This window comes from Diabrotica undecimpunctata, chromosome 8 (genome assembly GCF_040954645.1).
Source record: "Diabrotica undecimpunctata isolate CICGRU chromosome 8, icDiaUnde3, whole genome shotgun sequence".
Taxonomy (NCBI): Eukaryota; Metazoa; Arthropoda; class Insecta; order Coleoptera; family Chrysomelidae; genus Diabrotica; species Diabrotica undecimpunctata.
This window is the reverse complement of record NC_092810.1, coordinates 113,300,791-113,372,879: the sequence shown is the minus strand read 5'-3', so window position 1 is coordinate 113,372,879 and position 72,089 is coordinate 113,300,791. Positions and strand designations below refer to the sequence as shown.

At 32.2% G+C, this 72,089-nt stretch overlaps 4 protein-coding genes across 4 annotated transcripts; 1 reads left to right on the top strand and 3 right to left on the bottom strand.

The window, feature by feature from the left end:
- Positions 1–756: 756 nt before the first annotated feature.
- LOC140447871 (larval cuticle protein A3A-like) lies at positions 757–1,876 on the top strand. Its single transcript, XM_072540782.1, has 3 exons — positions 757–812; positions 1,157–1,387; positions 1,481–1,876. Exons 1-3 carry the CDS (start codon positions 801–803, stop codon positions 1,763–1,765), a joined length of 528 nt encoding a protein of 175 aa, XP_072396883.1. The 5' UTR covers positions 757–800; the 3' UTR covers positions 1,766–1,876.
- Positions 1,877–17,386: 15,510 nt separating this feature from the next.
- Positions 17,387–18,493, bottom strand: LOC140447870 (larval cuticle protein A3A-like). The gene is made up of 3 exons (XM_072540780.1): positions 18,434–18,493; positions 17,866–18,096; positions 17,387–17,773 (listed from the first exon to the last, which is right to left on the bottom strand). Exons 1-3 carry the CDS (start codon positions 18,443–18,445, stop codon positions 17,489–17,491), a joined length of 528 nt encoding a protein of 175 aa, XP_072396881.1. The 5' UTR covers positions 18,446–18,493; the 3' UTR covers positions 17,387–17,488.
- An 8,747-nt stretch (positions 18,494–27,240) lies between these two features.
- Positions 27,241–36,647, bottom strand: LOC140449056 (uncharacterized). The gene is made up of 5 exons (XM_072542197.1): positions 36,527–36,647; positions 35,661–35,891; positions 35,303–35,584; positions 27,706–27,906; positions 27,241–27,642 (listed from the first exon to the last, which is right to left on the bottom strand). Exons 1-5 carry the CDS (start codon positions 36,536–36,538, stop codon positions 27,358–27,360), a joined length of 1,011 nt encoding a protein of 336 aa, XP_072398298.1. The 5' UTR covers positions 36,539–36,647; the 3' UTR covers positions 27,241–27,357.
- Positions 36,648–46,456: 9,809 nt separating this feature from the next.
- Positions 46,457–48,005, bottom strand: LOC140447868 (uncharacterized). Its single transcript, XM_072540778.1, has 3 exons — positions 47,950–48,005; positions 46,917–47,174; positions 46,457–46,809 (listed from the first exon to the last, which is right to left on the bottom strand). Exons 1-3 carry the CDS (start codon positions 47,959–47,961, stop codon positions 46,528–46,530), a joined length of 552 nt encoding a protein of 183 aa, XP_072396879.1. The 5' UTR covers positions 47,962–48,005; the 3' UTR covers positions 46,457–46,527.
- Between the last annotated feature and the right edge of the window lie 24,084 nt (positions 48,006–72,089).

Here is a 72,089-nt window from a genome sequence, read left to right as displayed (position 1 = left end):
ATTTTGATAGCAATTTATAAATATACAGGGAAACTATTAGCAAAAAACGAATTGTATCTTTTTTTCTCAGCAACATTTTCTTAAGGCATATCAATAAGGCACTCAATAGCCATATTTTGGTCCAAATAACCTGTCCTTAGTCTATGTCCCAATAGTTGTGACTCACCCATAAGTAACCTCCCAAATCTTGGGTCATTAGAAGTTGATGCAAAAAATGAAATTCCATAACATACGAGATTAAATATCTAGGTATAAAAATTGATAAACATTTACGATGGACTATTTAAACAAATAATATAGTAGTTAAATTAAAAGGGCTCCTATCACGATTCTAATTTTTAAAACAATTTTTAATAATAACTCATTTACGAATTCTTTATTATGTACTTATAGAATCTTAACTTACCTATTGCCTTTTATAATGAGGTGGAATACTGCATAATTACTTGCATTCTATAAACATTATTTACAAGTGGTTAATTACAATTATTTATGGTAAACATTTAATATACTCTAGCGAACTCTTATATTAAAAATATAAATTAGTTATTTTTAACTGTACCTAAATTATTCTGTTACAAAGCCCTTATACATATGTATACATGAAAAAAAAATCATTCCCATTAAACTAGGTATTTAAAGAATAATCCAATTTTACCTAGTGAGAACGCTTGATATTCTTTCATAATTTGACCGTGATTGTTGCAATTTAAGAAGGTTTTGCTTACATATTATTTCATATAAAAGGCGTAGTCAATTTAATTTTATACAGTTGCCTCTTGAGTCATTGAATAAACAATATGTACTCTAAAGTAAGTCTTAAATATTTCTATTTAAATATTATTAGTAATATGACCGAAATATATGCAAATTGTTTATATTATTTCTTTTGCACTTATTTTACATTTCCTCCATAATACATTATATTATTAATTAACTAATTAATTTCCTCTACAATATTATTACTTTTTATACTTTAAACACTTATATTCAAGTTTTTTTATGACATGTGGCACATAGTAAAATAATCTTTACATATTAAAGGTTAATTAAGATTACAAAATGTAAAACTTGATTGTATAATAAACAATCCATTTTTAAATTGAAAATAAAAATAACAATTTTAAGGACCATATCTCATTTTATATTTTTTTAGATTTTGTCAGTGCTAGCCCTAACAGCTTTAGCCCAAGCTGGAGTTTTGGACTACAGTCATGGTCATGCTACCTCATATGCTTCATCGAACCTTGGTGGACCAGAACATGGACATGGATATACTGCTCCTGTTTTAAGTCATGCTTATACTGCCCCGGTAGCTGGTGCTCACGGATATGCTGCTCCTGTATTAGCCCATGGTCATTCTGCACAGCATGATGTAGATTATTATGTAAGCATAATGCATTTTGTATATTTCTTTTTTTTTTATAAAAGTAAAAAGATTTTATTTATTTTTATATCAATGTATTATCTACTACTTCAGGCTCACCCCAAATACGAGTTCAACTACGGAGTTCAAGATGGCCACACTGGAGACCACAAAACTCAACACGAAGTCCGTGATGGTGACGTAGTTAAAGGTTCTTACACCGTGGCTGAACCTGATGGTACCCTTCGTACTGTGCACTACACCGCTGACGACCACAACGGTTTTAATGCTGTTGTTGAAAAATCTGGACACCCTGTACATCCGGCACCATCTTACGGACACGGAAAAGTCCTCTTAGCCGCTCCTGCTGTCCACCATGCTCCATTATATCATCATTAAGACTGAAAAATGCTTGTTGAATATTGTTATATATTTATTCATTATTTAGTTGAATTACTTTGTAATAAATTTTTTATCTAAAATAAATTAAACTGAATCTAAAAAATAGGATTTTCTCAATACTAGCTTGTAGGACTTTTCTGTGGAAATCAGCATGTTTTGTATAATATTGAAGAAGATAATATTGAAATAGTCCAATGGAAAGTTACATTAAGATTACATTTTTGAGAGGACGCAATTTTTTTTGTGTGTGGGGTGGTAGGTATAAGCTTAAGTTAATCTCGTAAATTAGCAACCCTACAGAAAATTTTATACAACATTATTTGTAGCAAATTATGTTGCCTACAAATCGTTTTAACTTTTAGTCGTAAAATGGAAAATATAAAAGTTACTTACAAAAATAACTAAAACTTTTAAATAAATTTTCTTTGGGGCTTTATAATTTTTTTTTGTTATATTATAATAAAAATTTAGAAGGTTTTCAACGAATAATTTTTACTATAAATGTGTTTAATGTCATTAATTTCTCTGGGACTTACAGCATCCCGAAGTTGATCGTGTTCTTGAATACTCTTAGAAATAATACGATAAAAACAAACCATTTTTCTTCTTGTTGTGCAACTCCTATCGGAGATTGGAAATCATCTAGGCTATCCTGATCTTGTTTACAGATGACGTAAAAAGTTTATTAGTGGTAAAGACAAACCACTCTCTCAAATTACGTAACCATGACAGTCTTCTACGGCCTGGATTCCGTTTTCCTTCAATTTTTTCTTGCATTATATTTTGAAGTAATGCGTATTTAAGTATTCCCATCAGGTGACCCAAATATTCGAGTTTTCTTAGTTTGATGGTTGACAAAATTTCTGGGACTTTTCCTATCCTTCGCATTACTTCAAAGTTTGTGACTCTTACAATCTAACTTATCTTCAGCATTCGAGGGTAGCACCACATCTCGAGATTTTCAATATTTTTTATGTTGTTATGTTTGAGAGTCCAGGCCTCTACATCGTATAATAGCGTGTTAAATACGTAGACCCTTAGCATTCTTAATCGTAGAGGGATGCTTCTATCTCTGTTGCAGAAGAATTTCCTCATCTTTATGAAGGTAGCCCTGGCAATTTCGATACGTCTCTTCAGAAACCATTACGATTAGTTTGTTATTATTATAATATTTTGTTCATATAATTTATTATTTTGTTAACATTCCTATGATAACTATTATTGGTTTATTGTCGACTTTTTCCCGACTACCTATGAGGTAGAATCTGGAGACCCATTTTTTAAGTGGTATCACCATTAGGCCTAATTCACTGACAATTTCCAGATGAAATATTATTGAGCATCATCAGTGGCGTTACAGCTCTTTATGAGCCAAAGCCTTCTTCAGAACAATCCTCCATTCGCCCCTGTCTCGGGCAACTCTTCTCCATGCTCTAATTCCGATAGACTTTAAATCATTTTCTAGGTTGTCTTGATACCTAAGTCTCGGTCTTCCTCTTCTTCGTTGTCCGATCGACCCTCTTCGGTCAAAAACTTTTCTGACTATGGCATCTTCCTTCTCGTCTGATTACATGACCTATCCATCTGAGCCTCATATTATTGAGCATAACTATATATTTAAAAAGTTTTTATTCAACTATTGTTGTTTTATTTTCGTTGATGGTCGAGGCTGCGGTTAAGAATCTAATTCATTGCCGAAGGTGAATGTTTTTTGAAAGAACAGAAGTCAGAATTGGCGTCATTGTGGGTAATATAATCAAGTTAATTATGCTTGTTGAAAATGTTAACGGTCTCAGGAAGTTTTTCTTTAGGAAGTGCCAAAACTAAATCATTCATATACCTTTTAATAAAAGGAATTAAAAAAGTGCAATTGCTGTTACAATTATTAATCACATCATCCATAACATAGCTACTTAGAAATGCTGAAAGACTAAAGTATATTCATTTAGCAAATTCCCATTTGTAACCAAACGCACGTGTTGATATTCGCCCTCTCAGTAGGGATGGGAAAAACCTACCGGTTTTAACCGAAAACCGGTTTTTTTACTTCGCAATAACCGGTTTTATCGGTTGTTTTTTTGTCCCGGTTATAACCGGTTTTTTATTTTTAAAGTAAAAACCGGTTATTAGGTTTTTACGGTGATTAGGATTAGGTTAGGTATTATTTTGGATCAAAATCAAAGTTATTATTCTCAAGTGATTATTCCAAACAAAACCATAATTCAAATTTTAGTTTATTTTATAAATACAGAAGCAAATTGAAAGTGCAAACTTGTAACCTATTAGATTAAAAAAACCGAAAACCGGTTTTTGGAAAAACCGGTTTTTTTTGCCCGGTTATAACCGCCAGGTTAAACCGTAAGCAAAAAAAACCGGTATAACCGAAAACCGGTGTTTTGTCAAAAACCGCCATCCCTACCTCTCAGTCGTCAAGAGGCTATTAAATATGGATTCTCATGTTACAGATCCAAACTTGCCAGTCTATTTAAATTCAAATTGTAGCGTGTTGCCTTTTAAATTAATATATTGTGTGTTATATATTATAGTTATTATTAAGTTATTTACTGGCCATTTACTGGTGTTATTTAAATGGTATTTTTTTATGCTTTAATAAACTAATGACAATGGTACTTTATTCAAAATGTTCAATTATGTATCTCTCAGTTAATGAACATTTTATTTTAGCACATTTTTCTTCAATGGAATATTAAATTTTGCTCACAATGATTAAATTTCAAGAAATTCTTTTTTAATAGTTTCAAAAGTAAATATTTTTAAAAATTATATAATATACCTTAGTACGACCCTGTTTGGCTTTCAAGTTCGTATTTTGACAGATGGGAATTTGTAAAATGAATGTAGTTTCAAAAATTTGTTTATAAAAGACACCATTAAATATGAAAATATTAGAATTAAAAACAAATTTGATAAGTGTTTGAAATGTAACAAGTCAATAGTAATACGTTGTAAAATCTCATTCCAATGCTTTTCAATATTACATATTACTATGTTTAAAGGTAAATTGGTGAATAGAAATGTTACATTAAACTAACTAAAACATAGTTTTGTGGTAATCGAAAATTATAAATTAAACATATACAATTCACAGTTGAGGAAGTAGTGGAAGATTTTCTACCATTCTTTGACATGAGAATTGTAAGAAGTATAGATAATGTGTTGAAAACCAGATAGTTCAGGTAACCCATGTGTAGCAATAGATTTATAAGCTATTACTCACATGATTCGAACAAGATAAAAATGAACCTTATAACTGGATTCAAATAACGTGTTTTAAGGCTTTCTCATCCAGATTGCTTACAGGAAAATCTTCTAAAACTAATTACTAAATAAATAACAATTTTTTCGAAATCTCAGAACATTGTATCTAACAATCAGAAAATCTATTATCATTCACTGCCTTATATACCATCATTAACAACTAAATTAATACAAATACTAAAGGTTGTTAACAATATAAATAAAGCAACAAAAATATTTCATCTTTGTATTCAAAAACTAAATATTCTATAGGTAAATTAGATGTAAATGTAATATAAAACATTAATAATTGTACTAAGTGTGAAGCTGTGTATGTTCGTAAAACCGGGAGAAATCTATCAAATCGTATTATTTCCCACAAAAGTGATTGTAGAATAAAAAAAAACATCTTGTGCTTTGGAAGAGCATGTTATTGACAAAGGTAATATACAGGGTGTTTGGTAGGTCGATAGAAATTTTTAAGGGATAATAGGGGGCGCTATTTGCAAAATTTTTTGCTAATAATCGCTCAAATTGTTAAGGTTTCCAAAATAAAGTTAAATTTGTCAATATTCGAAAATAAGGCTGCTCGTCCATTTTATTTTTAAAAATAATTATATAAGCGAGATACTTCCCTGACATACAAAATGCCTTACGTATTACTTGCTCAGATTGCAAAAACCCTTCGTTGAATCTTAATGCATTGTTAAAATAACCTTCATTAATGAAACGGGTAAGAAAGGTAAAACACAACAACGATACATTATGCTTTTTGCAACATTTAGTATTCCTTATTAAGTATGTACATAAACTTTAAAAAACAGTCATTGTTGCTCAAAATGAAAACCACCATTCCTAATGTACGGTCTTGCCCTGCGTCGTATTTCTGATGTGGTTACTTTTAACCTATGTTCTGGCCTTATAATGTCAGCTGCTTCGATAATCCTTTCCATTAGATGAGCTCTAGTTCGGATTGGAACTTGATAAACCAGTTCTTTGAATCTGACCCAGATGTAGTAGTCACACGGTGTTAAATCGAGCGATCTACCAGACCACAAAATCGGTCCAGTTCGTCAGTGATTGTTAAACCAAGCCGTAACAGCACATGCACAATGTGCAGGGCATCTATCATGTTGGTACACTATTCTTCGTCTGAGGGTGAGGGGTAAATCTTCTAAGAGTGTTATTAATTCATTCTCTATAAAGTCTAAGTACACTTGACTATTTAACCTGCCTGGCAAGAAGTAAGTCCAAGAATTAACTCTGGTCCGATAACTCCTACCCAAACGTTGACATTAAATTTTTGCTGAAAAAATGTTTCTTTCGGTAGATGGGGATTGTCATGTGCCCAGTAATGCAGGTTGTGAAAATTTGTTATTCCTTCTCTATTAAAACTGGATTCAACAGTCCATAAAATAATTTTAAGAAAATTACCATCGTTGATGTATGCATCTAACAAAAAGCGGCAAAAATTTACCATTCTAATTGGATCACCATCTTGAAGACCTTGTACTGGCGTGTAATGATAAGGGTAGCATCCATCGTTGTGCACTACCGACCAGACCTTCCATTGCGAGACATTTAACTGTCGAGCAACCTTTCTGGCGCTTGTGATAGGATCATTCGTAACAGCTTGCAAAATTTGGGCGTCTATACCAGGACCGTAACGTCCAGGATTAATACCGCAAACAGGATTGTTAACACTACCAGTTTCACTAATTCGTCGATATATGTTAATAAAGACACTTACATGGTTAAGTCGCCGGTTAGGGTAACGGCGCTGATATTCTCGACGTACTGCAGATGCATTTCCATTACTCCAGCCATAGAGAAACATAATGCCTGCGTACTCTGCATTCGAAAACGAAGCCATCACAACTAATCCATAAATCACGTTATGCAGATACACAGTCTGGTTGTTCACTCAAACAAAGTTCAAAATCGTAATGCACAAAAAACTCACAAGAAACTCTAAACACAATTCGGATGTCAAAACAGTAAAACGCACTTTTCATACTCATACAATAACCATGTGTATAAACCAAAATAAACCACTTCATAGCAGGTAGATTGTTTTTTGTTTGTTATGCGTTCGGGAAATAGCTGATGGAAATTTTATGCGAAGAGTCAGTGTTGTAGGTTTACATTTTTATTCCATTCGTAAAACAGGGAGGTAGTACGCCTAGATAATTTTTAAACGTGAAATAGACGGTTGTCGAATATTGACAAATTTAACTTTATTTCAGAAACCTAAACAGTTTGAGCAATACATTATTAGTAAAAAATTTTGCAAATGGCGTCCCCTATTATCCCTTAAAAAATTTCCATCGACCTACCAAACACCCTGTATATTGGATTTTGATAACATTAAAATTTAATGTAGTAATGTAATGGAGGTAATAATTCAGAAGAAATTTTTTAAAAATGGTGTGTATTAGCAAAAGTGGTAATAATTTAAACATAAGATCAGCATTTAAAATCTAACTAAAATTTATAATTACATTATTTCTTTATAATTCATAAATCCGCCAAAACATAATATTTGTATCTTTATTTTCCTTATACTTGTTACTCGTTTTCGTGTATCTGTGAATAATCAATAAATCTACTGTTTTCTAAATTTTTTTAATAAAATATTCATGTTAGCAATATACTTAATTGTCAAAAAAAAATTGAACTTCAAAAAAACTTTCTCTTAAAGTTGGCATTCATGAAATTAAGAGTAATTTGTACTTTTCTATTGGTTGCTATTCTAGTTTACTAAAATTCGCTTTTTTGTAATGGTTTGTTTTTATCGTATTGTTTCTTTGTATTAAAGAAAACGGTCAACTTCGGAGTGCTGTAAATCCCAGACAAATTCATGAAATTAAAAACTTTTATAGTAAAAATTATTCGTTGAAAACTCTTTATAATATTGCTCTAATTTTTTATTGTAATATAACAAAAAATAATAAGACCCAAAAGAAAATGTATTCAAAACTTTTAGTTATTTTTGTAAGTAACTTTAATATTTTTCATTTTACGACTAAAAGTTAAAACGATAAAGTTCCATCCATCCATCAAATTGCACTATAGCCCAAATCGGGCCTTGGCCTTTTTCAACAGGCTTCTCCATTTCGATCATTTCGATTTACCGCTGTTCTTTTCCATGAACGCGTTCCCAGGCAGTTCCTGGCATCCTCATCGACTTCGTATTCCCATCTCTTTTTAGGTCTTCCAACAGGTCTTTTTCCTTGCATTCTTGCATTTAATAATTTTCTGGGGATTCTATTCTCATGCATGCGTACCACGTGCCCTGCCCACCGTAATCTCTGTAGTTTAGTGTATTATGCTAGAGTTATAGTTCGCTATATTGCTCGTATATTTCTCTTTTTTTTTTATTTAATTAATGGCTTTGGATAACTTGATCCATTCAACCACGATAATGTATAATAATAATAATAATAATAATAATAATAATGTTTATTAATTTTTCATATACATTGTATAAAAAGAACAATAATTTAAGTATGTTATTTACACATCAAAAAATAAACATCTGGTACTACCCGTTAAAACCAAAAATGGTCGAGCACGGGCGTCGTGTGTGCATTGTGTATTTGATACATTAACAATCTAATAATTACATATAAATAATTAAATAAATCTAATTATACAATAATTCTGTATTTCAGTTATTTCAGTTTGTATAACGCATTTTTATGTTTTGATGATGAAAATTATATTTATTTTGATTTTATAACTTTCAGTAATCAAAAACTATTACTAAACAGTTTAGTTACTATTACTATGACTGAATTATTATTTGCTTAATCCATTAAATTTTGTATATAGCTGCGATCCAAATTAAGAATATATTTTTTAAATATTGATTTTATCATTATTAGTGAGTTGAGTGTAATTAGGTATATTTTATATTTATCAGGTAAGGCATTAAATATTCTTGGAGCTTGATAAAGGAGGTATCTTTGACCTAATCTTTTTTTGCTAATTCCAGTTTTTACATGTTTATTTGTTTTATTGCGGGTTTCATACGGGTGGCATAGTTTATGAAGTATATGTTTTCTATTATATATGTAAACTAACATGGAATACATATATAGTTGTCTTGTGTCCATTACTTTGGCTTCAATAAATAGAAGATGACTTGAGTAAGTACGTTGTTTATATAATATTATTTTTAGTATTCTCTTTTGTAAAATATCAACTTTTTTTAAGTATGTTTTTAAAACACCACCCCAGCCAAGTATTCCGTATCTAATTCTAGACTCAACAAGAGAGTGATATAATATTTTTAAATATTTTACGTCAATTATTGATTTTATATATTTGAATTTTGGAACTAAAGCTCTCAAGCATTTTGCTAGTTCATTCATATGCTTATCCCATCTTAGATGTGAGTCTATAGTTATGCCCAGATATTTTATATTAGAGGTTGTTTTTATCGTTATGTTACGTTCCATGCAGTTAATGTTTATATGATTAAATGAAGGTAGTGATACTTTGTTACTACAAAATGGAATAACAAATGTTTTTTCAAAGTTAATTGTCAATCCTTTATAATTGAACCATTGAACTATCTTAAACATATCAACTTCAATTTTATTTTTTAAATCTTTCCAAGTGTCTGCACTATACATAATAGCAGTGTCATCGGCGAAACTGATTATTTTTCCTTCGGTGTTTACGTTATATAAGTCATTTACATGTACGTTAAATAATAGTGGACCTAAAACTGTTCCTTGGGGTACACCACATTGTAGAATAAGCTGATCACTGTAAGTGTTATTTAATAATAGTCTCCCGTTTTATACCGCTGTCGCGGCTTTGGGAGTATAGCAGGGTAGTCTGCTATATCTAGGGCCTACGGTATACAAGGAAGGTAACATGGCCAGTGCTACGCTTCAACCGTCTATTATTACCCCTGGTTTTACCCAAGGTACTCATTTTTATTCAGGCTGAGTCGACCTGGGGCCTATAGACATTTTTAAAATGTCTAGATGTTCTTGCCGGCGGTGGGATTCGAACCCCGGACCACCGGCTTGCGAGGCAAGCATCCTACCGCTTGCGCTACGCAGGCCCCCCTTCACAATTTGTTGTCTTTTGTATAAATAACTTTGAATTAACTTATGTGAAATTCCGCGTACTCCGCACGCTTCCAATGCTTCTAGCAATTGCGGATGGCTGACCGTATCAAATGCTTTCGCTAAGTCTAAAAATACACAGGCAGTAGGTTTATTTTTGTCAACTCTATCATATATGTTATTAACAAGTTCTGTAATTGCATCACTTGTAGAAATACCTTCACGAAACCCAAATTGTGAAGATGATATAATGTTATGTTTGTTGAAAAAAGTAGTTAGTCGGGTTTTAAGTGACTTTTCAAATATTTTTGCTAATGTTGTGATTAGTGAAATAGGTCTATAGTTAGATAAACTACGCTTATCACCCTTTTTAAAGATAGGAGTTATAATAGTTTGTTTAAACTTATCCGGACACTCCCCTGTTTCAAATATTAGATTTATTAATTCAACTAATGGTTTTTTGATTTGTCCATTTATATTTATTATTGTTTGAGAGGTGATTTTGTCAATTCCCGGAGACTTCTTATTCTTTAAGTTGTTTATAATGCTTTCTATTTCACTTTCAGAGACCGGTGTCAAATATATTGAATGGCTTGAATATTTATATGTAGGAGTATATGATTGAGGTGGTATTATTTTTTTAGCATATGTTTCTCCAATTTCTGTAAAGTAACGAACAAAAGTATTTGAGATAGTTGTATTGTCTTTAATACTAGTTTCATTTTCTGTAATTATTTCTGGAATATTTCTTTCTTCTTTTGTAGTTTTCAAATGTTTTATTATATTCCATAAATTTTTAGATACATTTTTGTTTTTCAAAATCTGATTTCTGAAATAATCTCTTTTGGCGCTTTTTAATAATTTATTGAGCTGATTTCTGTAATTAAGATAGTTAGTTTTTTTATCTATATTATCTGGATCTTTGACGTATTTGTGATAGAGTAAGTTTTTAGTATTTATAGATTTCACCAATCCAGCTGTTATCCAAGATTGACGCTTTAATTCGCGTTTTTTGCATTTTCTAATATAGCTGTTCTTCTTTATAAGTTCACTAAGAATTTTACACAATAAGTTACATTTGGCGTTCACATTTTTCAAATCATTATATTCTTTCCAGTGATAGTTTTTTAGGTCATTATTTAATTTTTTGTAGTTTATAACTTGATATTCTTTAGTTACATTATTTAAATTTTGCTTTAGATCGAGCGGCATGCATATAACGGTTGCTTTATGATCGGTTATACAAGTTTCTACAACGGCTGCTCTAGATTCGTGATTACACTGTTTTATTACTTTAACAAATATATGATCCAGACAGGTTTTGGAATTACCTTGTATTCTAGTGTATTTGTTGATCATAGATTCAAAATTGTAGTCGTACATCAAGTTAAGATATGCAAAGACGTTCTCATCAGAGTTGTCTTTAATATTAATATTAATATCTCCAAGTACTATATGGTAGTCGATCTGTTTACTTTTTGCTTGTTCTAGATATTGTTCTAAATGTTGAAGAAACTCTTCTACATTAGTAGAAGGAGAACGGTAAACACAGGTGACTAAGCATCGTTTTTTATTTTTGAGCGTAATAAATACTTCGATTACTTGACAATGTCCGATCATTACCAAGTTGTGAGAGTATACAACATTCTTTTTTATAAAAACAGCTACTCCATCATTTTTATTGAAATTGTAATCTGTATGTACAAAAGTATAATTTTCGTTATCATAATATTTAACATCACAAAGTTTAAATGTTTCTGTCAGTACGATGAGATCAAAATCGATATTTAATTGGTGTAATAGAACATTGAATTCGTCAAAATTTTTTGTTAGACTCCTGATATTTTGGTGAATAATTGTTAGGTTAGATTCATTAGTTCCTAGTCTAACAAATTTATTTAATTGCAATATATTATCTAACTCGTGTGTATCAAAGGGTTCAAAGTCTACATCTCTTATAAACTGATCCATGATATACGTTCTACAAACCTTTATGTATATGACAAGAATAAAAGAAAAATAACACTTATATAATTTAACAAAAAAGACAAATGACAACAAAAAAAAATCAAAAATATAAGGACAATTAGATCAATATAAATAGCTTTGAGAGTAATAATTTATTTATTCGATGCAGAGTTATGCCGTGTTTTATATGTTGATTTATTTTTATCTGTACCAACGGATCTGTTGGTTGGGGTCGTCTTTCCACTAACTGCTGTTGTTGATGATGTAGTATTCAGCGGAGCCTGGTGTGGAATAACGCTTGGATTTCCTCTGGTATTTCGATTCTTAACTGTTTCTTCTCTGCGATTTTTCTGGATTTTATTTTCTAATATATTCTCGTCTTCGTCAGAGAGGATCTTTTCTTTTTCTGTTTCAAATGAATGTGTTTCTCTAGTATAACGAGGGGTCCCGGGGTCACTACTTGCAGGTTTAATATCTATTGTAAGAGTTTCTTCTTGTTCTTTCAGTTCTATGGCTGTATACGATTTTCGGTTTATAATAAGTTTATGATTTTTTATATAACATATATTTGTCTTGTTTTGCCTAGCTAGTAAAAGGTGCTTCCGCAGAATTTTGTTTTCTTCCTGTTGTTGTTTGGTGAGACCATGCGATATATTTATGTTCGATCCTTTTAGATTTCTTAAGTTTTTCAGAACTTTTAATTTTGTGAGAAAAGATATAAATTCTATTTTAATCGGACTATTTAATTGTTTTCCTAACGCGTAAGTGTTGTTCATCTCGGTTTCTTTAATATTTAATTTTAATGATCTGTTTAGTTGATCGATAATATATTTTATATTTAGCTCCGGATTTTCCCTAACCATTCCATAAATTATTATGTTGTTACGTCTATTATTATTTTCAATTATTTCTACCTTATGTTTTAATTCCAGATTTTCTTTTTCTAAATGTTTTATTTTATATTCAGTTTCTGCAACCTTAAGTGATAAACGTGTTTCTAAAGCTTTAATTAAGTTTTTTAATTCACTATTTTCTTTTCTTATTTCTTCCAACAGATAATTATTTGAAATTTCGATCTGTTCCATTATTTAGTGTATGGTCGCCTTTAGAGCATGAATGTACAAGACAATTATTATTAGGATGGTAGTTTTTTAACAGCAATTATAAATGAACGGTAATTAAGAATTAGTGACTGGTTTTTTCGTTAAATCTGATTTGATTGTGAGGTTATAGTTATTTGCATTACTTATGCATGCGTTGTTGACAAAGAAGTTAACAGTAATTTCTTTTATTGTATATGTAAAAGTGATACTTGCAACTCACTTACGGAAAGTTTTTGATATTGATCTTCTACTTTTTCCACAAATAACAACACATTTTACACAGAGGTAACGATATACGACAACATACCACAAACGGCCACACACGATGATGTATTTGACTACTTGAATTTGTTCTTGATGTATTGACCTATTGCATTTGTTAACAAAATAGTACTTCTCATGGAGGTGAATTAAAAATATAATGTAAACATCAGTATCACAAGAATCAGTAGATTGATAAAAAATCATACATTCATTCGTTCCATTCAATGCCCTAACCAACTTAAAGTGAATATTTAGAACCAATGGAATACGTAGGGATTACGTAATATAGGAATACTTTTCACGCTAAGGTGCCTTTTATAGCGATTTTCTTACAACATAAGACAGGCAACGGCTAGGAGGTAACTATATAACATAAGGATAGACAGAGGGAACAAAGCTAGATTTATACATTCACATTACACATTCCATCCTAAATTTGTCTTTTAGTCCTTTTTAAATAATCCCAAAAAATTTGGTTAAGCCTAATGTTATGACGAGAGATATATAAAATGAAAGATTGACACTGAGGAAAAGGTATTTGTTCTTTTATCAGATTTTCCAATGGATACTTAATAGCAGCATCATTATATATGCACCCGAACATCCAATGATTGATATCGTCAGTGTTACCATTACAATCACAAAGTTCTGTTTCACTTAAATTAAATCTATGAAGATAGGCTTTCACAGTAGCATGATTAAAAGGCATTTAACAAACATTGAATATACTCTTCTATTAGGATGACTTCTTGCAGCAAAAGGCGCAGTAGGTAAAACAGGGTGAGTTTTTGTATAAAAGTTGTTACTTCTGTTACAAAAAGCTTCTTTAAGTTCCAGCTTCTATCGAAGGTTGGAAATCATTATGGCTATGCGGACTCTGTTGACTGCCGCCCTAAAAAGTTCTGCACTACTGCATTCAAACCATTCCCAAAGTTCTTAAGCCAGGATATTCTTCGTCTTCCCACATTTCGCTTTCCTCGAATTTGGCATTGCATAAGAAGTTATAATAATGCGTATTTTTGCCCTCTCATCACATGTCCTAAGTACTCAAGTTTTCGTCTTTTGATAGTCAATATTATTTCCGCCTCATTTCCTATCCTTCTAGTTACTTCCACGTTTGACATTCTTTGAAACCATGATATTCGTTTACAAAAAGCATTCCATTCAATTTCCCAGTTTTCTTTTGATTCTTGTTTACGCAGCGAGACTAAATCACTTCTATTGAAGACAACCTAAATTTAAATCAGTATGTTAAACAAAAATAAAATACGGCCCCGTATCAGTATCGCTAAATCGATTTGAAGTATTTAAAACCTGACTTGATTGTTTATATTGTTGAGTTGTAGACGGCTAGTTTTTATTGTCATCATTAACAATAGATTTAATGTTTGAATTATTAATAATAGAATCATCGGAATTCAAAACATTTGGAGTATTATTACAATTATTAATCTCAGAAAAAACAATATCTTCGACGTGAATATTACTTAAAATGTCGTTATCAACTTGATCCTGTAGAGGTGGGTCTTTGCCACCTACACCATTTTTACCCTGCGACATCCCAGGATTAAGTATTTATCAAAAAAATATAGGAAATATTAATACTTACAGTACAAATGCTAAACTAATAACTTAAAATTAACGTAAACCTAATTAAAACCTAAATAAATTCGATTGAATACGAGACAAACTCACACACCGGTCCTCACTATACAAAGGTTCAAAGGAAACTGCTATATTTCTCTATTATACCTAATTCGCCAGGTGTTGTTTTCACTTATTGCGCCCAGTATCCTACGTAATATTTTTCTTTCAAACACATCTATTCATCATATATCAATTGTTTTATAGACCCGGAGTTTTGTTTTCCGGTGTACGTCTCGCGATTTGAATATGTGGCCCATCGCGAAATAGGCTTTATTTGCCAGCATTAGCCTTCTATTTATTTCCGATTCTTCTTCATTGCTTGCTACCAGATCGATTCCTAGGTATGTGAATCTATTTTATTTGGTTTGTATAAGTAGTTTTGTTTTATTTGTATTTATTGCTAGCCCTACTGCTTCTGCACTCTGTTTCAACTCAACGTAGGTTTCTTCCGCTGCATTCACTGTTCTGCTCATTATGTTTATATCATCTGCGTATGCTGCTAAATGGGTAGACTTGTTTATAAGTATGGTATTTCCGCCCACCGTCAACCGTCTATTACATATTCAAGAACAAGATTAAAGAGCGTTGGGGCCAGTCCGTCGCCTTGTTTCAGTCCTTGCGTTATCGTAAACGCATCAGTGATCTGTCCCTGAATACATACCTGTAGTTCTGTTTCTCTCATTGTCATTTGCACTAGTCGTATTAATTTTGATGGTATGCCAAATTCTTCCAATATATTAGGTAGAATTGTTCTTTCTATTGAATCAAAGTCTTGTTTAAAATCTACAAAGAGATTATAAACGTCCATGTCATATTCCCATGCTTTGGCTAGTATTTGTTTAACTGTAAATAGTTGGTCAATAGTAGATCTATTTTGCCTAAACCCTGCTTGATATTCCCCGATGATTTTTTCCATGAGAGGTTGAAGTCTTCGATTAATGATGTTTGTGAGTATTTTGTATCCCGAACAAAGTAAAGAGATGCCTCTATAATTCTTACACAACAGTTTGTCTCCTTTTTTATGAATATTGCAAATTATACGTTTCTTCCATTGTTGGGGGATTTCTTCTTCTATCTCAATCTCTCGTATTAGCTGATACATCTGTTATGTCAAATCCTTTCATCCTTGCTTAAGTAGTTCTGCCGGTATTTTATCTATTCCCGGTGCTTTATGGCTTTTTTGTATGTGGATTGCCGTTTGGACCTGCTCTAGCATTGGGGGTCTAATTAATTCATTTTCTTCTCCATATTCCCCCATTTCTTGTTATTCTACCTCCTGCAGGGCCTGCTGCTGCCCCTGTTGTTTTAATGGTGGTTGTGTCCCTTTGTTTAGTAATTCCTCAAAATATGTCATCCAGGTTCTCTTAATTTCGTCCATATCTTATCTCGTTTGTATCCCTGTCTTAGATGTTTGATAAATTGGTATGCACTACGTGTTTCGTTTTCCTTAAACTCCCTCTCTGTGTTTAGTATACGTTAATTTTCGTACTTTTTCGTTTTCTGCCTGCACAGTTTATCTGCTCTCTGTTTTTCTCTCTCTAGTACGTCTGAGTATGTAATTCTTATGTGCTTCATTTCTTTCCTGTATAGCTTGTTTGCATTCTTCATCGAACCATGTTTCTTCTCTCCGTTGTGTCTTTGTTCCTAGGACTTCTTTCGCTGTGTTGAGTATGATAGTGCTTATGGTGTTCCATTGGTTTTCTATTGTGGAGTCTGCTCTGTTTTCTTCTAGTAATTTTTCATCCACTGTTCTCTTAAATCTTTCTTGTACCACAGAGACTTTTAGGTTATCTAAGTTTAGTTTTTCTTGTTTTAAATATTTTTCCTTTACCTTTCCACTGATTTTGCATCTAAACCGTGTCTGTACTAGCAGATGGTCTAAGTGACAGCTTGCGCCACGTCTGCTTTTTATATCTAATATACTCGTCGCCATTATTTTTTCAGCCAGTATACGGTCTATTTGATTGATTGTATCTCCGTCAGGTAATATCCAGGTGCCCTTATGTATGTCCCGATGTGGGAAGCATGTCGAACTGATAATACAAAAACGATTTATAGACAACATAATTTGCTACAAATAATGTTGTATACAATTTTCTGTAGGGTTGCTAATTTACGAGATTAACTTAAGCTTATACCTACCACACTACACAAAAAAAAATGCGTCCTCTCAAAAATGTAAGCTTAATGTAACTTTCCATTGGACTACTGAATCTTCTTCAATATTATATAAAACGTGCTGATTTCCACGGAAAAGTCCTATAAGCTAGTATTGAGAAAATCCTATTTTTTAGATTCAGTTTAATTTATTTTAGATAAAAAATTTATCACAACGTAATTCAACCAAATAATCAATAAATATATGTATAACAATATTCAACAAGCATTTTTCAGTCTTAATGATGATATAATGGAGCATGGTGGACAGCGGGAGCGGCTAAGAGAACTTTTCCGTGTCCGTAAGATGGTGCTGGATGTACAGGGTGTCCAGATTTTTCAACAACAGCATTAAAACCATTGTGGTCGTCAGCGGTGTAGTGCACAGTACGAAGGGTACCATCAGGTTCAGCCACGGTGTAAGAACCTTTAACTACGTCACCATCACGGACTTCGTGTTGAGTTTTGTGGTCTCCAGTGTGGCCATCTTGAACTCCGTAGTTGAACTCGTATTTGGGGTGAGCCTGAAGCAGTTAATAACACATTGGTATTAAAATAAATAAAATGTTTTTACTTCTATTAAAAAAAAAGAAATAAAGAAATACATCATGCTTACATAATAATCTACATCATGGTGTGCAGAATGGCCATGGGCTAATTGAGGGGCAGCATATCCATGAGCAGCAGCTACTGGAGCGGTATAAGCATGACTTAAAACAGGAGCAGCATATCCGTGTCCATGTTCTGATCCACCAAGGTTCGATGAAGCATATGAGGTAGCATGACCATGACTGTAGTCTAAAACTCCAGCTTGGGCTAAAGCTGTTAGGGCTAGCACTAACAAAATCTAAAAAAATATAAAATAAGGTATGATCCTTAAAATTGTTATCATTATTTTCAATTAAAAAGTAATTATTTCTTATACAATCAAGTTTTACATTTTGTAATCTTAATTAACCTTAAAAATGTAAAGATTATTTTACTATGTGCCATATATCATAAAAAAAACTTGAATATGACTGTTTTAAGTATAAAAAACTGATAATATTGTGACTTTCTATAACGAGAAACATGATGTATAATGAAGGAAATGTAAAATAAGTGCAGAAGAAACAATATAATCAATTTGCTAATATTTTGGTCATATTACTAATGATATTTAAATAGAAATATTTAAGACTTACTTTAGAGTACATATTGTTTATTCAATGACTCACGAGTTAACTGTATAAAATTAAATTGACTACGCCTTTTATATGAAATAATATGTAAGCAAAACATTCTTAAATTGCAACAATCACGGTCAAATTATGAAAGAATATCAAGCGTTCTCACTAGCCCACTTGTTAACATCATTGAGGTGGCGGTGTTAAAAACTACAATTCTTATAATTGATTTTGACAAATTATTTGCACGAAACGATTTATAGTTATTATTTATGGTTTATCAATGGCTATTTAGTAATTATTTTAAAATGTTTAGCCAAGGTAGTTTAGCATATACGTTAACCCCTCAGATGTGCCTGACGTATATTAAAGTGTACACCATAAACATGATTTGACTTGTACGTAATGTGCAAATTTTTTTTCTTGGTAAAAGTTTAAATACTTTCAGTAAATCTTACCGACCATAAGGTGTAGTTGTGAATTGCTCGTTTGGGGTAATCTGACGATAATTTTGCAATAAACTTTATAAGTTTTATTATATGGCCGAACCTGAAGTAAGATTTGCTTCTTCTTCTAAATGTGCCTTACTTTTAGAGATGTTGGAGACCACATTGACCCATCTTATTCTATTCACAGCAGCTCGAAATAGATCAGTTGACGTTAGACCAGTCCACTTTCTAAGATTGGCCAGCCAGGATATACGTCTAAGTCCAGGGACTCTTACCCTCAATCTTGCCTTGTAGAATCAACTCTAGTTGATTCGGTATTTATCATTACGCATGATGTTTATGTTACTTGTGTGGTGTATATATGAGACCCTCAACATACGTCGGTAGCACCACATTTCAAATGCCTCTAATCGTTTTATGGCATCTTCTGTAAGGCTCCAGCTTTCTACTTAATAGAGGAGGACACTAAAAACGTAAAATCTAAGAATTCTTATGCGTATCTCAAGTATCCTTAATATTGCAGCCCAAATAGCATATTTTTTCCACTCTTTCTAACGGTGTATCGCTTATTGTAATTTGAGCGTTTATGTTGGTGTTCTTACTAATGATCATTATTTTTGTCTTCTTGCAATTTAGTTTGAGGCCGTATTTGTTACATGCTTCTACAACGTTATCAATCATCCTTTGGAGCCCCTTCGCACTATCTGCCAGCAACACTGTATCGTCTGCATATCTAATATTGTTTATAAGTTGGTCATTTACAGCAATCCCATTTTCTGATTCGTCCAAGGCATCTCTAAAGATGTTGTCAGAGTATATGTTAAATAATATCGGTGACAATATGCAACCCTGACTAACTCCTTTTTCGACTGGAATGATCTCGGACAGTTCATTTTCTAATCGTACTATTGCTTTATGTTAAAGATATAAGTTTGAGATCAGTCTTACATCCTTACCATCAAGTCCTGATGTTTTAAGGATATCGCTTAGTTTCCCATATGTGACTTTATCAAATGCCTTCTTGAAATCAATGAAACATGCATACACATCGCAGTTGACGTCCCTGGCTCTCTGTATTAAAACTTGCAAACTAAAAAGTGCTTTCCTCGTTCCGAGTCCTGCTCTGAATCCAAATTGAATTTCACTCAGGTGTTTTTCTAATTTGGTGTATATGCGCGAGTGAATGATAGTAAGGAGTACTTTAAGTACATGGTTCATCAAATTAATTAACCTATGTTCTTCACATTTTTTAGCGTTTGGTTTTTTAGGAAGTGAAATGAATATTTATAGTAGCCAGTCTTTTGGTAAGTAACCAATCTCGTAGATGTTGTTAAATAGTTTCGTAAGAACTGTGATTTGGTGTGCCCCTAATAGCTTTAAAATTTCACCATGCACCTCATTAGGTCCTGGTGATTTCCCATCTTTAATCCTATTAATGGCCATAGTTACCTCTTCGTTTTTTGTTTCTGGGCCGTAGGGATTGTTTATTTCAGTCGGACTTCGTGCTGCATCTTAGAATAATTCTTGTATATATTCTTTCCATATTCGTAATTTATCTTCAATGGTAGTCAAAATCCGGCCTTCAATGTCTACATATATGCCTGCCTGTACTGCGTTGTTTTCTGGTATTCTGTACCTCTTTAATTTTTTCGTGTATATGGAAATCGTCATGTTTGCATTGTAGTGTTTCAACTTCGGTACATTTTTCCGTCAGCCGTGCTTCTTTTGCTCCTTTTATCTCCTTTAGTATAGTCTCATGCAACTTTTCGTATTCGTTGTCATTTCTACCTTTTAATTTTCGTCGCTCTTCCATCATCTGCAATATTTTATCTGTCATCCATTCTTGCAAGAAGAAGCAAGAATTTCTTTTGTCTTTTTGATTTTAGATATTTATGGTCAATTGTGGTGATAGATGTCTTCATTTCGTTCCACGGTTCTTCTATGCCTCTAGTAGTGCGCCTTCAACTATATTCGCAATATTCTTACTAATCTCTGTTTTTACTTTTTTCTGGGTGTCATTTTTTTTTAGTAGTCTTATATATATATATATATATATATATATATATATATATATATATATATATATATCTTGGGCCTCACTTTTTTATGAATTATTTTGAGTCGTATGTTGATATTTGCAACCCATAAACTATGATCTGAGAAGACATCTGCGCCTAGATATGTTTTTGTTGAGGTAATAGAATTTTTAAACCTTTTGTTTATGTTGATAAAATCAATTTGGTTTCTTACGATTTTTCCTGGAGTATCACCGGGTGCTTTCTATGTATAAAGTCTTCTTGGATGTAATTTAAAAAATAAATTCGTTACTACCATATCCGTCTCTTGGCAGAATTGGATTAGACTTTCTCCTTTTTCGTTTCTTATGCCAAGACCATACGACCCCACGATATTCTCGGCTGTACCTTGTCTTTATTTGGCATTGAAATCGCTCATGATAATAGTAAGTTTATGTTTTTTGGTCAGTTTTAGAGAGTCTTCTAGAGTCTGATAGAAATTTTCTATTTCTTCTTCAGTGGATTCTGATGTCAGTGCGTAGACCTGAATGGTGTTTATATTAGAGAAACTTAATTTTCAATAGCACAACTCTATCTGATATGGGCGTAAATTATTTTACTGCTTTGGCTATTTCCCTTTTTACTATTATCGCTACGCAATTTTTGTTTCTTGTTGTGTCGTCTCCAGAATAATAGATATGGTGTTCATCTATAATTCTTATTCCAGAATTTGGCCATCGAACTTCACTGCATCCTAAAATATCTATGTTCAGGCGAGTCATTTCTTGAATAGTATTTGTTGCTTTGCCTGCTTGGTACATGCTTCGAATGTTCCACGTACCGATTCTTTAAAATTTTGGGACATTATTTGCTGACCGAGGGATTCTTAGCTTCCTTTCCCCACTTAAGGGTGCCCGGGACTGAGGGCCGTTTGTTTTGAATTATTAGCCATTGTAGAGTCCTGGGGATATCCTTACGGATCTATAATATGGTAGTCATCGCGTGGATTTCCACATCTCAATACCGTTGGCTATTTTAGCTCTTCCGCCTTTGGAGTCAATTTCTCAGCTCTAGGACAATGAAGTGCCCTACCACATGTCAGTTCTTCCACCCGTAGCTCTTGACCGACAAATGGACGATTACTTTTACCGGTAATCGTTCGGCCACTTCGCAGTATCCCAACCGGTTAAATAATAATTACCGCCTTTGATTATTTAGTATTAGACCAGTGAGGAGATTTTTCTCTACCGCTCTGATCCAGTAATGAGATAGCTCCTGCCCTATGCCATGCTCTCAGTTGATCAGTGGGTGTTTATTTGGCAAAGCCTTATTCACACCTGTTCCACATATCTGTAGGGCGTTCTCTATCAGCCATTGGGACGCGCCGTGTTAAGGTTGAGAACTACATAGTTTTTGATTTAGATGTCAAAATTGGTTAAATCATTATTTTATAATAAGTGTTACGGTATTTAATTTTAGTGCACAAAATATTGTACGCCAGACAAATACCATACTATTGCCTTTTAGAAGTTTTTCACTTAAGGATGTGCTTACTATGTAAGATAATGATGATGTTAGTATTGTGTAAATGTATGTGGTTTCCTAACAGACGAAAACTCTGGTGTTGAAGTTGTAATGTCGATGCATAATTTACGTGGCGGAAAATATATATATATATATATATATATATATACCCGGTATTTAGGCGTTCTTCCGGTAGGGATCTATGGAGGAGTATCACCTAGCCGCAAGCCCTTATCTCTTGCCGTACTGCTCCACCATAGGCCTATCAGATACCAGCATATTCTAGACTAAGCCGCAGATTCATTTTAGAATTTTAAACTACTGCGTTAGCCTTTTTGTTTTCTGTTCACCGAGCCGGGGATTTGAACTGACATCTCTCGCATTGAAGCGAAGGAGAAGCCAGCCGCCCAGCCCGCTTGGCTATCCGATCGACTGGCGGAAAATATATACAGATTTTAAACTGAGCTAGCATTTTATTAAAATATTCTAATAAACTAGGAGAAATATGGCCAAATGAAAAGTTTAATCTTGTTTTTGAGTACTGTTTTACCTATTTTCTTTATGGAAAAACTGACGGAAAAATGTTTTGCCACTGACACGGTTAAAAATGATGGTTAAGAAAAAATGCAATTACAATATTCGAAAATTATGAGAACAGAAAATATACATTGTTTGGAAAGTAACGTGTTTTACGTAAACCTACAGAAAACCCTAAGGTAGAAAAAAAGTAATTATAAGATCCAGTTAAAATTTCTTTTATTGTCATAATAATAAAAATTTATTTAAATTTTAATTGTTGACACTTGACCAAAGCATAGAATTTGTGCTAATATTCGTTACAAATTAGAACTACATTATTTCTGTGGTTGAACAGTTAGTATAAATGTAAAATTTTATATTTTTCATATTAAAATTATTATGAACGACAAACAATATTTTATTTTCACTTAAAACTGTATAGAAAATATAGTTTCTAAACAGATGTAATAAAAAACTTTCCCGACAAAGTTCGTAGAAATTGTTGCATTCACAAAGTATTTTATAGGTGCAGTTTTTTATCTTTCTTGTGTGTTGTTGAGTTTGGTTTTGAACAGGATGGACCTTAGTGTTTTGGTTGTTTTGAATGTTGTTGTGATGTTGTACTTGTTTCCTATCCTCTTCAGTTTTTCTGACAAGCCCTTTTCATATGGTATTATTATCATCCTCGAGCCTCTTCTTGTGAGTGTTTTTGAATTGTTTGTGTTGTTCTGTTGTTTTCTTTCTTCGATCTTATGGAATTCCTTGTTTATGAATGACAGTGGGTAGTCATTTTTAGTCAGAACTGTTGATAGCAGGTTTTTCTCTTCATGAAATGCATTGTCATTAGAGCAGGAGCTTCGGGCCCTATCATATAGGGATTTGATGATTCCTTTTTTGATGTTTACATTGACATATATTACCTTTGCAACAGTCCTGTATCGCATGGTAGGGGTAAACACATAGTCGTTAAAAATCACCGGTAAAGAAGTGGAAAAAAGGGGTGAAATAGAGGATAGTTACTTACCAGGATAAGAAATGATGACTGATTTCTCTTTTAAAGTGCTATCAAAGAACAAGGAACATTAGACACGCGCAGTAGAATTTGGTAGTAGAATGGTCACTCTACATTTCATAAACTCTTCTTACCCGCATATATTATAATGGAGTTTTGATTACTTCTTTCAACTATTACGTAATCTATTTTGGATTTCTCCTGTTGGCTTGGCTCTACTACTGTGTACTTATGTATTTGCTTGTGTTTGTGAAAAGTATTTGTTATGTCGTATTATATCATAATATTGTGGTTATGAGTAAATTTCAATAATCATCTTCCATTATTGTTGCGAACATTTTCTCGGTGCTTTCCAATTATATATATATATATATATATATATATATATATATATATATATATATATATATATATATATATATATATCGGTTTCAAAACGTCTTGCGTCGTTGTCCGATGCCTAATTTCCACGAATTTCTATCATTCCATTGTTCTTCGGTCAAGTCTCGGGAGCTCATTGCCTTTGTTATTCCCTCCTTCCATGTTCTTTTTGGTCTTCCTCGTTTCTTACGATTTGGTGGTATCCAGTTCATGGCGATTTTCGGTAGTCTTGTTTCTGGCATTCTTTGAACATGGCCATACCATATAAGTTGTTTCCTTTCTATGTCTGTTGCCAGTGATCCATCTACCCCCATCCTATTTCTTATTTCATCGTTTCTAATTCTGTCTGCTCTAGATATTCGAAGTGATCGTCTAAATACATCCATTTCTGTTGCTTCGAGTTTTCTTTTATTGCTTTCTGTTAGTCTCCATGTCTCTGTACCATAGGTTAAGCTGGTTTTTATGAGAGATTCATAAATATTGTATTTTCGTCTTTTACCAATTTCTGAGCTCCAAAGAACTCCGTTAAGGCATCCAATTGTTCTACGGGCCTGGGTTATTCGTTTTCTAATTTCCCTATTGTCTGTGCCTGTGGTGTCGAAATCAATTCCTAGGTAGGTATATTCAGTGCAGAATGCAATTTCGATTGTGTCCATCTGAATGTTGGATAGTTCTGCGCCTATTGGGAGATATTTTGTTTTTTGTGTATTGAGTTCTAAACCCCAGTTCTTGTATTCTTCCTGTAGTTTTCTGGCCATATATGTCAGGTCTTCTTTATCGTTGGCTATAAGGACTTGATCGTCTGCAAACTGTAGGGTATATAGGCAAGTTTCTCCCAGATCAATGCCCATTCCTCTACACTTTCTTTTCCACTGATACAGTGCTTTCGCCACGTAGATTTTAAACAATGTGGGGGATATGCAACACCCCTGCCGGAGTCCCTTGTTTACAGGAAATTTTTTTGAAAGTCTATTTCCAATTTTTATTCCCGACGTTGATCCTTCATAAAGCTGTTTAAGGGCGTTAATTACTGTGTGGTTAATGTTTGTTTCCTGCAAAACTTTCCATAGCTTTTTAGCGGGTACAGTATCATAGGCCTTCTGAAGGTCTATAAACATAAGGTGGGTTTCTTGATTGGTACTTGATCTTTTTTCTATTATTTGTTTCAAAACAAACACATTATCGGTGCAGCTCCTTCCCGCTCTAAAGCCAGATTGTTCCTCTTCTTCTTGTTCCTTACAATTACATTTGTATAAACTTTTTTGCCTACTCTTCCATTTAAATCGCCTACGTCAAATATTTTTCCTTTGGATGTATTCACTGTTAGTTATAATTCATCTCCAAACAGCATCTTTTTCCGCTTTTTTATCTTCGTCAAGTTCAATTGCTTTTATATGTGTTATGTATTTTGGTTATACTTTAAACCCATATCGTCAGCGGTGTAGTGTACAGTACGAAGGGTACCATCTGGTTCAGCTACAGTGTAGAACCCGTATTAAAACGGTTACTCTAATAATAAGAAAAATATTTTCAAAAACGTGTTTTTGGCAATAAATTGCTATAATGAAAACACAAATTCAACAAAATTTAAAATTTGATAAAAAGAGTAGATATTTTAATATTTAATTTTATTGTAAAATCTGGAATATCTTGCCTGTGTGAGTCCATTTCAATTGAGGTAAAGAGAAATAAGACTCCTCCTCCTCAGTCCTAATATCTTTTGGGATCTGGTGACACCGTCAGGTCTTTACAGTTTTTTCACGATTTCCTTCCATCCTTGCCTGTCCTGGGTTAGTTGTTCGCCTTCATGTAACCCTTGGTTAATCAATATTTTTGTTTGATCTACCCATTATCTTGGAGATCTTCCCCTAGGTCTCTTTTCTTCAACTCTACCCTCGACTATCAGTTTTTTCATCGTACCTATTCTTCTAGCAATGTGTCCAAAATACTGCAAATATCTCTGGTGTATTTGTTTAAGCAATATATCCTTTACTTTAAGTTGTTCTAATATCGATACGTTAGTTCGATGATCAATCCAGGATACTCTTAACATGCGGTATTATACCCACATTTTAAAAGCGTCTAGTTTATTTTTATCCGCTTTCTTTAAGGTCCACGTTTCGGATGCATATGTGGCTATAGGAAAAATGAGTGCCCTTAGAGGGGCTATGCATCCTCAGATCAACAGTACATGGCAAATTAAATGCTAAAATTACAATAATCCATATTAGAGTGCTGTCTGGTATTATACAATGTGTAATCATTTTAGATTCTGATTGTCACAAAATATTAAATACTAATATTATCATTACGCTGTATTTCTTCTTAAAACAACCATGAAATTGTGAATTTTTTTATTTTCATTAAGGCTTTACATTGAAAAGTTAAATGCTAATTGCTTTAATTAATTTATTTTTAAAAGAAGATAAAAAGATATCAAAAATGTAGTCACAATTTAATATTCCAAAATACTGTTGTTAGTAGTAATCAGCAAAGTATTTCGAAAATGTGCCACTGGATAAAAATGGGTTAATATTCGTTTATTTGGTGCGCCTCAATTATTTATTTTGTTTTTCAAGACATTTTTGTGTTAAACTTCCAGCGCCTCCTACTGCCCCATTTTTCTTATTAATTCCACTCCATACGAATATTTGACCATTTGCCAACTGTTGTCTTCTTGTTCCTCATTGGTTTATTTTCAGTTCGTTAGTTCATCATTTTAAATTAAAATTTGTCGAAAGACCAGAGCTACACCGATTGCTTTCGCGTTTTCGTCATCCAATGACACTACATTGTTTTCGGCATCTTTAAACCCGACAGTCTGTACGCATTATCCCATGAGTAAATGCTGTTGATAAAAAATTCTATTCTTAAAATAAAATGTTTTCACTGCCACTATAAAAATTTAATTATATAGTATTGAGGAACTTCTATATTTATAGATTCAGTTCAATTTATTTATATAAAACAATTGATTACAAAGTAATTAAATCAACAAAATAAATAAATATATAAAAATATTTAACAAGCATCTTTAGAGTTTTAATGATGGTATAATGAGGCATGTTGTACAGCGGGACCAGCCAAAAGAGCATTTCCGTGTCCATAAGATGGAGCTGGATGTACAGGTTTTCCAGATTTTTCAACAACAGCGTTGAAACCATTGTGGTCGTCAGCGGTGTAGTGTACAGTACGAAGGGTACCATCTGGTTCAGCTACAGTGTAGGAACCTTTAACTACGTCACCATCACGAACCTCGTGTTGAGTTTTGTGGTCTCCAGTGTGACCATCTTGAACTCCGTAGTTGAACTCGTATTTGGGGTGAGCCTAAAGCAGTGAATAATATAGTAGTATCGTATAATAAGAAATATACAAGTGTAGTTTGCTTACATAATAGTCTACATTATGTGGTGCGGAATGACCATGTGCCAATAAAGGAGCAGCATATCCGTGGGCAGCAGCTACTGGAGCGGTATAAGCATGACTTATAACAGGAGCAGCATATCCGTGCCCATTTTCTGATCCACCAAGATTTGATGAGGCATATGATGTAGCATGATCGTGATTGTAGTCGAAAACCCCAGCTTTGCGCTAATGCTGTTAGGGCTAGCACTGACAAAATCTAAAATATATTAAAAGATGACATAATAGTCCTTTACGTAAATGTTAGTTTCATAGTCAAGTCAAGTTTTGCACTTTATAAGCTTTAAGTAAACTATATAATATATAATAACGGATTTATTACGGCTGTTGCCGCTTCTCCGCCCCCAATTTCCATCTTTTTCTGTCATATGCAGTTGCCTCTTCTAAGTCTCTTGCCGCCATTGCTTCATCAATATCGTTGCGCCAACTTCTCCGTGGTCGGCCTCTCTTTCTTTTTTCAGGAGGGATATATTCCAGTACTCTCCTAGGCCATCTGTACTCTGGCATTCTTTTAACATGTCCGAACCAGATTAATTGTTTTCTTTCTATGTCATCATTGATATTTCTCTCCATTTTCATTTCGTTTCTTATTTGTTCGTTTCTAACTCTCTCCAGTTTCGATCTACCGCAGCTTCGTCTCAGATAATCCATTTCTGTCGTCATAAGTTTGTTTCTATTAGCTTTGGTGACGTCCCATACTTCCAAACCGTAAAGTGTAATACTTTGGACTATACTACCGTAAATGTGTTTTTTGGTTTCTCGTCGAATTGTTTTTTGCCAGAGAAGAGAGTTTAAGGCACGAGTCGCTGCTCTGCCCTTGTTTATTCTTTCCCTGATTTCATCTGCGCTATTTCCCTTCTTGTTGAAAATGACCCCCAAATATTTGCAGGATTGCACGCCTTTGATTTTGTCGTCTTCCAAGACTAGGTCACATATTTCATCTGTTCCCACTGAGAGATATTCACATTTTGTCATATTCATGTTTAGACCTGCCACCTCATATTCTTCTTGCAGTTTTCTTATCATATAGCTAAGATCGTAGCTGTCTTCAGCAATTACTACCTGGTCATCCGCAAAGAAAAGTGTATATAGCTTGTTTTCTTCCACCGTTATTTCCATGTTTCTTTTTTTTCTTTTGTTGTTTGAAAAGGAGAGGTGATTTCTTGTCCCATTTTAATTCTTGCAAAGTTTTGTTCGTAATATTTTTGAGTGGCGTTAATAAGAATTGGGTTTATTTTCAAGTTACCCATTTCTATCCATAGTTGGGAGATCGGACACTGTCATATGCTTTTTCCAAATCTATTAAAGCTATATGAGTTTCTCTATTTCTCTGCACTCGTTTTTCCATTGTAATTTTTAATGTGAAGATATTATCCATAGTGGAGCGTCCAGCCCTAAATCCCGCTTGTTCTTCGGGTTGTTTGTCTTTAATATCATTTTCTATCAGGTTTCGTAGTACTTTTGAGTATAGTCGGCCTATAGTAGCAATCACTGCGATCCCTCTATAGTTTTTAGGATCCATCTTTGTGCCTTTCTTGTGTATTGGAGAGATATACGATTGTCTCCATTCTTCTGGAACTTCTCCGTTTCTCCGTGTTAAGTAAACTACTTAAACTAAAAAAATTGATAAAAATTATTTTACATGCCACAAAAGAAATTTGAATACAAATGTAGAATATTAAAAAACTGATAAGGAAACAGCAACATGAAATGAGAATCATACAGAAAACATCGATGAATAAAGATTCAACACGGATTAAGTTAGTGCAATATATCAAAGTAAGAAGACACAATAACTGTATTAATAAAACAATCATTACTTAAAATAGTTAACGAAATAGTTTTTCTGTATAACTAAGACTTACTTTAGAATACATATTGTTGATTCAATAACTGAGAATTAACTGAATAAAATTAAATTGACTACGTCTTATATATGAAACAATATGTAAGCAAACATTCTTAAATTTAAAGAATCACGGTCAAATTATGAAACAATATCAAGCGTACTAACTAGACCACATAATTTTGGCAGCGGTGTTAAAAACGTTTTATTCTTATAATTGATTTTGACAAATTATTTGCACGAAACGATTTATAATGATTAATAGTGTATCAATGGCCATTTAGGCATTATTGTAAAATATTTATCAAAGGTATACTTACATATAAAACATATATACCTTGGTTTTTCATTATATATGTTATATTCACTAATAATATATCAGTTAATAGACCTTATTTATATAATTAAAAATTACTCTATTTTAAACTTAGTGGCGAATGGAGCCCCTTCAGACAGGGGGCAGCTTCAAACATTGATATTGTGGATAAATTTAAGGATTCGGGTTGGCAACACTGACATCAAAACATTCCATTACTACTCGCATTATTGCGCATTATTGTAGTTCAGTCTGTAGAACAGTGCAGTAAAAGGTTCATGTCATAAAGTGAAAAGTTAGTTTTTGGTGGTTGAAAGTTAAATTTTTGGATTGAAGGTAAGAGGATAATTAACATTGCTACCAGTGTTAAGTTAATTTATTGCTGTATAACCTGTACTATTCACATTTGTTACTGATGTCACTCTTAGGTTATATTTTTACATTATTTAGTCTGGACACATCGAGTGGGGCACCTTCAGACAAAAGAGTATGGTGCACTATCAGACAAACGCAATGGAAAATAGAGACACCGCAACGCAATATTTTTGAAATAACGTGCTTAAAAGTAATATATATTTAGTTATATATATATATATATATATATATATATATATATATATATATATATATATATATATTTATTATTAGTTCTTTAAAAAGGGTTTTTCTTTGTTGCAGATTGTCTGAAGATGGTAAGAAATAGGAAGAAAGAAAAAACAAAAGGAAATTTTGATGTCGAATCTATGAAAGAATGTGTAGCGGCCATCCTGGATGGTGAATCGATAAGAAATGCTGTTAAAAGATTTGGATTAAAATATCAAACTGTTGGTATGTACGTTAAGAAGATTAGGTATAACGCAGATGGCGAACATGATATGAAATTAAGAAACGACACTAGAAAGGTTTTTACTGACAAAGAGGAGGACGACCTTGAGGCATATTCAATTAATGTTCAAAAATGTTTTATGGTCTTAACAATCTAGAAACTCGAAAACTAGCACATGAGATGGCCAAAATGAACAATATTGACTGTACTAAAAACTGAGAAGCTCTAAGAATGGTAGGAAAGGACTGGCTATACGGTTTTATAAAACGCCACCCAAGATTATCTCCCCATGCTACTGAAGGATGCAGTATTGCACGTGCAATTTCCTTTAACAGACATAATGTGAATACTTTTTTTAATAATTATGAAAAATTAATCAGAAGATACCCAGAACTCTGTAACTCATCCAGGATTTTAAACATGGATAAAACAAAAACTGAAACTAACCAAGAACCTTGTCGTGTGATTTTAAAAAAAGGCCAAAAACAAGTAGCAGCTGCTGCAAGTGGTGAGAGAGGAGCTCTAGTTACTACAATTTTGTTTATAAATGTAGCTGGAAATACAATACCTCCTGCTCTAGTATTTCCGAGAGTGCACTTCAATAGCCACATGATAAATGGAGCATCAAACGGGACCTTAGGTTTGGCTCAACACTGGTTGGATTAAATGTTCAGGTTCCTCTGAAAAGAGAAAAATGCTTCGAATTTGCGACAATCATGAGAGTCACTTGTCAATTGAAGCAATAGAACTAGCAACAGCTGTTCACCCCATTTGTAGTGGAACAGTTCCACCCTATTGTACCCACATGCTGCAACCACTAGATGTAGGATTGATGAACCTTTTTAAAACATCTTATAATACTACAATTGATTCATGGTTGAAGTCTAACCTAGGCCAACGTTTTGGAATCTATCACGTGGCCGCATGTTTTGGAATAGCACATGGCCGTGCCATGTTACCACAGAGCATTATAAATTCTTTCAAAAAAACAGGAATATTTCCAGTTGACAGGCACATTTTCACCGACGATATGTTTACTTCCAGTTTGGTCAGTGAGAGACCTAATCCTTCAGACGAAACTATTACTGATAAACCTCTAAAATGCCAACTAGCTGCAAGTCTACCAACTTTAGAATCTGAAAAAGCACCCTGATCTCCCCAAATTTCAAGCGAAAACTTTCAGCAACCAATAGACACTCCATCAACATCAAGCTGCCAAAACTCTACGCCTATGCCCTCTCAACAGCCTGGCTGTTATTTAAGTCCTGAAGATATACGAGGATAGTCAAAATCGAAACTTACTACTAGCTCCAAGAAACCAAGGGAAAAGGGGAAATGCAGAATAATAACTGATACCCCAGAAAAGCTGCTTCTGGCAGAAAAACACATTAATAAAAAAACAAAGTAACCCACTAACTCTAATGATGAACGTACTAAATCTACGAAAAGAATGATAATTACTTTTTGAAAATGAGAAGAATGATAAGACAACCGATAATGAAAATGGCAAAAACTCTAATGAGAATATTAGAAGAACCACAGCAAAATTTTGACAGGAGTGAATTGAAAATTGAAGATTTTGTGCTGGTTAAATTTAGGACTGTAAAACAAAAAGATATGTACCGTGTTGGGAGAATCATTGGTAAATGTGATGATAGGGATGTTGAAATTTTATTTTTGAGAATGTCATCTAAAGTAAATTATTAATTTTTCTACCCCATTGTACCGGATATCTCTAGTGTTTATTTATCAGAAATTGAAGCCCTTTTGCCAACTCCTTCTGAACATGGTAAAAAGCGACAGAAATCATTATTGTCTTTTTCAGTTTTATTGGAAAACTTCAATATGCATTAGGGGTTTGATTAAGTATCATAATATATTTTTAAATATTGTAATAAATATTTTCTAAAACATTTATATGAGGTTGTCATTTTTCCAATTGTGTCTGAAGCTGCCCCATTCCCCGTCAGAAGATACCCCACTGGGGTGGGTTTTTGAAAAAGTGGTTTAAAAACAAGTATAGGATTTAATATTAAAAGCATATATACGGTGAAAGTTGACTGAACAATATATTTTATGAATATTTTTTTTCTTTATTTGGTGAAGTATTTAGAGTGATATGACAGTTCCAATTTTTATGTCTGAAGGAGCCCCACTCCCCCCTACATTATTTGGAGGGTGACGTATATCAGGTTAATTTTTTTTATTTAGGTTAAGTGTCTCGACAACTAAGGCCATTGGCACGGTACAGTTTATTTTTTCTTAGAAATTACACAATTGGTATTAGATTTTATTTAAAAGATTAGTGCATTTGAGTAACTCTAGTACTTTGATGTATTCACATAGTTTATAATATCTGCAAGAGATGTCTTTAAGTTATTTTTCTTGGCATGACTGGTGTACTATTGGCAGTCCGTTAATATGGTTTACGGTAATGGCACATTTGCACTGTTGACATCTTGGATGTTTATGGGTAGACATAAAGTAGCCATGTGTCAATCTCGTATGGCTGATTCGTAGTCTTCTTATTATCCGTTATTCGTTGCAAGTGAGGTTAGTAAGACTTGGCCGGATAATTTACACTTAAATTTGTGTAGATCTTTATCAAAGTTATTAGAACTAGTTTGCCAGATTCTAGGATTTACTTTTTAAACTTAGCTTTAAGGTTTTTGCTTAGTTGGATCGTTGTTTGGCTAACAAAATATAGATTGTAACAAAATAAAAGATATAGTAAAAGAAACAGGAAGAATGAAGAAAAGTGATGGAAATAGCGAAGTCACACCAGAAACTGTAAAATCAAACCCAGAATGGGATAATCTACCACACAAAAAGGATCTTTAAGAGAAAACAGCTTCAGCTTCTTCTTGTAAAATTCTATGAATGTAAAATTCTATGAATGATCTTTGATTCTCGACTAAACTGGAAACATCACATAAATCTTATCAAAGACTACTGCCTTAAGCAACTCAACCTAATAATAACTCTTTTACACTTTTGTTGAAGTGCTGATGAGAATGTACTTCTTACGGCATTCAGAGCTCTGATACAAACCAAAATAGATTATGGTTGCTTTATTTACATGGTCTGCCTCCAAATCTGACCTAAAATTATTAGATTTAATCCAAAATTCTGCTCTTCGTCTGTGGCTCGGAGCTTTTTGCTCACAGCCCACAGGAAAGTCTTTAAACCAATAGTAACGAGCCCCTTTTATCCCTTAGAAAACAACATTTGCTTCTATTATATGCTACAACTACATTTAGTAATCCTTTCAATCCCATTTACCACCTTACTACCTATGTACCTAATTAGTCCATTCGCCCCTCTCGCACAGTTATAGAGCCATTCTTGCAATTACTCGCCCGTCTATTGAAGAAGACTGACCATCCCTTACTTTACGTATCTCTTCTACAGTCACCCGGTACTAGACCAAAAACCTCCCTTTATTAAATACCTTCCTAACTAATAAGAAACTCTCCCTACTCTTATAAAGAAAACCTTACTACAAATACTAGCCAAAACACCTTTTGATTTAGTTCTCTCCACTGATGCTTCCACTGATTAAGGACTAAGATAAGCAGTTACTACTTTAACAGATCTTATAAGTTCCACCCTGTAACAACCATCATGTAGAATTCAAACAGGAGAGCTGTTTAGCGTCCTTTAAGCACTTAAACTAATTTCCATCTCATTTAAAAATGTAGCAATTTGCATCGATCCATTCCTTCAGATTCTCATTAAAATCAATATTTACTGATTATCCACTAGTTCAGAGTATAGATAACATATACCAATCGCTTCATTCTTGAGAAATAAAAGTCTCACGTATCTGGCTTGCATTGGACAAAAGGCGTTGGCGTTGTCGGTAACAAAACTACTGATCGACGTGCTAAAGCAAATATTTGTTTTACTATATTCTTTATTGACAGATATTTTTAAATTTTTTACTTTTCCTTTAAAGTCTTTATTTTAATTACTATTTCAATGGGAATAAGCCACAATTAAAGGTTAAAATACGTTTATTGTAATTAATATTTATTATTAATATTATTTTAATAACGCATTTTAACCTTTAATTGTGGCTTATTCCCATTTAAATAGTAATTAATTTAAAATGCCACAATTAATTTAAAATGCCACAAGAAAATAGCTTCAGAACAATATTAAGTCTTTATTTTGTTTATTTATTTCTATAGTTTATTTTTCTAGCAGCTTTTAGTTTAAACCTACTTAAGATAATTATATGATAACTAGAAACTAATCGATGGAGAGTAGTGAATCGATGTGAAGACCCCTATTTCGTGTTGCTAGCCGTGACGCCTTCTCGTGGCGCTAGTTCCATGACGCTCGCCTTAACATTTTACTGTAGATAAAATGTAATACAACGCCACTATAAAAGCTTCGCTTTAGCAAAAGTTTTTATTTATTATAAATTAAGTTGTAAATAGATGTTTTTCAATAAAAAGCTTGTTTAATTTATTGCTCTTTAATAATATGTACAAACCAGATTACACAGTAATCTATTTACAAAAAAGTACAAAAACTCATGTTTAATATTAGAAAGCTATTCTGCATTCTAATGATGGTATAATGGAGCGTGTTGGACAGCGGGGGCAGCTAAGAGTACTTTTCCATATCCGTGGGCTGGGGCTGGATGCACAGGGTGTCCAGATTTTTCTACAACAGCGTTAAAACCGTTGTGATCATCAGCGGTGTAGTGAACGGTACGAAGAGTACCATCGGGTTCAGCAACGGTGTAAGAGCCTTTAACTACGTCACCGTCACGTACTTCATGTTGGGTTTTATGGTCTCCAGTGTGGCCGTCTTGAACTCCGTAGTTGAATTCGTATTTGGGGTGAGCCTAAAGCAGTAAGTTTTATATAGAATTAAAATAAATGTTCGTTTTTTTAGCAAAAAATTGGAATAACTATACTTACATAGTAATCTACATCACCGTGTGTAGAGTGTCCATGACCTATTGAAGGAGCAGCATAGCCGTGGGTAGCTACTATTGGAGCAGTATAGGCATGACTTAAAACAGGGGCAGCATATCCGTGCCCATGTTCTGATCCAACAAGATTTGATGAGGCATATGATGTAGCATGACCATGACTGTAGTCCACTAGACCTCCTTGGGCCACAGCTGCTAGGGCTAATACTGACAAAATCTATAAAAAATTAAAAAGTAAATACAATCATAACATGTTAAAGAACCTTAAGATAATATATCTATACATCCATACTTAAAATGCCATACTGTCAGTATAAAATTAAACCATAAGAGAAAATCAATTTATTTTCATGTTCATAAACAAGAGATTTCGTAAATTTTAAATCTGTTTGTAGTTTGTTGTTAGTTCGCAAATACTATTTGAAAAAATTGAGATGCCAAAATATGGATCACCCTAAATATACTGTATCGAATATAAAAATGACAGTAATATACAAAATGATAAGCAAACCAGTAAAAAGTAGAAATGGATCAGACATTGTACACAAAAATAATAAATAATATTTCAATAACAACGTAGCCCAAAAATTAGTAAGGATTGCTGACAAAAAATATTAAATTATATAACAAAAAATATTTATAGGACTTCAACAGTCCGAAAATCAAAGGAATGTACAACAAAAATCAAGGAAAGCCAAAAACTACGAAGATAAACATAAAAGCATTATCTGTAGACATTTTACACCATCGCCACACATTTTAAACAGTAAACATAATGTACGTATATGCAGTCGTAATATTTTTAAGATCGTTAAATATAATTAATGGTACAATCCTCTAATTGGAACTTACTTTGGAATACATGTTACTGATGCAAAACCTGAGAGTTCACTGAATTAAATCCAATTGATCACGCTTTTTATATGGTACAATAAGTAAACAAAACATTAATGAAATTAAAAGAATCACGGTCAAGTTATGGCATAATAGTATGCTTTTAACCCAACCCACTTGTTAGTCACTATCCTTTCGGCATTCGTGTTAAAAGAATGCATTTTAATAATTGATTTAAAGCAATTTTTAATCGGCTTATTTTGTAACTGGAGCTTATTAGTATAAGTAAGTAGGTAATATATATTATATATATATATATATATATATATATATATATATATATATATATATTATACATATATATATATTTATATATATATATATATATATATATATATATATATATATATATATATATATATATATATATATATATATATATATATATATATATATTTGATAAAGCTTTTATTGTTCTAAAATTATTTATCTATTATTTTGTAGTATCTATTTAAGGAACTTTTTAAAAATCAACCACAAATTTTTAAAATTGAGGTTAGTTTATTTAAAAATATCAATGGAAGATGTTGTGTATTTTAATTAAAAGACACTTAATTAAAAGAACTTTATTTTATCAAGATGAACCCAGTCGTAGGCATTCAAACGTTGACATCACTGCTTGACCTAATTCTTCTTCTGGTCGTTGCACACAACATATACAACATTTCTTCCCTTGCTTTGTTTTTTTAAGCCATCTAAGCCAGCCTCTTTGCCATCGTTTAGCATTTCTAATTACCTTGTTTATCTAAAACATCGAAAAATATTCTCAATAATGATAATATAAATATTTTTAGTCTGGTTCTTGATTCCGCTTAAGATTGCGCGTCAAATAAATATCCACTTATTGGCGAGAAAGTGATGCGTGGAGCCGCTGTCAAAAACAGTCGGTTTTATTGTTTAGTCCGGATTTTCTTTAAATTCGTTATTTTTTTTCGTTATTTGCTTTTTTGTAATAAAAAAATAGTGAAGTGTAGTAACAGTTGGAGTTGGGAATTAGATTCGGAAGAAATATCTTAGGGCGTGTAATTCTTGAAAGCTGGCAATTTTTTTTTTGTGAAGAGGTGAATTTGAGCTCAAGATGCTATTTGGCAGTCTTTGTTGACTTATTCACCGATTTGTTGTGTTGTGTTCTATATGAGGAATTTGTAAAGCAGTGTTTCCAACAATTTGAGAGGTCCACATGGTTTTAAGAAGGAATTAGGCGATCAAGTTTTGAAGAGTACAGTTTGTTGTCATCCAGGATAATCCGAAGACCGAGTCAGTGTCAATATGTGAATGGTCATTACAGCAATACAAGAACTAAGGTGGCTAGACACAGGAAACATAAAAATAGACAAGGCAGTCATTTTCTACAGTGGAAACCAGACAGGAAAACACGAATTTGGCACAGGTTTCGTAGTACGAGAAGAATATCTGAACAGTATTATAAGTTTCACGCCCATTAGTGAAAGACTATAACAAAATCTTTCACTAATGGGCGTGAAACTTATAATACTGAAAAATTAGACTGAAAGGAAAATGGTACAATATCTCAATTATATCCGCACATTCTCCGACAGAAGATAAAGTCGAACATATTAAAGATTACTTCTATGAACAACTCGAAAGAACGCTTGAGAAAATCCCCAAACAAGACATGCAGATAATCTGTGGAGACTTCAATGCAAAAATTGGCAAAGAACCTAACCTAAGACCGACAATAGGACAACACAGCCTCCACGATATCTCAAACGACAATGGATAAAGGCTCGTAGAGCTAGCATCGGCTAAGAATATGCTTGTAAAGTCTACTATGTTCCAACCTAAAAACATTCATAAACAGATTTGGATCTCTAATGATCACTCCACGCAGAAATAAATTGACCACGTAATTATCGATGCTAGACATGGAAGTAATGTGCTGGATATAAGAAGGCTCAGAAGAACAGATTGAGATACAGACCATCACCTAGTAAGAGCAAAAATCAGGTTGAGAATATCTTCAGAGAAACCTAAGGCCAACGAAGCATTGGGACAGTGGAACATCGAGAAAATGCAAAATGTGGAAATCCGAGAAAATTACAAACAAGAAATTAAACACCATCTAAATACAGTAGACCAGAGCAATGATGTCGAAAGGCTGTGGCAACAAATGAAAAAATTAATTACGGAGTCAGCAGAACTAATAATAGGAAAAAGCAGGAAGAGAACAAGGAAATGGTTTGAGAGAGAATGTCAAGAAAAACTACACGACAGACAGAAAAAGCGAAACACTATGTTTTAACAAGGAACAGCAGAAAGTAAAGAAAACTATGCAACTTCACGCCGAGAAACAAGAAAATTAATTAGAGAGAAAAAAAAAAGGAAGTACGAACAACAGAAATATGAAGAAATGGAAAGGAATAGGCAACAGTCAAATAGTCGAGCATTTTACAAATCTGTGTCAAACGAAAAGAAAGAACTGCTCCAAACATGGAAAGAATATTTCAAGACTTTACTAAGCATACATCAAGAGGAAGAACATGGAGGGAGGAAATATATATTTTGGGGCGGGCCTACCGGTAGAGGACCCCAAAATAGATGAAACATTGCAAGCAATTAACAAATTGAAGAACGGAAAAGCTTCAGGCTATGACAATATACTGGCTGAATTCCTTAAGTACGGAGGAGAAACTCTACATAGACAAATACATAAACTAATAACACTTATATGGAACGAAGAGAAAATACCAACAAAATGGCACGAAAGTGTAATAATCCCCATTCATAAAAAGGGAAACAAAACCAAGTGCTCTAATTATAGAGGCATCTCCCTACTTAATAGGCATGTAAAATCTTATCGAACATCGTATTAAGTAGGCTGACACCGTTTGTAGAAAATTTCATGGAGGAATACCAAGCCGGCTTCAGAAAAGAGATCGACCATAGATCAGATCTTTACTCTAAGACAGCCGCTTGAAAAAGGATGGGAATTCAATAGAACTATCCATAATCTCTTCATAGATTTCCATTAAGCGTACGACAGCTTTAAAAGGGATCAGATGTGAAATACAATGGCAGAACTTTTAGTTCCAAAAAAGCTTATCCAGCTTGTTAAGTTATGTGTGAATAGCTGTAGATCCAGAGTACGGATAGGTAACAAACTCTCAGAATCTTTCGAAATAAGCAGTGGCCTGAAACAAGGAGATGTGCTGTCACCTCTCCTCTTTAATATCATCCTGGAGAAAGTAGTAGACCAGTACAACTTAAAACAGAATTACTGATAGTAAATGGACCAAAATTACCACTAGCATACGCAGATGACATTGACATTGTCGGAAACACAGTCACCAATGTGAAAAAGACTTTTGATAAATTGGAGGTAGACGCAAAGAAAACTGGTCTAAGGGTATACGAAGAGTAAACCAAATACATGTGCATCACCAGACAAAGGGGAAGAGATAGAATAGGGCAAAATATTACAATAGACCCATATAACTTTGAAAGATTGGAGAGTTTTAAATATCTCTTTTAAACAGATGTATGTACAGTCTCCACAATACTATTAAATCTAAAACGAACGAACATCAAAGATTAGAATATATATAAAACGGTGATTAGACCGGTGCTCATGTATGGGTGTGAGACGTGGACCCTGACCAAAGAAACTGAAAGAAAACTTAGATGTTTTGAGAGGAAAATTATCAGAAGAATTTTTGGGAATTATCACAACATTAATAGCAACTAATACCGAATGATAACAAATGCTGAGGTCAAGCAGATGTATAGAGGGAGCGATATAGTCCAAGAGATTAAATTCGAACGTCTAAGGTGGGCTGGCCATGTCCATAGACTCCCTAATAACCACCTTGCCAAGTTAATGTGGGAGGAAGCCCCCACAGGAAGAAGGCCCTTGAGACGTCCACGAATGCGATGGAGAGACAAGATATGGTCAGATCTAAGAACAGTGGGGCTACGCACTGACCCAATTATTATGGAGGACCGTTCAAGATAAAAGCAAGTTGTGCAGTCAGCCAAAACCTACCCCGGTTTGTAGTGCTACGAGAAGAAGAAGAAGAAGAGTCAGTGTCCCACCTCACCAAGAATTGTCCATTTTGTGTTTCATAGGTCACCCTAGACCATTTGCAGCTTGTGCGGGACATTGTTTTTTGATTCAATTCCGATCTCAAGAAGTTTCTTAAAGGGAATACCAGTGAGTGTGATACCAAGTACTTTTGTTAAACATTTTTTCGTTAAATAAAAAGATTTGCTTTCATGACAAACTAAAAAGTTATAAATAAATAAAATAATAAGTTTTATGAGTTAGCTAACTGTCGTACCTATTAGTCTTCTTTGAAATAAAGTTAACTTTAATATTTAATTTGTACAGAGTGTATCCGATTGATAGCGTGCTCCATATTCGAGCTTTGACCTGTCCCTTTAGGATCCTTGATTCAGCGCACCAGTGCAGGTACTAACCAGTTGGATTTTAGAACTCCTTTAAGACTGTATACCCTTCCAGTTTCCTGGAAGCCTTAGTTTTTAGAGTAACGTAGATCCCAAATTATCTAAGTGGTATGTAAGTTATTGTTTCCTACTCATCCAGTTACTCTACAAATCATCGAACGAGATGGTCATCTCATCGTACAAAAAGGTTTGATATTTTATTTCGACACATAACAGTCAGTGTCTTTTCTGACATTTGATACATAAACATAATTAAGAATTCTGTTTTGTTTAAAAGTTAACCCCAATGTAAGTAATTTCGATCAAAATTATGATATTTTGGTTTATAATTTATAATAACTGTTTAAATTGCTACAAATAGTGCCATTGTAAGGTTTGTTAATAAATTTTGTTAATATTATTTATAATAACTGTTCATGTGAAGTAATAGTAAATATGTAATGTTTCTCGTTAAACCAGGAGTTTAAAAATTATGTCCTTTAAAACAATTTTCACCTTTTAATATTTTTAGGAAAGAAAAAAAAAGGATTTAAATAAGATAGGAATTAAAAAGATTCTTTTAAACGGCATCCAATTCAAATAGTTTAGGAACATTCTTGTGTTTGTTGCCCAGGAAATCTCCAGTAAGTAAAAGTAAGTATTTTTTTAATCTCTTTCTTTGTAGTTACCACTTTCCAGTCCCTTAAATAAAGATACTTACCTACGACCCCAGCTCTCCAACCAAAACAAGAGTGGCTATCCGCAAACGTTTCGGTTTGTTTGCTTACCCTATCTTCAGCCCAGTAATTGCTCAGTCCCCACTTTTAACCCCCTATAAGCAATTATATTTTGTTGTGATACCCAATATGGCAAATTAAATCGTTACAATCGTACTGACTGCACTTTCCATATTCACAGATTTTACTTGGCCTTCGGCCAATTCCATAGACAAAGCCGTATGTATTGCAAAGTCAAACGTTAAATTATCCATTGATAATAACTTTATCTTATTGTTTTGTGATCTAATACCACAGACAAACTTGTATCTAAAATCTTCTTGTAAAAATGCACCAAACTTATAGTGTAATGACAAACTTGTCTTGTTCTTGAATTGCATCCCAAAACTTATATAGTTTGTTTCACGAAAAATGGTTGAGTGCTTAATGGTTACCTGAGTTGATCCTATTGTATATACAAGAGTCTCTCAATAAACTACCGAAGTACACAGGGTCGCACTTCAGAAAGTTTGTTATTTAATATATTTCATTGGTAGCTGTGTAATACACGATTATAAAAATTTATTAAAATATTTCATATGGTATTTTCAGGTTGTTCAAGTGAATATACTTGATAATTGAACAATTTTTAACATGAAGAAAGTAGTTTTTTTGTTCTTCGTGAATAATTGTAGTATACTTATGAATCCAAATTCAGAAAGGTACTTTCCTTCACACTTTTTACAGGCTTAGGACTGTCAGCAAAAATCTGGCGTGTTTAAAAGTTTTTGCTCTTCCTAATCGGATATCATTAAAAATGTACAGTAATAACAGTTCTATTTACAGTATATACATACAAACAAATACACAATGTACCAAAAATAGATGAATTGAAAAAAAAATATAGAAAAATATATAAAAGTTAATATTTACAAAAAAAAAATACCCAAAATAACCAAAATATATTTATGAATTCCTAAATACCTAATTCTGTTTCGCTGTCGCTATCCTCTTCAAGATTAATAACAATTGGTTTAATTATGTGATTCAAAGTAAGATATGAATTTTCTACGTTCATTACATGGCGTACTGAATTTTTCCAACTTTCTGGGGAGATATCATCAACACATTTCCTTAAGAATTCGACTATACTACCACTTAAAGTCGGAAAAACATTTTGTGATCTAACATTTGACTTTAGTTGGTGCCACATATGCTCTATGGGATTAAATAAACAATTGTAGGGTGGAAGCTGTAACACTGTATGTCCCATGTCCTCGGCCAATGCGTCACAAACATATACTTTTTTAATAGAAAATGATTTTAACACTTCTAACAGTTCATTTTTTAAATAACTTTCTTCAAAATATATATCGTTTTCTAACAGGTAGTTTTGAATTTCAATTTTAGTGTTATTTGCACTTGGAGACTTATGTAATTGACGATTGTGGTAACTTGCATAACACTATTTTGAGGAAGGTTAGGTATAAGACAATTTCGTAAACTATTGCTCAAAAAGCTCTGCCGTTGTATCTTCATGGTAGTCCACGCAGGAGTCTTTAATGTTCTTTGCAGAAAGCCATATGGCATTTGAGACCCAACCATTTTCTGATCGTGCATGTAAAATTATTATTCTTTTCCCTTTGTTTGATGGAGATTTTGTTTGACACCTGTTGGAAGAATCGGACCATCCTTTGGATGGTGTTTCATGAGTGTCAAACCATGTCTCGTCCAGATAAATTATTGGTCGATCTTTTGTACGGTACTTTCTTATGAAAGTTATATATTCAGTACGCCACTTTTGTAAACGATGGGACTCCATAAGCACTTGCCTTTTGTCAATTGTACGACATCTGAAGCCCATTTTAGACAAAATCCTCCAAAGACTAATGCGGCTACAGTTTATTTGTGCATCATCATTAGTAAGCCGTTGTTTTAAAGCATCTAATGTAGGTATCCGTTGCTCTTCGTACATTGTGTAAATTTTTCATCTTATTAAGTCCTTATCACTTTCGTCAATACATTTGGTAGAACCGGCATCCTTACGCTTCCTTCTTGACTTAATGGGATTTGATTTAATTCTTTTCACTGTGGTTAGAAGTATTTTCGTTAAATCAGATATTTCACTGGCAGCAGTATTAGCAGTAAGTCCTCTTGTAAGTAAAGAACTATTATATTGTTTTTACGATTTCTCTAGCGTTAGTAGATAAATGCTTTTTCTTTGCTGGAACACTGGAAGAAGCACCATCAATGTTTTTCCACGGACGCCACATAATGCTGTTTTATAGGTATAAATAGGTATAACACTGGTAACACTTGCAACACTTTCAACTTAATGAAACAAAATGTATATTTAAAAATTTCTCATCGGTTTTATATACTTTTACAAATTATACAGAATAGAGGGAACCTGTATAATTATTCCAGGAAATACTTAACGATCAACAAATTTATTGTGGTCATTAAAAGATCAACCATTGATAGTGAAACTCACTGTTAAAATATTTACAACTTTATGAAATAAAATGTATTCTAATCGTTTTTATAGTTTTATACGATTTTTTAATCGTTTTTATATTACCAGGAATTTATTATACAAACAAGATAATGACACTCCACAGTAGCTTCAATTTTACCTGAATACTTACCTGCTCAACTAATGTTGACTAAGCTGGGGTACTTGCGGTTGGGTTTTATTGCAATCATTAAGCACTCAACCATCTTTCGTGAAATAAACTATACCTTTCTGCAATTTGTAACCTTTTTGGGATAAAATGTTCAACTAACTTTGTTTTTAACACATCAGAACTCTTAACACTACAGAATGGAATTAAAATGTCATTAATTATTGAGTATGCCTTTCCACCGAGACATAGACACCTTCATTAGTTCTTCTTCCATATTACATACAAACAGTTGTTTCAGTCTTTTCATTTAACATACTGTATCTCCCACTTTCGGGTCAAAATGTTCTATATTACCAATTAGGTTATTGGCCATAATTTTAGATTTTATTCACTTTAAGACCTGTGAAAAATCCCAATTTGTTGGCTATTCTTTATAAGGTTAGGTGGTGGACACTTTGTGACATCGGCACTTAATTGTGAACTGACTTACACGTGGATACGATACATTGACTCGTCGCCAAATATTGTTGTGTATTTTAATTAAAAGAACTTTATTTAATCAAGATGAACATAACCCAGTCTTTGGCGTTCGACCGTTGACATAACTGGTTGACCTAATTCTTCTTCTGGTGGCCGCACACAACGTATACAACAGCAGAAAACAAAAAAATGATAAAAACTATCATGAATATGCGGATTTTGCTGACTCCGCCGCCGATTTAAATAGTTCTGCACTACTTCATTAAAACCATTCCCTCTGGTTTTTAAACCAGGATATTCGTCATCTTGCTATATTTTGCTTTTCTCCAACTGTGCTTTACGTAATAAGTTGTAACAATAAGTATTTTTACCGTCTCATCACATGTCCTCAAGTTTTTTTTTCCTTTTAGTTAATATTATTTTCGTTTCATTTCCTGTCATTCTAATTACTTCCACGTTTGACACTCTTTAAATTTAAGGTATTTATAAGAATCTTCCGCAACACCAAAACTCAAAGGCGTCCAACTTACTTGTTAGCACTTGTTTCACTTTATTTTCGATTTCTGTATCACTTACCGACTGTTCTAAATCAATAGAATCATCCTCGCTGCTGTCAAAGTTGTGACTACTGTTGTCTTCATTGTCGGATTCGTTCTTGCTTGCAGATCCAATTACTATAACATGGTGTTGAGAATCGTCCTATAAAGCTTGAAGCCTCGCCTACTTCCGTTCATATCGATAAGCCATAATACACACAAAAAAACAAAGACATAAATAAATAGTTGATTTATGTATAAAATTTCACATTTTCATAAAAAATAAATAATTTCAACCGAAATTATATAAAAATGTAAATGTTTAACTCAAACAATACTAGCAGAAATATATTAACTTACCTGTGTGGTGGGGTGTATGATACCCACGACGTTTGGATCAAAACAACGATGCTTGCGTTCACTTCCAAAGTAATTCAACCAATGCGAGACCTCATTCAAGGTTCTAACGAAAGGTCCAATGTACTGAAATGCATGGCGCGCTAATTTGCCAATAAATATATTTTCGATAATTTTCAACTTATTGGAGTATGTCATACCCCACCACACAGGCTCCGGGTTAACCTACGGTTGCTCTGGCGTATTTGTTTGCCCAATGGATGGGTGACTTACTTGGTCCCGATTTTGAAGGTAAATAGCCATGCTTTTAGTTGAAATTCTAAAGTAAGTGTTTGTACCTTCGGGATGATATTAAATTCTTGTTTTATGTGCTTATGTATTATGTATTATGTGTTTATATATTATTTGTTTATCTATTATGTGTTTCTGTATTATATGTTTATGTATTGTGTGTGTATGTATTATGTATAAATGTTGATGATCTGTGTCTGATTTTCTATTAATCCAATAATATAGGCGTATTCTGGTTGCTGACTTCTTCTTTTAGTATTGGCAACCAGAGCCCGCTACATTTTGTACTCTTTGTTATTTTCACAGACATGTTTGCATATCTGTGATTGGCCCAACTTTATATTTTCTATGTAAGTTTCTTGCTGGTTTATCCTGACACTTAGTGGTCTTGCGGTTTCGCCCTCGTAAGAATTGTTGCATTTATACAGAGTATTTAAAAAATGCTGTTCATTGATCAAAATATATACGAAATTAATTGCACAATGACTGATTTTAAAGAAAAATAAATATATTTTATTAACAAAAATCAACAACTATTTGAAAGTTTCTTAGTGATGGTACAGGGGAGCATTATGAGCAACAGGAGCCAAGAGTACTTTTCCGTGTCCATGAGTTGGAGCTGGGTGAACTGGGTGTCCAGATTTTTCAACAACAGCGTTAAAACCGTTGTGGTCATCAGCGGTGTAGTGGACAGTGCGAAGAGTACCGTCTGGTTCGGCTACAGTGTAGGATCCTTTCACCACGTCACCATCACGAACTTCGTGTTGGGTTTTGTGGTCTCCAGTGTGGCCATCTTGTACTCCATAGTTGAATTCGTATTTGGGATGGGCCTAAAATAGTAATTTTCATAGTAGATTTGTGTTGAATTTTAAACAGATATATTTTAATATTCAAGTTATTATAAAAAATAAAATTAATATTAAAATTAATAACGTACATTATAGTGTTCATCCTGATGAACCGAATGTCCGTGGGCAAGAAGAGGAGCAGAATATCCATGTGCAACTGGTGCAGCATATGCATGACTTAATACTGGAGCAGAATATGCGTGGCTTAAGACTGGAGCAGAATGTCCGTTTCCATGTTCAGATACACCTAGATTTGTTGATGAATATGAGGTAGCATGTCCATGACCATGGCTGTAGTCCAAAACACCTGCTTGAGCTACAGCTGTAAGAGCTAGTACTGTCAAAATCTAAAGTAAAAAAAATATCAAGAATTAATAATATCGTAATATCAGTGCAAGTATAAACATCACAAATAATATAGAAAGCCGAATTTGACAATTTAAATAAATGCCACCACGATCGTTATTGGGGATACTACAGAGCAACTGAAGAATCCATATAAAGGGAAAATAACCGTAATTTTAAATTGAAGCTGTTTATTCATTACACATAATCCTAGAGTAGTTAAAAATGTTCTAAAAAAATCTGGTTCCTGCACTGAAATATTACCTTGAAAGAAAATATGAAGATGTTTGAATAAAAAAGATTAAAATTAAATCCACGTTTTTGTTGAAAACAACAAGCGATTGAAAAGATATTAAGATATCTAGACTTACATTATTTAGTATCGTTAATGCAAATTAACCACAATTTCATTTAAAAATACGTTTATTTTGATGTTTCCACTTCGGAAATGGTTCTCGAAATAAAAATTAAACTTTTTATTTTATTTTAGTAGAATGAGTATTTTAAAAAGTTTTTCTTTCGAAAAAATTATTTCGAAACGTTTATTGGAAATATCATCTAGAAAGGAAGTACATCAACATCACAAAATGTTGAAGAATGATGACAATATCATTCTGCAATTGGGGAATTAAGCAACCATCTGCGAGGCGGGAGGTAAACAAATTGCACATAATGTAAAAAGAAAAAACAATCATATATTATAATCTCAGAATCTTTTTTTCATAATTACTATAAATAAACGCATAAAAACTACTAATTGTGTATATTTAAACTTACTTTGGATAACATAGTACTGATATAAAGCAACAGAATTAACTGAATCAAATCACAATGGTACGCTTTTTATATGGTACGATAAGCAGCCAAAATATATATGTCTGCAAATAATCACGGTCAAGTTTTGTAATATTGTTAGATGCTGTATTTAACCCACCCATGTCTTCAGGCATTTGATAATAGCGTTAAAACAGTGCAATATATTAATTAGTTTCTGACAAATTAGTGAGCTAACTTATTAACAAGTGTATGCATATTTTTTTTATAAATAGTTATATAAGTTAATAAGTAAAACATACCGATTTTGCCAAAATAAACTACTTAAAAAATATATAAATTAATGATTTTATTTTTCTTTTTTAACTGATATGTTTAAATTGTTCAATATCGTAGTGAAAATAAGCGTTAATAAAATTTTGCAGATTAATAAACATATTTTCAAACAATAATTTTGCCATTGCTGAAAAAAGCAATGCCCTTTTATCGTAGTCGTCCAATATTTTTTTGATGGATATTGTGACTTAAACACCAACTCCTTTATAATGCCCCAAATATAAGCCACAACTCCCAAACTCAAATATACACAGAAACCCCTAATCATGGCATCAAAATATTATTAAGTGGTTTAAATAATAAGCAAAAGTAGGCATAGAGAGTGCTTAATACCAATGGCAGGAAGATATAGCCTACATGTCAATACCATTTACAACGGACCACGTTTTATCGAATTTGCAACAGATTGCTAATTGTTTATCAAAAGTACTAAGATACTGAAACAGAGGAAAAATAGCAGGATCTGACTATTAGGGGCCACCTACCATAGTTTCTACGGTGTAGCGACTTACTAGTAGCGGTGTACTGTCCGGAACAATATAGAAAACTGTCAGTTTCTTCAAACCAATATATGTGGAGACATAGTTACTAATTCACTAAAATAGATAAATATTATAGTGATAAATAGATAGATAAATTGTTCAATATCGTAGTCAAAATAAGCGTTATTAAAATTTTGCAGATTAATAAACATATTTTCACACAATAATTTTGCCTTTGCTGAAAAAAGATTATTAGCTTTTATTGTAGTCGTCCAATATTTTTTTGATGGATATTGCGACTTAAATACCAACCCCTTTATAATGCCCCAAATATAAGCCACAACTCCCAAACTCAAATATACACAGAAGCCCCTAATCCTGGGATCAAAATATTATTAAGTGGTTTAAATAATAAGCAAAAGTAGGCAAAGAGAGTGTTTAATACCAATGGCAGGAAGATATAGCCTACATGGCAATACCATTTACAACGGACCACGTTTTATCGAATTTGCAACAGATTGCTAATTGTTTATCAAAAGTACTAAGGTACTGAAACAGAGGAAAAATAGCAGGATCTGACTGTTAGGAGCCACCTACCATAGTTTCTACGGTGTAGCGACTTACTAGTAGCAGTGTACTGTTCGGAACAATATAGAAAACTGTCAGTTACTTCAAATCAATATATGTGGAGACATAGTTACTAATTCACTAAAATAGATAGCATAACCGTCGTTAATATTGTAACATTTTTTTATAATTAAAATATTTAATAATTTTTTATCCTTTTACCCCTGTTTCTGAGACGCCGATGGCCGTATGTGCAAATAATATATACGCGGGTGGTCGTGTTTACCATTAGGAAATTTCATTGGAATCTACCGACTATCTCAAAACACGGAAGGTCCGACTTATTAAAGACGCCGGATTGGTTAATCCTCGATTAATTCTTTTCGGTTTCAGGCGGTTTCTGTTTGATAAATTTGATAAACATCGTAGAAAGCACTTTATAGTATTTTTCTGAGAGAACGTAATTCAGAAAGTTTTATTTTCCTCACGTTTCAAATTACAAGTACCGTAATTACCTCGAACCTTCCGATGTTCGTTAGAACCTTACCTTCCTAGAAATACATACAGGCTGGCCTAAGGATAGAATATCTTAGTAGTAGCCAGACACACTTATGGGAAAGTGTTGCCTTTAAAACCAGATATGTTATATTGCAATTATATTACGATAATAAAACCAACACTTACATATGCATTAATCTGCATCATATATTATTGTGTATAAGGGTGTAAGAAAATGCCATTCTTAAATTAAACAATGTGCAAAACTTGCTTGCCTTGGAATAACAGAATCTCTAAGGCAGCAGCAGCTATAAAGGCCGTACTGGATATCCTCCTCTCCACATTATTATGAGGGGAAAGGTGAGAATAAAATAATATAGACAGAGAGAATACCTGATCAAAGGAACAGATAAATCAAGATATATCCATAAAATCATAAACAAAATATACCGAATAGATGATGATTTCTGGCAATATGGTATTAAGATAAAGGCCTTTTCAAGTGGGCACATGCTGACGAGAGACACAACCTAGGCTGCAGGATTATAACTGGTACACAGAATCTTAAACTGCAGAAAGGTCGGGCTAAGTAATAGTCAGCAGTGGTAAAAATTTCCCTGGGAGAATATACCTCTATATTCCATATTGTTCTGAAGCTATTTTCTTGTGGCATGTTAAAGTAATTACTATTTAAATGGGAATAAGCCACAATTAACGGTTAAAGTACGTTTATTGACGTTTCAATTTCCACTTCGAAAATCGTTCTCAAAATACAAACATTAGTAAATTAAACAAATTTTGTTTTTATCTGACTTATTTATATTGATAATTCAGACATACATTATACATTTTAAAGTAGACGACTTTAAAATTATATTGCCAATATTGTTTAGTTGCGTTCCTGGGACGACTTTACTTATAAGACAGTTCATTCGATTACATGAAATCAACTTTAACTTGAAAATATCCGTCAGAAAAAATCATAGCATGTTATTCGTCTTCAAAAAGAGAAACACATGCCATGATGACAGTAAAAATCTCCTGTTAGTGATTCCATAGTAAATTATGAGGGAAAAACCAGGAAAAAAACCTCATATCTAATACTATCCCGACATAGTAAGTATTTGGTCGTGCATTTAGTTTACTTTCAATAAACACCAAATTCTGATTTTATATGTTTGTTATTTAAAAAACATAAAAATGATGTATCCTCTATATGTTACCGACTTACTAATATTGGTATTTTTTTTAATAACTTCCTCTTTTAATATGGGTAACCAGATCCTACTACATTCTGCCGAGGAATTTGCGACACAATTGGTCTCATTTAGCATAATTAGAGCCGCTTCTTTGATTTTTCTCTTTTTTTATCCTTTTCTTTTAGGACTATATTTGAATCATTCCATTGGACCCTATGTTCATTATCCCATGCGTGTTTACATATTTAAGATCTATCAAATTCTCTATTTTTGATATAAGATTGATGTTCACTTATTCTAACATTTAATGAATTTGATGTTTCACCTAAATAAAACTGATCGCATTCACAAGGTATTTTATAAATGCAATTCTTTGTCCTTTCTTGTTCATTGTTAGGTTTGGTTTTGGACCAAATAGATCTCAATGTGTTTGTTGTTTTAAATGTTCTTGAAATGTTGAATTTATTTCCTATCCTTTTAAGTTTTTCTGATAATCCTCTTATGGTATTGTTATTTTCCTCGTATTATTTCCTGTGCATGCTGTAGGATCTCGCTCTAAATTGTTCTGTTCTATTCGGTCGATTGTTGAAAATTCCTTATTTATAAACGATAAAGGATAATCATTTTTTAATAAAACAGATGTTAACAAATATTTTTCCTCCAAGATAGAGCCAAAGTTACTTGTTCTAACGAAAATTCATTCTTGGATGAAAAACATTTGTTAACATCTCTTTTATTAAAAAATGATTATCCTTTATCGTTTATAAATAAGGAATTTTCAACAATCGACCGAATAGAACAGAACAACTTAGAACGAGATCCTACAGCATACATACATACAAAAATAGAGAATTTAATAGATCTTAAATATGTATTGTAAACACGCTTGGGATAATGAACTTAGGGTTCAATGGAATGATTCAAAGATAGTCCTAAAAGAAACGGATGGTAAAAAGAGAAAAATCAAAGAAGCGGCTCTAATTATGCTAAATGAGACCAATTGTGTCGCAAATTTCTCGACAGAATGTAGTAGGATCTGGTTACCCATATTAAAAGAGGAACTTATTAAAAGAAAAATACCAGTATTAGTAAGTCGGTAACATATAGAGGATACATCATTCTTATGTTTTTTAAATAACAAACATATAAAATCAGAATTAGGTGTTTATTGAAAGTAAACTAAATGCACGACCAAATACTTACTATGTCGGGATAGTATCAGATATGAGGTTTTTTTCCTGGTTTTTCGCTCATAATTTACTATGGAATCACTAACAGGAGATTTTTACTGTCATCACGGCATGTGGCTTTTTAAAGACGAATAACATGCTCTGATTTTTTCTGACGGATATTCTCAAGTTAAAGTTGATTTCATGTAATCGAATGAACTATCTTACAAGTAAAGTCGTCCTAGGAACGCAACAATATTGGCAATATTATTTTAAAGTCGTCTACTTTAAAATTTATAATCATCATTATCAGTAGCTCGACAACCCTTTCTGGGTCCTGGCTTGTTCTAGGATTTTCCGCCATTCTGTTCTGTTCCTTGCTTTGTTTTTCCAGTTGGTAATCTTAAGTGTTTTCAGATCTTGCTCCACTTGTTCCATGTATCTAAGTTTGGGTCTTCCCTTTGACCTTCTTCCTACTGGTGTTTGTCTCATAATATGTTTTGGTGTTTCAGTCTCCAACATTCGTTCAACATGGCCCATCCAGCGCAGACGTCCGATCTTTATGGATGTTATGATCTCGGGTTCGTTGTATGCTGTGTACAGTTCAAAGTTATATCTTCTGCGCCATATGTCATTTTCCTTTACCCCCTTATATATGTGTCTAAGGATTTTTCGTTTAAATGTGCCTAATAGGTTTTCATCGCTTTTCGATAGTGTCCATGTCTCTGATCCATATACAAGGACCGGTTTTATCAGGGTCTTGTATATTTTGCATTTGGTGCTTCTTGTGATGTTGTTAGATCTTAGATGTTTAATTAGTCCATTATATGTTTTATTAGCGATATGTATTCTTCTCTTAACTTCTTCACTGACATTGTTATCTGCGGTAACTAGTGAACCTAGGTATGTAAAATTTTTCACGCTTTCGATGTTATAGTCTCCTATTGTCAGATTCTGTAGGTTTCTTTGGCCTGTCGATTTACTGACCTTCATGTATTTGGTTTTTATTTCATTAATGTTTAGGCCACTGTTTTGTGCCGCTGTTTCTATCGCATTAAATGCTTCTATCATCTCTCTTTCGCTTCTGGCTATGATATCAACATCATCTGCAAATGCCAATATTTGTACACTTTTTGTTATTATTGTTCCTCTGGTGTTGACTTTTGACTCCCTAATTATTTTCTCTAATGTGATGTTGAATAGAATACAGGATAGGGCATCTCCCTGTCGTAGGCCCGTTCTCACATGAATTGTATCTGTTAGTTCGTTTTGAATTCGAATTTTGCTTTGTACTTTAAGTGTTTCTTTCATGATATCAATGAGTTGAGTTGGAATATTAAAGTCTTTCAGTGCATGAATCAGAAATTCTCGATGGATGCTATCATAGGCACTCTCAAAGTCAATGAAAAGATGATGTGTGTCTATATTAAATTCACTAGTCTTTTCCAAGATTTGCCTCAAGACGAAGATCTGATCTATTGTGGACTTCTGCCTGCGGAAACCACATTGATATCCCCCAACTATTTGTTCCGCATATGGTCTCAATCGGTCATACACAATATTTGACAGTATTTTATATGCCACAGTCAGTAGCGTTATTGCCCGGTAGTTTTTACATTTAAGCTGATCTCCCTTTTTATGTAGTGGAATAATTACTCCGGTATTCCAGTCTCGTGGCAGTTGTTTATTATTCCATATGTTTACTATTAGTTCATGTATCGCGTTCAATAGGGAGTCTCCACATTCTTTTATTAATTCTGCGCTAATATTGTCTAATCCAGGTGACTTGTTGTTTTTCAGTCTGGTAACTGCCTCTTGCATTTCAGCCACTGTAGGGGGTTGTTTCTCTGGTATCCGTTTGATCCAGTATAATTCCATCATATAGTGGATCTTCGTTTTTTTCAAACTTTTCTTTGAAGAATTCTGTCCATCTTTGTAGTATTTCACTCTGTTGAGTTACTATATCTCCTTCTTTGCCTCTACACATCATTGTTCTTGGTTTAAATTCTTTTCTACTTTTGTAGAAGTTTTTGGTAGAATTTTCTGGTTTCGGATAGTTTATTTAGTTCTTCCATTTCTTGGAGTTCTTTTTCTATGTGTTCTCTTTTCTTTCTGCGATGTATTTTCTTCTCTTCCCTCCTTAGCATTCTATATTCCTCCTTTAGCTTTCGTGTTCTATGTCGTTGTTGTAATCGTTGATATGCATTATTTTTCCTCTCTGTTATGTTACGACACTCTTCATCGAACCACTGTCCTTCAGTTGATTTGGGCTTTTTTTGTAGACCCAGGGTCTCTTTGGCCGCGTCTTATATGATGTTTTTACACATTTCCCATTCTCTGTTTATATCCTCGTGCTTTTATCTGTTTTCTAGCCTTCCTTTTATATATTCGTTGTATTTTGCCTTTTTGCTGTTATCTAGCTAAGTTTTTTATTTCATATTTTTCAATTTTGGATCCCTTTTCTTTTTTAATGTTTGAGATTCTGGCTCTTATTCTACTTTCCACTAGATAGTGATCCAAGTCTGCATTTGCACCTCTTCTGCTGCATACGTTTATTACGTCTGAGTGATGTCTTGAGTCAATAATAACATGATCATGTTTACTGTAACCCCATCTAGAGATCTCCACGTTCCCTTATGAATATTTTTTCGCTGGAAGCATGTGCTGGCAATGACCATGATAAGGGAAGTTGCCAGATTTATTAGTCTGATGCCATTGTCATTGGATACCTCATGAAGGCTGTGCTTACCTATATTGTAGCTATTTTCCTATTTTTGCGTTGAAATCACCATAAATAATTTTAATGTCATTCTTTGGGCATGAATGGTATGCAGCTTCTAGTTCTTCATAGAATTTTTCTTTGACATCGTCTTCTTTTTCCTCTGTATAGGCATGCACATTTAAGATGCTGTAATTAAAAAATGTTTCCCTTAGTCTCAGGATGCACATTCTAGGGTTCATAGCACGAAAGTCTCGTACGAGGTGTTTAACCTTTTTATTTACAATGAAGCCAGTACCTAGTGCGTGGTCTTTAGCGTCGCAACTATAGAATATAATGTGGTATCTTTTGTCAACTTAGGCATAGGGCTAACAACCCTATCCTAGAAAACACACAGTTTACGAATGTTCAAGGAATGAAAACCGGACTGATCAAACGACGACTACGCGAGAAAAAGGTACATGATTTAAGAATCGCGACATGGAACATCCAATCCCTATACAGATCGGGAGCCCTCCAAAATCTGCTCGGTGAACTGAATAGATATGAAATAGATATAACAGCTCTGCAGGAAATAAGATAGACCGGGAGTGGCACCATTGACAAAAGACACCACATTATACCATATAGTTACATACAGTCAAACTAGATCGTCGCTGAACATGTGGGGAGGTATTGTTGTTAACCATGTCGTGATACCATATTTTTTCGAAGAAAATCTAAATAGTGACTTGCATTCAGATTTTTTAGTTATTTAATTGCCCATATTATTGGAAGACGTTTCACTTCGTATACGTGAATATATGTGGTTTTTGCATGACGGTGCTTCTGTTCACCATAATATATTGATTCAAGGTGAACTTGACGATTAGTTTCCTGATAGATGAATTGAAAGAAATGGATCAGTAGCGTGGCCACCCAGATCACCAGAGTTTAATATACTGGACGCATTTTTTAGAGTTACGGTAAGAATGAAGTTTATAAAATACCTCTAATAGCAAGGGATGAGATGAAAGTTAGAATATGAAATGTACTTCGAAGTGTTAACGTAAATTAATAATTACTGATGGTGAACTGTTAGTTTTAGATAATTCAGTCATGGTTTACTTAAAATTTGTAAAAATTCAGATTAAAACATATTTTATTTAGATTCTGTGTAACTCTTTTGCCATTAATTGCGTTACTATTTCCTTTTATTTCTATTGATGCATATATCTCTCTTCTTTTGGGTTTGCTCGGTTTTTAAAATGTTAATGTTTTCGAAGTCAAATTTATGCTTCCCCTCATTCTCATGTTTTGTGAGCGCAGTCATGTTGTTCTTGTCATATTTGTGAAAACGAATTCTAAATTGAAGCTGTCGACTGGTTTGCCCAATATGATTTAAATAACCCCTTTCACTTTTTCTAAAACACCAACGATATGCCCATGTAAAAATAATTATAGTGACAGTAAACCATGAGATATCAGGTATCAATTTTTACTTCTGTCAATTCATTAATGGTAGTGTTCCGCTTTACGTTCTGGTAAGTTTTTTTTTTACATATTGACAATAACTTTTTGTCCTTAATCCTGTAAGTTTTAGAATTATGCTAAAGGCAAGTTCCTCTTCCTAGAAATAGATGTAGGGTCACTAAGTGTCCCTTTTAAATTAAATGTCTGTTGTGTCTTTTTGAATGTGTTCTGGTTGTCCCTAAGTGTCCTTAAGTGTTTTTTAATTTTAAATTTATTTGACATCACAATAATTCTGCCCAAATACGCACCAAATCAATTTATCACAATTTGATAATTACAAGGTTGGAGGTTTTGCACGTTCAAAACTTATACATCTACCTTTTTATACATTATCATAGAGCTGTCTGTTTTAAATAAATAATTTCAATTAATTAACACACATTTCCAAAATATACCTCTTTAATAAATATAAATAACTTTTAAATAATATAACGCATTACATTCATATCAGCAAACAATCTAAACACTATACATACTTCCTAATTTATTTGTTAATATCTCTTCTCTCAAGAACTTTCCCTCTATTTGTTATATAGTTACAATAAAACCGATGATAACCCGTCACCAGTCTACCATAACAGTTTGAACTTTTTCTAAAACACTAAATAATAATTCTTGTATCGGCATGTAAGTAGTAGGTATTTATTGGTTATTTATTTATTTAGTTTCAACTTCACTAGATTGTTTTCTGCCACTTAATGTTACTTTGTTTATTTAATCAATTTTAAAGCAATATTTATAATATACATATAATACATATAATATTGGCATAATTGCTGAATATTGTTTACCAGACAGTACCCTAATACGAGTTTTATAATTTCAACATTTAGTTTACCATGTACCTTAAGACCTGAAGATGCATAGCAAATTATAGTATCTGACACCGGTCGTTGGTGGTAGAATAAATTGATTGTGAGTAAGTCTTATTCTTATTTCTTTTTACCTATTTAAAAAGGCCTCACACAGGCAACATATTCAAGATTATCTTATACTTCCATAATTATTCTTATACTTCCAAAAATATGTTTTAAATTTAATCACTTATTAAATATATATTTTCCTGTTAATGTCATTTAGTATTTAAGCTATACTTATGGCAAAATGTTAAATATCAATAAGTTACTAATATATAACTGCATCTTAATTCCTAGATGTTTTAGTTCAAATGCACATCTAGAGAATGCTAAAGGTCGATTACACAGTAGAAATCACATTTCATTAGACTTCTATAGTTTCATAGCCCCTTGAGAATAATTTCGTGCAAATTATTGTTAATTACCGTGCAATTGAGAATATCGTATTTGTTACGAGGTGAACATTAGTCCAGAATACCGATAGCATTGTTATGTCAATTAATTCCACTGTTGACTGCAAATCCACACATTTACCTAATTTAAATGTAAATTCTGGATAATGTGTTTTGAGTTAAGGGAAACCAATACTCCCAAATTCAACAATAAGGGACGATCGTAGTTTGTTTATAATGGGCTCATTCGATGTCTTTGTTTCTAGGACAACACTACTTCCAGATTACTTCTTTGATAAATGGTAGTTAAAAATATCAATGTGTTCAATTCTTTTAAAATTTATCTTTGCTTTATATACATTTAAAAATATGACGAGTATTTGGTGAATTAATTTTTTGTTTAAGGTATATTTGTAAAAGTCTAATAAGGTACTAAGGTACAGTGACTTTGCCCGTATATATATATAGATATATATATATATATATATATATATATATATATATATATATATATATTATATTATATATATATATATTATATATATATATATATATATATATATATATATATATATATATATTATATATATATAACTTAAATATATATAATATAATATAATAAAAAACTTGTTTGAAACGTTCTAAACGTTTGGCATTCCTTTCCTCAGGTAGCTTTGCTTCCTCCGTGGATGTGTTGGTTGTTGCTCTGGATACCTCAGAGCCTTCTAACATTATAGCCACAAATTGGGAGCATTGCTCCTGTAGTGATCCTTTCCCAAGTTAATATGCTCCTTTTCTAACTTGCCTGCGCCGTACTGTAGACGACCAATAGTCAGAAATACGTATATACGGTTGCCTTCCATCTTATACACATATTTTATTATATTTTTTTTCCTTTATTGCGAGCTATACCGATATCTTTTACCTTTATTATATATATATATATATATATATATATATATATATATATATATATATATATATATATATATATATATATATATATATATAGAAGTGAGGTAACAGGACAAAACAGACACAAAACTTTTAAAAAGGGGGCTTATAGGCACTACATTACTTGGTAGAAGAGAAATTGGGTTTTTTGTTTTCTACTAGTATTTTAAGAGGTAAATTTGACAGGCTAATGTAGGTTAAAGACCTACTTTTAACCTTTAATCCTGTTAATTGTGTTCTGTTTGTCCCTAATTGTGTTTTAGTTTTATAATTTTAACATTTGACATCACAATTCTCTGCCTAGCAGAAATTAAATGCTTTTATTCAAAAGTTGATAATTCTAAGTCAAAGAAATTGCACACCCACAAAATAGTACAAGTACTTTTATTCATTGTCATATAACTGTCCTCGTTCTGTATAAAAAATTTCAATAATTTAACACACATTTCAAAATATCTCTTTAAAAAATGTAAATAACTTTAATAATTTAAATAATATAAAACATCACTTTTCTTTCAACAAACAATAACATATACCTTACTCCTATATCATCTGTTAACATCCCTCCCCACAAGAAACTTCCTCCCAAGTTGTCAGACAGTTACAACATTGACCGAAGATCACCCATTATCAGCAATACGGGATAGTTTGAACTATGTATCACCAATCACTATATAAAAACTCTTGTACCGGAATGTAAGTAGTATTTTGTTGATTTCTAATTTATTACAATTCAACAGATTTTTTTCTCTTACCAATTTGTGGGTTGTTACTTTGTCTGCTAAAGCAATTTTATGCATATTAATAAACACAGACATGTAATATTGGCATAATTACTATAACTTTTTTTTATCTATAACTTTTTTGATCACTATCCTTATAAGACAGCACCCTAATATGGGCTTTTTATAATTTCAGCATTTAATTTACTTTGTACCACTGACCTGATGATGATTTGCAAATTTTAGAAAGCGAAACCAGTCGTCTTGGGTAGTAAAATTAAATTGGTTGTAAGTCTAATTTATTTCTTTTACCTCTTTTAAAATGGACTCACACAAGCAACACATTCATGATTGAATATATATTTTAAATAAAGTCGGAGATAGTCAACATCCTTGTTTAAGCCCCTTTGTTATTGGAAATGATTCAGATATAAAATTTCCTTCTTTAACGACACTTCTTGCATTTTTGTGATAGCGATATATTTGCGATAGCATCCACATACTCTTTACTGAGACCTACTTTCGTCAATGTTTGAGACAGTTTTTTAAAGGTACCGTATCGTATGCCTTCTCTAAATACACAATCAATAGATGGGTAGATAGATTCCTTGCCTTCCGGTTTTCGATTACCTGCTGCAGAACGAATATACCATCAGTGCACGATCTTCCTGCACAATATCCATTTTGTTCTTCTATGTCTTCGTATTCTGATTCTATTCTTTCTTTTATTATTCGACCGTACAACCTCCCCAATGAGCTGATAACATCCTATAATTAGAGCATTTGCGTATATCTCCTTTCTTGAATATTGAGCTGATGTATCCAACATTCCAATCATCAGGGATATTTTGTCTTTTTAAGCATTTGTTAATAGTTGAATCAACATCTCATGTAATACTCTTGGTCCATACTTTACCAACTCAATTGGGATGTCTCCAGGTCCTGCTGCTTTACCGTTTTGAGATCTTTTGAGGGCATCGCTTAACTCTTCGGTTGTTCTCTCAATTATTTGTGTATGTTTGGATATTTCTTCCATTTCGATCTCTTGGAAGTTACATCTATCCTCTGTCAGTAAGACCTCATAATGGTGTTTCCACTGTTTTAGATATATTAACTGTAAGTTAGATTTTTCCTTCCGGAGAGACTTTCTCATCTTCCACGCTTGTCCAACTCTTGTTCCACCCATATACCTATCCACCTCTGCACATCTTCGATCCCACATCTCATTTTTACTTTTCACTACTTCTCTTTTTACATCTCGATTTAATTTTTTATATATGTTGTAATCTCCATCCTTTCTCGTTGACATCCATTTCTGATAAGCAGTTTTCTTCTTGTTTACTAACGTTTGCATATTCTCCGACCACCATTCTTGATTTTTTATTTCATGTTTGTCTTTATACCCCAAAGCTTCACTTGCAGCCTCATGAATGCATTTTTTAAGTTGCTGGTATAATTCTTCCGCTGATATATATTTTCTCGATCCACATTTTGTAATTTTGTGGCCAGTCGTAATTTGTAAAGAAATTTCGTTGAATCTTCTTTTAAGCTTTCTAGGTTATATTTAGGGGGTGTTTCTTCTTGTCCCTTTTCTATATTCTGTACCTGAGTGTTATTGTTTTTGTGATAGTTAACTATCACATTGGCCATAAATAAACGATGGTCGGATCTACATTCTGATCCACGGTATACCCTTACGTCAGTTGTTTTCAGCTGGGAAGTTTGACTTTAGATTACATAGTCGATTATCAAGCGCAGATTCCTAGTAGGTCGTATCCATGTAAATTTGTGGATGTCTCTATGTTGAAAAAAGCCATTCATAATTTTAAGAGACATTGTTTTTATAAAAATCTCTAAGACGCATTCCGTTGTCATTGGTTATTTGTTCCCTATATTTTCCTACGACTGTGTTATTTTCTTCTCTCCCTACTCTAACGTTTAAATCTCCTAGTATACAGATTTCACAGTTTTCTTTAACTTCAGAGAGTATTTCATTCATCTTGTTGTAGAAATCGTCTTTACTTTCTGGATCTGCATCTTCATTTGGGGTATACACTCCGACAATTACGATGTTCTGCCCATTCTTTATGCTTTCCAGTATTAGCAGTTGTTCATATACTTCGGCGACGATTTAATATTGTTTTTAAGATTTTTTCGAATGGCAATAGAGACTCCTCTCTTAGCTCTGTTATCTTTACTCACTCTACTGTAGATATGTAGATATTCTTTTCCGTTTTCATTTCCCTTTTCCGTTGCATTAGTCGTCTTTGTTTTGATCCATCCTTTGTATTCCGAGGATTTTGGTCGAAATTATATATTATATATATCGACCGTATATTATTTAAAATAATCTTCTTGGGTATATGTCAGGTTCTATCGGTCTTTATTTAAAACAATTATATTTTCTTATATTTTCTAGTAACTTAATATTTCGTCAACTGATCGTGGGCTTCATCAGAAGTGCTAGAGGTGTCAAACATTATTTGAGTTGTGAAAGTATCAAACAAATAATGTTTGTCATGTCTTTTTTCGTGAATAGTTCTACCTCTAGCTTCTCATGAAGCCAACAATCAGTTGGCGAAATATTAAGTGACTCTTCTTCTTAAAGTGCCTATCCGTTCCGGATGTTGGCGATCATCACGACTATATTTACTTTGTTTATTGCAGCGCAGAACAGTTCAGTGGTAGACGTGTTATACCACTTTCGTAAATTTTGAAGCCAGGAAATGCGTCTTCTTCCCGGTCCTCTCTTACCATTTACCTTCCCTTGGAGAATCAGCTGGAAAGGGGCCGTAACGTTCTTGATTTCTCGTTACATATCCTAGATATTCCAACTTTTTAGTTTTGACGGTCATGAGAATTTCACATTCTTTCTCCATTCTACGCAGGACCTCCACATTAGTAACTCTGTCAACCCAGGATATACGTAAGATGCGCCTATAACACCACATTTCGGAAGCTTCGAGCCGATTCATAGATGCAACAGTCAGTGTCCACGCTTCCATTCCGTAGAACAGAACTGTGAATATGTAGCAGTTCAATAGACGGCATTTTGTTTTTAATGATACATCTCGACTGTTGAAAATGGTTCTCATTCTAACGAATGCTGCTTTCGCTTTTATTATTCGCTGTTTAATTTCTGTTGAGTGGTCCCATTGGCTATTTAAATTGGTGCCTAGATATGTATATTGCTCGACTCTTTCGATATTCTGTTGGTTGATTGTAAGTTGAGCGGTTAGTATTGGTTTTTTACTAATTGTCATAAATTTGGTTTTCTTTATGTTTAGAGCTAGTCCGCATCTGTTGCTGACTTCTGTTATGCGATTTGTTAATATCTGTAAGTCATTCAGATAATCGGCAAAAACTATGGTGTCATCTGCATATCTAATGTTATTCAACCATTCACCGCTTATTAGTATTCCTTTCGCACAACCGTCTAAAGCTTCCTTAAATACCCATTCAGAATAAATATTAAACAACAATGGAGACAAAATACAGCCCTGTCGTACTCCTCTCGTTCTATTGCAATTTTATCAATTAACTGGTCTTCTATTTTGATTTTGGCCGTTTGATGGTAGTAAATGTTTCTGATAATTCTAAGATATTTGTTGTCAATTCCAATTTCTTGCATTGGAGTCATTAATTTGTCATGTTTTACTCTGTCAAATGCTTTCTGGTAATCTATAAAGCATACGTATATGTCACAATTCACATCCCTGCATCTCTGAAATAGCACCTGTACAGCAAAAAGGGCCTCCCGTGTTCCCAGAGCATCACGAAATCCGAATTGTGTTCTTGTTAGTTGTTCCTCACATTTTGTATATTATATTCTTTTGTGAATGACCTTTAGAAATGTTTTAAGTAAATGGCTCATAAGGCTTATTCTTCTATAGAGTTTCTCGCATTGAGTTTTTTTGGAAGATTTATAAAAGTTGACACTAACCATTTTTGGGGAATTATACCTGTATCATATATATTGTTAAATATATTTGTCAACCATTTTATGCCATCATAGTCCATAAGTTTTAAGAATTCTGAGTGAAAATTATCAGGGCCTACTGCTTTACAATCTTTGGTGCTTTTGATGGCATATTTTACTTCTTCGACTGTAAATGGTGGTCCAGATTCGCAATTGGTGTTTGTTGTAATACCAGTGTTACTTCGTATATCTTCAAAAGTTTTTTCCACGTATTTAATCCAAATATCCCTTTTATGCTCTATTTCCAGTACTATGTTTCTTAAGTGACTAGAAAATAGAATTGTTTTAATTAAAGACCGATAGAACCTGACATATACCCAAGAAAATTATTATATATATATATATATATATATATATATATATATATATTTATATATATATATATATATATATATATATTAAAATGATATATAATATACGAGAAACAAAAATAGTGATTAAAAATAATTTATAAGTTACACACTAGATAGTATTAGATATAAAAAGTATTTGGTTATTTTAATAAGTTATATACTAGGGAATATTATAAAAATTATTTATGTGAGGGCATTTTTAAGAAATTAGCATATAATAAGTGTAAAAAGTTTTTTCTTAATAATTATATGTAATATTGTAAATATATTTAAGTGAGCCATGTGCATAGGCAACCAGATATACATACTCTGAAAGTGACAGACATTTAAATAATAATTACGAATATAAAGTGGGGTTATTTGTTTATTTGAAATGTTTAGTTTACATATAGTTATGGATTTGAAGTAGTGTAGTTTATTAATTTAGGTTGTTTAAATTACATATAAGTTTATATTCTGATCTGAAAAGCCTAAATGTCAATAAAATTCTCGATAGAAAAGTAAAGAATTCTCTAGAATACAGAATTTAACCTTTGTTTACGGTAGAACTTTCTCGAATATGGTTATGTCTATGGACATAATCGAACAGATACTTTTTCGAGAACATTCATATAGAGGAAATAGAACAATTCGAATAGGATTTCTTGCCAGATGATTCTGGAACAATGAAAAGATATAAATACTCGGATTCAAGAGTTCAGTCAGCCGGTCCAGTCAGTCAGTGAGTTAAGATGAAGTCAGTATAAAGATGGTCAGACAATTAGTTATTAAGAAGACAGACAATTAGTTATTTACAGTTAGTGATTAGAAAGAAAGTATAAAGTATGCAATAATTAGGGATTTAGTATTAAAATTTGATAGTATTGGAAAGTATATTAGAAGAATATTGGTTGGATATTGGAAGAAATTAAAAATTATATATGATTAGAGATTAGTATAAATCAACTTATGATAATTATATGGTGATTGGATATTGGTGTATTAAAATAATAATAATTATATAAAAACTAATAATACATCATCACATTATATATATATATATATATATATATATATATATATATATACATATATATATATATATATATATATATATATATATATATATATATATATATATATATATATATATATACACTACTATACGTCTCACGTCGTGATGCTTGTATTAGGCTAGTTGTTTATTTTATCAGAGGTCTTCTTCAGGGCAATAAAGCAAATTTACCTTATATTATCATCCATAGTGTCATGTGATACGTCCTATGTCGCTATACGTTCATTATTAACGCAGATGATGTGTAGTGCCCTTTCGTAGTCTATTTGTTTGTTTTTTCTATCTGAATGTAATCTTTATATCCTCCCCTTTTATTTGCTATGTCGCATGTCAGGATTCGACCAGTTATTTACTTTATACTCAGCCCGAGGCCTTCTTTAAGTCAATAACTTGTTTATTTTTTCTTACTGAATATATTCGTTATATCCTCCCTATTAATTTACTATGTCGCATGTTAGGATTCGATTAGTTGTTTATTTTGTACTCAGCCAGAGCCTTCTTTAAGTCAATAAATTAAAATTTGTCTTATAGTAAATCCCTTGTATTCATAGTGCCCTATAATATCTTGTATATCGCTATACGTTCATTAATAATGAAGATACTTTGTAGTGCCCTTTTGGTTATCGCCTTGTTTGTTTCTATTTTAATAGATTCTCTTTATCCTTTCCTTTCATTTTTTATATTGCATGTTATTATCGTTCAGTTGTTTATTTTGTAGTCAGCCAGAGTTTTTTTTTAAGTCAATAAATTAAAATTTGATATAGTTGTTGCTTAATTTTATTTAATTTTACCTAATTTTATTTAACTATTATTTAATTTTCCGGAATTCTATTTAACTTGATTTGATTTTATTTAATTCTATTTACCTTTAATTTTATTTAATTTTATTTAATTTTATTTAATTTTATTTAATTTTATTTAATTTTATTTAATTTTATTTAATTTTATTTAATTTTATTTAATTTTATTTAATTTTATTTAATTTTATTTAATTTTATTTAATTTTATTTAATTTTATTTAATTTTATTTAATTTTATTTAATGTTATTTAATTTTATTTAATTTTATTGTATTTTATTTCATTTTATTTCATTTTATTTCATTATATTTAATTTTATTTCATTTTATTTCATTTTATTTCATTTTATTTCATTTTATTTCATTTTATTTCATTTTATTTCATTTTATTTCATTTTATTTCATTTTATTTCATTTAATTTCATTTTATTTCATTTTATTTCATTTTATTTCATTTTATTTTATTTTATTTCATTTTATTTCATTTTATTTCATTTTATTTCATTTTATTTCATTTTATTTCATTTTATTTCATTTTATTTCATTTTATTTTATTTTATTTTATTTTATTTCATTTTATTTCATTTTATTTCATTTTATTTCATTTTATTTCATTTTATTTCATTTTATTTCATTTTATTTCATTTTATTTCATTTTATTTCATTTTATTTCATTTTATTTCATTTTATTTCATTTTATTTCATTTTATTTCATTTTATTTCATTTTATTTCATTTTTTAAAATTTTATTTAATTTTATACAATTTTATTTTATTTTATTTTGGTAAAACGTTGACGTTTATTAAACATTTTATTTTTATAGTAAGTATGTTTTATATTTTATATTCGGTAGGCATAAGAGTCGGTCGTGATATATGTTTCATACCCATAGGGGTAGTCCATCCCAAATATTTTTGTTATTTTTTGGACAAATTTTTTTTTTTTTATTTTTTTATGATGTAACATTAACCAATACATACAACCCTTAATTTTCACCAACACCTAATTTTTAATAGCGAAATTAGTGCGACAGTGTTATTAGTGTCACAGAGTTAGTTGCGACACTCCTTCGAAACGACCCCCTTTTCTCGAAAGGGGAAAAATCTCTTTTCAACCCTACAAGTCACCTCCGGAACTTTTCAGCTTTTTTCTATTTTTATTTTGTCTAATATACATCCACCTACCACTTTCTATTATAAAACTTTATACACATTTTTGTACCTTTGTTTGCTAATTTGCCTGCTGTGTAAAATATAGGACATTTAAAAAATAAACTTTTTATTGTTGCTGTAAATTGGAACACTCTGTATACGTTTTATTCGTTGTAGTTTGTTGCTTTTAAAGGTCTACGTATTTATGCCGAAGGAATTTTTAATATATATTTGCCCTATTAGACTCCATTCCGTTGAGGGTACCGAAGCTGTATTATACATGTATTAAATATTCATATTCATAAATAGACATGGGATTTCGCAGCTATGGTGGTCACTTACTATACAGTTCTCTCAAATTAATTTCAAAACCGTACAAATTAAAACGTCAAAGAATGATAAATGTAAAGAAACCAGGAAAAATTTGCTAGAAATTAGAACGAACTGAAAAATCAGAAGCTTTGTATACAAAAAAAAAACAATAGTTATAAATACATCGTTAGTGAATACTTATTTTTAACTACTTTGCACTCGAAATAACCGAGGATATTTGAAAATATTAAATTGTGTGTAGAATTGAACACTACTCTGACAAAAGAGAATATATTGGATAAACTGAATTTCGCACACTCAATGACAGTGGCGAAACTGCGTGAAAATTTAAACAGATAGTGCAGGTGCTATGGACAGATCGTTACCTCGTTGTTGTATAATAAAACAAATTGGTTTAAGCAAACAAGCTTTGAATTTACTGTTAAGCAAAAAAGTTTATCATTATAATTTTATATATATGTATATATATATATATATATATATATATATATATATATATATATAATATATATATATATATATATATATATATATATATATATATATATATATAGTATATATATATATATATATATATATATGTGTGCAGGTGCTATGGACAGATCGTTACCTCGTTGTTGTATAATAAAACAAATTGGTTTAAGCAAACAAGCTTTGAATTTACTGTTAAGCAAAAAAGGTTATCATTATAATTTTATATATATATATATATATATATATATATATATATATATATATATATATATATATATATATATTGTCATACTTTTTCTTTCCCAACCAAAGAAAAATAAATAAAAAATATCCATCGGAATAAAATTTCAAGAAATCATTATAAACAAAAATGTATATATTAATTTAAGATAAGATTTAGTGTAGATAAGAATAGAAATTTGTTTGGCAAACGACCTGTTTCCGTTGCAAACAAAATTATCAAAAAACCTTTGTTTAGAATTAGAAGACATTTTACCTGTAAGTTAATCTTTTCATTGTTTGTATAGTCGAGTATTAAATGACCATATTTTAATCTTTTGAAATATGTATAAATGATGTATTGAAAAAAACCAATTTTAAAGTAAGCTATTTAGTTTTCTCTGAAACCGAAATTAGGCTTTTCCAAAATCATGGTAAACACAATTTAAGCTTTTTGATTGGACGGTCGTTTTTAAATGGGAATTTGGTGAGTCGATCATGAGAGAGGAGAAGTTAGTCATATTTTGGTCATCGAAAGGAAACAGTCGTGTGTCTCAAGATAGGGTGTGGTTCGTGAGTTTGGATACCGGCGTAACGAAAAGAAGTGAATAGTTTGAAGAAGGAGATAACAAGTAGATTAAAAGAGGTCCTTGTATCTACCGTGGGCATTTTATAAAGTATATGTGAAAGTATCCTTACGGCATCAAGTTGACAAAAGGAGGTCCTGGTGTCATAAATAAGTAGCGGAGTTTGGAGAAGTGAATCAGGTGTTTTTTTGTGTAGTCTGAAGGAGGTTTGCAGAGACGTAAAGAAGGAGCCGAGGTGCCAAAGAGGGGAGATCACATCTTTGAGGAGACTGGACTTTTCTGGGTATGTTCCAACATACAACTCAAGAAGAAAATAAACTGTAAGTGTTTGTACAATTGAATTTTATATCTGTGAAGGATCGTTTGGACATCATGGTCATTATCATTAAAATTTAAGAACTGAGGTTTTGTTAGGCTAATCAAAAGTTTTAAAGTTTTGTGGTTTCTTTTTTCAAGTAAAGAAAATTTTAAGTAAAATTGGTTTTTTCACGTAATGTAAATGTATGTAGCTTTCTAATCTTATTATCATAATAATTTGATTTATTTTCTTGTATGCTGATTGATAAGATAACGACAGAATTTAATAATTGTTTTTATTCGTTCATATAAAATAAAGAAACGTAAATCTTTGTAATATAATATATTTGTATTATTATCCTTTTCTTCTCAATCCCGATAAAAGACAACTAGAAAATCTTTTGAATCCATCGAACACAGGTAATATAAGGATCATTTTACTTTTGATAACAAATAAGTTATAATTCTTTTTTTATTGGCTCAATAAACTAAGTTTGAACTCAAAATAAACAATCATAACAATATATATATAAATTAAGCATCACTCAGAAGAGTGGTGGGTTTTTTCGGTCAAAAGGTGGAGAAAAAAGACAAAGTTGATGGCTACTTCATCTATTTATTGAAGACGTTTCGCTTTCTTAATCAGAAAGCATCATCAGTTCATCTAAAAAGAACAATATAAAAAAACTACACAAGCATGGAAAAGTTGTTACATGTGTTACCTTAAGAAGATATGTAGCAGTCAGTGATAACAAAGTTGTAAAGACACTTAAGTAAATGGACATTATACTGACTTATTATGAGTGATCCTTAATTTCTATTGGATTGACGGTCGTACTCCTTTTCTTGATGCTTTCTATATATATATATATATATATATATATATATATATATATATATATATATATATATATATATATATATATATATATATATGTATATATATATATATATATATATATATATATATATATATATATATATATATATATATAAGAATAGTTTGTAACTTTAAACGGCGTCAGATTTTCTAGATAAATTTGGATTCCCTTATTTTTTTCTTCTTTTAACAGAGTTTTAAGTCTTCTGGTAATTATGTTTAGCTTTGCTTTATCATTCGTTGCATGTGTGTCTTACGACTTTCTCCCTAGTTTTCTTTTTTCTTCAATCAAGCTTTTTGCAGTCAGAGAACAATTTATGCTTTCCCTCCATATTGTCTGTTTAGGAGTAGCACTGCATCCCGCCTTTTTTTATGAAAGTAGTAAGATATTGTACAACGTTTTCAATTTGTATTTCTGTTTTAAGTGGCAAGTTCACTGATATTTGTTCTGTAAGTGCACTTCGAAATATGTTTCAGTTTGTTTGGTTATTGGTTAGGACGGAGACTTACTTCTGACTATGATTTTGGAGTCTAGGTCAATTAGAATGAAATAATGGCCTGACGAAAGGTCCCAACATGATTCTATTGCGCAGTAGTTAAGAGATATACCTTTAATCTCGCAGAAATCTAAGAGATCAGGTATTTTATTTGGATCTGTAGGCCAATAAGTTGGTTCTCCTATTCTCATAAGATCAATAATGTTTATTACTTTTATTGACTGGTCACTATGGAATTTCCATTGTTAAATCATGGTTTTTAAAACCTATAGTATGAAATTTTAGTTTTGAGTTTTGGCAACAAATGTGAGGCATTTTTAATATGCCTAAAAAAACGCTAAAAGACACAAATCAAGCGATCTAAAACGTTTAAAAACTGCTTTTTTTTAATGCACGCATTTAAAGTACGCATTCTGAAACAACACACTTTCATCTACACCAATTTTATTCAATATCGCCTTTGTGTAGGCCTTTCTCGTGACTTTCCCGTAATCGTTTATACTTTAAAAGTTTAAATTCTGCATTTTTTAGGCATATTTCAAATTCTTCATATTTGTTGTCAAAACTTAAAAATCAAAATTTCATATTACAAGTTTTGAAGATTAGCCATTGTAATGAAAATTCCATTACGACCGTTTAATGAAAGTGATAAACTGTATTAATCTCATGAGAATCGTGAGAAATATCAAAGTACAAAAATTGCACACAAAAGCTGCACTTTTCACCTTTAAAATTCGTTTTTTTTTGTCAATAGGAGACTCTGATCAAAAGATAAAATATTTTTACCATCGAGTTAATACATATTTAATTTAAAATTGATTTCACCCGTCTAACTGACATTCAAAATCGCTGGTTACTTCAAGCGTTGTTTCCAAGAGAACGGTTTATTCTACACAGAAAGTTCTAATAAACATTTTTGTTCAAAATTATCTCAGCTACATTTTTTATTCGAAATATTTTTTTCCATGGCGTACAGATTCTTGGTAAATCGATTTTTTCTGTTTCCCCCCTATAATGGGGTAAACTTTTTTGTATCTTTTTTGGGGTCACAAAATTGATATTTTCAGCAAAATTCAACTTGTTCGTCTGATTTTTAGAGGTCAAATCTCTGACGACTGGACTATGATACATAAAATCTTAATATTACGTTATTTGATGCTTAACTTTGTAAACTGACTAAACATTTTACTGTATCTCCATATTATATAATATTATAACATTTAAAGTTACGACAACGAAGCACCTTTCACAGAATCCTTTACGTTACTCTCATATTAAATTATGTTTCCTTTGTAGCTGACCGACACTTGCATTTTGCAGTTGGGAAGGAAACGATGCAACCTAGAGACAAACATTTCCTGGGAACACAAACAGGAAATTAAAAGCAATTCCAGAGTCAAGTGCTTATCTTAAGATTTATCTAGAACGTATACAGGAAGAGAAGAGAACATAATGTAGTGAATTTATGTATTAGAATTGGTCCTGCAATACTTCTCTTAGAATATAAAGTTAATAAGGATTTATCTTAATATACTGGGTGATTAAATACTGCTTTAATTTAACAAAATGTAGCGATAGCTGGTCGTAGTACTAATATCACTACAATTAATTTTATGTTCGGTTAAAAACCGAGGTTCAATTTAATTTAGTATTAACTACCTGGTTTAAGACCGTGTTTCTTAGATGACCCTTATATCGGCCTTTGGTTGTTCAGACTATCTGCATCTGCATCTGAATCAACATTTCAAAATGTTGCAAATTCACCTTTTTAATGTCATTTTTTTTATTTATTGGAATTCTGTCTGATGAATATGCATACTTTTGCAGCATAGCAGGTATTTGAGACGAGCTTACAACAATGAAAGTATAGGAAATAAAAGCATCTAGTAAATACGCTCTGCTAGTGCCAGCATATTCCGGAGAAAATACTCTTCCTCTTTATAAATAATTCTGCTTGTTCATTGGCAGAATAATACCTCTATGAAAGGTTGCCGATTGGTGACTCATCTTTTGCTATTTTGACGACACAAGTCTTACCCATTCTTCTTATATGGTTATTCCATTTTTTTTTTTCTATTTAGTGTCCATTCGTTTATACACTATACCTAACATTT

Bases quoted from the DNA above. Each gene is read 5' to 3' on its own strand.
- LOC140447868 (XM_072540778.1), bottom strand. The intron at 46,810-46,916 runs GTACGTTATTAA...TTACTATTTTAG, and splicing joins ATCAGGATGAACACTATAAT to GCCCATCCCAAATACGAATT.
- LOC140447870 (XM_072540780.1), bottom strand. The intron at 17,774-17,865 runs GTAAGCATGATG...TAACTGCTTCAG, and splicing joins ACCATGATGTAGATTATTAT to GCTCACCCCAAATACGAGTT.
- LOC140449056 (XM_072542197.1), bottom strand. The intron at 27,907-35,302 runs TAGAATGCAGAA...TAACAGCATTAG, and splicing joins ACGCTCCATTATACCATCAT to CGCAAAGCTGGGGTTTTCGA. The intron at 27,643-27,705 runs GTAAGCAAACTA...TCACTGCTTTAG, and splicing joins CACATAATGTAGACTATTAT to GCTCACCCCAAATACGAGTT.
- LOC140447871 (XM_072540782.1), top strand. The intron at 1,388-1,480 runs GTAAGCATAATG...CTACTACTTCAG, and splicing joins AGCATGATGTAGATTATTAT to GCTCACCCCAAATACGAGTT.